Source organism: Hippichthys cyanospilos, chromosome 4 (assembly GCF_059441005.1).
Source record: "Hippichthys cyanospilos isolate Australia breed blue-spotted pipefish chromosome 4, RoL_Hcya_1.0, whole genome shotgun sequence".
NCBI lineage: Eukaryota > Metazoa > Chordata > Actinopteri > Syngnathiformes > Syngnathidae > Hippichthys > Hippichthys cyanospilos.
Window position 1 is genome coordinate 16,009,850 of NC_142372.1, and position 60,948 is coordinate 16,070,797.

Consider the following 60,948-nt stretch of genomic DNA (forward strand, 5'->3'; position numbering starts at 1 on the left):
AGTGTATGATCTACAATCAGATCTTTTATATTTTACACTAATTACTTTCAGTTCCAATTTGACAATGGTGACTGAGAAGCTACATAACTAGCACAAAAGCAGCTTATCTTACACCCCATAAAAGGCATTGAGCATTATTTAAACCTTCATTCTAAATAAACTGCAGGCACACGCTATATTCTTCAGGATGATTAATGCTACTTGGCATTGTTTTTTTGGTCTTCTTCATAATCAGCGGCTGGCACGTCATCCAATTGTGACGTCAACGTTATATCATTCCACATGACTTTACAGCAAGCGGACATGTCAGCTGGGAGCTGCTCTGTATTTTCATCGCTGTCCCTCCTTCTGGCGTTTTCCTCCACAGTCTACCCGAGCTTACTTCTTGACGAGAAAGGGACATAGTTAAGTGCATTATTTACCCTCACCTGCCCTCTTGTACACAAAAAAAGAAAAACACTGCATTGAAAGTGGGGCCATTGACATCTTAGCCGTGCTTTTTAGAGACAGTGCCACTTTATTTTCATTACAATTCTGCAATTATTTCTTTATGCTATGATTTTACAGAAAGATCATGAAAGACATATTCAAGTTTTTGTCATTTGTTGTATATTAGTGTCTTTTTATTTTACAACTGGTTTTACACATTTTAATTTTTCATTTTTGCCATTGTTGATATCCGAATAACCAATGATCTGCGGCAAATACAGCTCAGCACTAATGTAATAAATTAATAGCGCCTCTTTTGCAGTGATATCATCAAACGATGTCTAGTAATATCACAGTTTAGTAAATACCATACGGATGAAAAAACATGTCTGGCCTGTCACTCAAGTCTGTGGATTCGTCCAACTGCAGTGAGAGACAGACTTTGACTCACACAGCTTACTTAGGCTTGTAATACTCTTTGCTTTGCTTTTCAGGCAGAAAAGAGTAAAATGACCAATGAAGGATAGACAATTACTGGGTATTTACTATGGGACAGGATGTTTTTTCAGCTTGTTGGCTGTACAGACATACTGTACAGAAGAATGCGCTGCCTGTCAAGCCACCACCTCATAGTAACACAACCAAACATTGTGAGAAAGCAGGTCAATGCAACAAACTTTACCGATCGACCATGATCATTTTGGACCCACTGATGATATTGCAAAAGCTCTTCGTTCTCATACACTTAACTGTACAAGTGTGTATGTGTATATATATATATATATATATATGTATGTATATATATATATATATATTTATATATACACATATACACATATATATATTATACATATAATATATATGTATGTATTATGTATATATATGTATGTATATATATATATATATATATATATATATATATATATATAAGTATGTATATGTATGTATATATATATATTTATATATACTCATATACACATATATATATTATACATATAATATATATATGTATATATATATATTTATATATACACATATACACATATATATATTATACATATAATATATATATATATATATATATATATATATATATATATATATATATATATATATATATAATGTACACACACACACGCACGCACACACACACACACACACACACACACACACACGCTGTGTTGTGGGGATGTTGATGGTAATTAAAACTGTTTAGGATTCAGTTTGGGTATAATGTCATAAGTCATATTGTTCACACATATATACTGTTTATATACTCATATATTTGCACTGTTGCCTAACTTTAGCAACAACTGATTGTCTTGAGTGTCTTGAGTGTTAGTCTTAGTGTATGTGCTCTCCAGGTCATTCACCACAATAAAAATGACAAGAATGTACAGTACCAGATAAGCTTCTTGTAAATCTTCTTGTACAGCACTGCAACAAACTGTTCCCTTGCAGATCCAGAAGTAATTGGCATCAGATCAGACAACGGAAAAGCACTACTTTCCTCTAGCAAGAGCAACTGCATGCACGGGTTGTCTTGATCAAGCCCCTTGGCTTTGATGATGCTACAAGATGGTCCCATAGTAATAGTTTTCAAGGCTGTTTGGAATCACTACACAGTATGTAGAAAGTGGAGAGTGACTAGCAAGGCTTTCTCTCTAAGTCAAGTTTAAGGCTGGCGCTTACTGTACATGATGAACACATGATAAATAATAACCCATGCATTTCAAACTTTGGTAAATCGATAACCTCTTTCTGAAATATTCAATATTCAATAAAATATTCAAAATGCAAGTAAAAAAATGTTCCACTGACTCAAGACAAGCCATGGATTACCACTTGTACAGTTAAGTCTATGAGGACGAAGAGCTTTTGCAATATCATCAGTGGGTCCTAAGTGACTTGTTGGAACTGTATATGTCTATCATAAAACAGTCAGTGTTAGGATAGAATGACTGAGCTGATGAACAAACATGCAGAGAGATAGGCAGCTAAGTCAATACGTTGATAACTTAATAATTTCACACACGTCAGTGGATATCCTGCCAAGTGTTCAGTTTCAGTCAAAGTAAGTCAAATTAAGTTATATTTCTGGGTTACTGGCAAAAAAAAAAAAATCATGTTTCACTGTTCATCTTATATAATAAAAACAACTGGCATTGTATTGTATTAAAACATATTTAAAATCAATAAGAAATTGTAAAGCATAATTATTTTGAATTGATACAACAATGCACATTGTGTTGTACAGTATGTCTTTTAGTAATTTTTCACATATGACAAAGAATGTATGTCTACATATTTTGATTATAAAGTTTGTCTACCTGTGCTTCTGCATTATTAACACTAATTATTCGCCTGATAACAGCGTTTTGTATTGTGTATTAGTGTTAAAATGACAGTTCTTTGTTGTGATGTTTTGACATTGCTGCCACATCTAGTGCTCGTATCATACTTTCGTCTGCAAATCAAAGCAGAGATCTATCTACACTTGCTGTATACAACAATAATGAAAAGTGTTCTGAGACATTCACCTACTAACTACACCCACACTTAATCAATTTTCAAATGTGTTCTGCATTTTAATCTCATCTCCACCTGTTGAGTTTTGAGGTTGCGCTCTTGCAGGGTAGTGACGCACTTTGGGTGACAAAATCTGCACGCAGACAGCTGCACACGTAATCCAAACAGCTTCTGTGGTAGTTCTCGCCCCATTAGGTGAACTCTCACAGACAGGTGCACACACTTAAAAGGTGAAAACTATACAAGCCACATATAGGACATCTGGTTAAGACATGAGAGCACTTTGTCCAACATGGTCCATTCATGTGCAGCACTCTCAAACACCCACAGTTGCAACCAACATAAAGAAACTAATTACAAAGTGTTAAATGGTAACTGCCATATTTTGACTAAATTGTAATAAAACATGAAAAAAAAAACTTTGGATGCCACATTGTAGGGTTTTTTTTGTAAACAAATACAGTAGTACACAGGGTTACTGATTTATTTATTAAAAAAAACATTTAACATCTTTATTCAACTATTAATGTATTCATTTTTGTTTACAGTTATTAGGTAGTGCCGTTCTGTAATCTCGCTACATGGGGGTGTTCAAAAAAATCTCAAGAGCATTCTTTATCAAATTTGTACCCCCTCAAAAAAATGTTGCAAGTATCAACACCTATAAAACAAATCTCATTACCGCTCACCAACTGCTGAAAGGCCTTGCAACTCAATTCGATTGCAATAGCCTCCAACACAATGATGAGCAAAACAAATACGGGAAACCAGTGACACAGTCTGGACATTTTTTTTTTTTTTAAAGTTCTGTTATCACTTGGAACACAGCACCGAGGAAATAAAAACAATGCGTGCGAGATGACAGCTTGGCATCCAGTAAAGAACTGCGCGGTTTGTATATGGGCTATAAATGAACCGATGCCGATGTGGATTTACTACTTCTTGTTAAAGTGCTGCGCACTCAGAAAATTGTTCTTAAAAAAAGACTCTACGTGTCCTTAGTTTAATTGGTTTATTTATCACCACGCTCCTATTATTCACGGCAAAGACGCAGATATTGGTGACGTCAGAGGCGAATGGTTGTTTCTGATAGGACAGAATTTGGCGACACTACTGCCGCCTTTAAATAAACAAATAGCAATGACATGAGGGGGACAAGGGGGAGACTATGCCGGTTTAAATAAACTGGTTACATGTAGACAAGGGGTATGGGTAAAAATTGGTAGAATTTGTTCCTAAATTATTATAAAAAACTTTGGCTTGAATTCCCTTTTAAGAAGATCAATGGCAGTGATGGTGTGACGTTCATGGTACTCAGAATGTAATCATTCAAATTTACTTTTGCATGAAAATCTATGTCCAAAAATAAAATAAAAAAACCTCACATATGTGTATGTATATGTATATTTTATATATAAAAGCATAAGTTTGAGTGGCCATAGCCTGAACCAGTCAAGTCAGATACAGTTGCTGTGTCACCTCCCATGCCGCTAACAGCCCAGAGGCATATTTCCATGCTATCTTGGGATTGTCATGATATGCCATGGCATACTAACCAGATTAAATGCCTTAACTAATTGCTTATTTTCATGTATTCTCAGCCACCGTGTCTCTTGGCATTCACACTCAATGCCAGTGGTGGGAAATAATAAAGTACAATTTGTTGCTGCACTTAAGTAGATTTTCAAGATTATTATTTCTCAATTTTTTACACTTTTGTACATTTACAGCCTGCATTTGAAGATTTGAGATGTGTACTTTTCACTCATTGCTTTGTCGAAACAGGCTTTTCAAAATATAAACGTCCAAAGATGACATGACAAGGTTAAAACAAAACAAAAAAAAAGGACAGTAAGTAGAAACAGTCAACATCTTAAGTACCATTTTACCATGAGTGGGCGATCAGATGCAGCAAGGCCTTCTCTGCTGGCCTAACATAACTTGACATCATTATCATATCTACAAAAGTAAATTTCATTTATTTATTTTTCCTAAATATACATTATTATACTTGTTCTGTTCTCTTCATGTCATATTATATCCATTTGGTTACGCTTCTTCCAGTGTTGCAGTTTTAGGTTACAGTGTTTATCCATTCAGAATTCAGCTAACTTGTGTTTCCACGCTGTATGAAATACGCTCAAGGCCTTCCCAATCAACTGTGAGAACGGGCACATAAAGTTAATTGACAGTTGCAATAGTCAATCAGATCACGAGGTGGTGACAGTGAAGCCAGCAGGAAAGCCTCACGTTGAACGTGCATGTAGGGTCTCAGGGATTGGGTATTTGTACACGATTAAGGTGATGCAACGAAGTCGTACATGTGCTTCTGAGGGGTATCTATTCAAGTTAGACGGACAGACTTCCACTGTATTTTACCATTACAAATATAAGGTAATTCTTTAACAGTCGTTTTTTTTTTTGTTTTTTTTTAACGCAAGCAAAAGCACAAGCATAGGGTGATTGGGACATTCCTGAAGGTGAGGACAATACAGGCACTAAATTTTTGAAAAGTTATTTGCTTTTCAACATATGCTACACATTAACGGAAAACTGGCAATAAACTAACATCATTTGATTTGACTTGCACATCCATTAACTTCTTGTTTTTTAAATTGTTGTCATGATTCTGTTTTTGTTGTTTTGATTGTTTGACTGTTTCATGTCTTGTGTGCTTTGGTCCTCATGAGGTTTTAGTGTGCACCTGTTCTCATCATCCTTGAGCTCGTACCAATAACTTGTGTCTTGTGCAGCTGTTTCTTGTTGTCTCATCAACTAACTTGTATTTTGTTCTTTATCTTCTTTTCAGTCTTTGTTGGCTTTGTGTTTCAATTCGTGATCTGTTAGTGACTCTGTTCTGGTTTTTTTGGTTTGCAAATTTGTGTTTAATTTTTGGGACTCTAAGAACATTAGTATTTGTGATTCCATAAGCCATGTTTTCCTAAAAAGCCGGCTACGTACATGTCAAATCAAGCCCTTTGAGTCATCCGACCACCAGGGGGCAAATGCAAGGTTAAGACTTCATTAAGCTTAAGAAATAGCAAGTGAGTAAATCCTGCAAGGGTGGCAGCTTGGTTTATTCTTGGCTCGTCCGTGAGTTCTGAGTGGCTCCACGCGTCAATATTACGTAATTTCGGCAACCACGCCCCTTCGCACAGTGTCAGTAAGGGATAGATTTTCCTCAATGCAAACCTTATGGAATTTCTTTACCACGCGGTAGCACCAGGAAGGAAACATGGCGGACAAACTTTTCCTTATCGAAGTTTGCCAGTATAAACACCTTTATGATTGACTAAATACCATAAACAACTCCTGGAGAGCACGCACACTGGGGAGAGATGAGAAGTCTGTTCAAAAAAAAAAAAAAAAAAAGCTCGTAAGATTTTCGATCGTTTGAATATATTGGATTCTCTACCTCTGTTATACAGTACTGTTGCTTGTATGTTGTAGACTCCATTTACCGCAACCTATAGTACTTAAAAATATCGTCTGACTGCGGGGGAGAGCCGCGCAGAGTTTCAAGTGCTGCAAAACGCATGCCGGCAAGATTCAGCGCATCTTGAATTTGTTTTGATTATTATTTACTTTATTCATTTTAGTTTTTTACTTCTTTTTTTTTAAATATCACGCATTGAAGCCTTGTTTATATTCTGCTTGTTTAAAAAAAAGCGCAAATGCGATGAATAATCATGCTGAATAATCGTGATTTCAATATTGACAAAAACAATTGTGATTGCGTGGACATAATCATGCAGCCGGAGATGCAACACTGTTAAAGATACGAAGGCAACTTAAAAACATTGTCAATGTTGCTGTAGAAAGCCTTGGCAATTTATGAGAAAAAAAAAAAGCATTTTATTTGAATGACGATCTGAATTCTACATTTAGCATTTTTTTGTCAGTAATTTCTATTTTTTCTTTTTTTTAGACAAGCTGCAACACTTCTATTTTAATCTCACGTGAGTACTTTTGATACATTTACTCTGTGGTTTCTGTAAGTGTGTCCTTGTAAATGAGTTTAATCAGTTCTTCTACTTTTATAAGTTGACTTACTTAAATGTACTTTTTACCACTAGTGTAAGTGCAGTATATTATACTATCGCCATCTCTGCTCAATGCATGTTTGTGGTGCTGTACTAAAGTACATTTCAAACTGCGTCTGAATATTTTTACTTATGTGAGTCAAATCCATGCCGCTTACAACCGTAAATGTTTTTTCCACACCACCTTGCAATGTGTGTAGTTTTAAAACAATCTGTGTATTACTTTAACCTCAGTAAAAAAGTTGAATGGGTGATTCTACTTTGCCTTCATTTTATGAAGCAATTTATTAACTTACAGGCTGTGAACAGATGCGTAAACCGTGCCCCAAGCAATTTCTGTTTTAAATTAAGCACTTTTTATATCATATCTTTGTAAAGCTTCCTAGCAGCACTGTAGCCACGACAGGCTGTGTTTTCATTCTCTCGTGAACATGTGGGCCTTGTTGTTGGGCCCGAAACAACAGCCAACATGGAAATGCAATACACATACCTGCTCTCGGGATATGCATGGTAAAGACGGTCTCCGGGGCATTTTACAGCTGCCATAATAACTGCTTGAAGTTTCCCCCAGCGATACACAACTGGAGCGCCTCCTGGCTCTGATGACCGGCACCTTGTCCTCCGTAGAGGAACCGACGTTCGGAACGTCCCTGGCGGGGTAACATCGGTCGAAGGCGAGCCCCAGCAAGGAGCCGCAGAGCCCGGAGACGGAGGCGAGCAGTGGCCTGAGGAGCGGCGGTAGTCCACTCAGGCTGGTGAAGGAGAGCAGCCACACCACGCTGGCGAAGAGCAGGACGAGCACGCTGTGTTTGAGCTTGAGCGTGGGGACGAGCGTGAGGAGCCCCACGCATCCCAAGACGAACAACAACCTGCCCACCATTTGCATCTGGTGCTGCTCCTCTCCCCATTGCAAGAAGCGCAGCACCGCGAAGTCCCCGAGGTAGCATGACGCCGGTAGCGACAAGAGCCACCAGTGGCTGCCCTCCTCCTTCTTCTTCCTTTGCCTCAGGTAAAAGGTCAGGAAGAAGAAGGCGCAACCGATGCTGAAAAGGGGACTGGCGGACTGCGAGAAGCCAGTCAGCAAAGTCCGCAAATCCCACCGCGAGTCGCTCGCCGAACTCCGGGAGAGAAGCACGGAAAGCGCCAAGACGACAACGGCTCCGACGTAGACGACGGAAACCCTGAAGACCTTAGAGCCGATGAGGTCTTGGCTGAACAAAAAGCCCCTGTGGTGATGGTCCTGTTTGAGTGTGGTGACGCAGCTCTTCACGTAGCCGTTCCTGAAGCCGTCCGAACTGCCGCCTCCGTCGTGGTGGTGGTGGTGGTGCCTCACTTTGCCGTGTGCCACCTCTCCTTGCTCCCGCGTGGCCATAGCTCGACGACGGCGACACGTCGTGCGTCTACCGCGCGCCAAAGCCCCACTCGACGCTCTACTTTAGCTGCGCTAACGCTGAACTACATGACGGCGAAGCCGCTCCATGGTCGTTCCCAATAACATGCTCCAGTAGAGATACTGAAGAATGAAGGTGAGATGTTGTTTTTACAGCCAGCGGCGTCGCTGGCGCCGCCTAAAGACCGTAGCTGGCATTGCGTGGACTCGTTTCTCTGTTGCACTTGCGGAGAGTAGAACTGGCTGCAGAGGGCAATTACAATCCATATTTTGTTGTTCAAAAATGTGTTGGAAATAATAAACCTGGTTTCATAAGACATCATTGAAGCCAAATTAATATTTAAAATGGTTGAAAATACAAAACTCCGTGTGGGCGGACTTAAACGTTTAGTGGGCTGAGTCAAACGATTGTAAACGCATTACAACTTTCAAAACACTGATTGATATACAGTATTACAATTGCTTGTTATTTAAAATATAAATACACAATAGTTCAATACAATAGAACGCAATATTTTTGGGCGAGGTTCAATTTGCAGACGTGATTCTGTTTCTATCAAATGATAATTGTGTACCGCATTATACACAAAATCGCCCTATACATTTTCCTCCTCTTTTTATTCTCTACGAAAAGTTAAAACAACCGTCTGGTATGCTAGATTGTAGGTTTCCAACTCTTAGTTTTTGATTCGCTTTTTTTCGTCAACTCCCAGTGTTTCGACCCTCTTGGGATACTATAGCAGTGATGTGGCTCTCAAACCTTCCAGGCTCCACGTCATGAGGAAGTAGTGGCGACCCGACAGCTCACCAAACGGGGGACTGACTAATAAATGTTGATAATACAACCCACCCAGAAAGGACACTTTGCCAGCTCTCGGTGGTGATTCGAGGTAAATTATACACGTAACATTTTCTAACGTTGCTATTCGTGTCGATATGTTTTGTTTGGCGTCAAATAGCGAGCTAGCGTTAGCACCAGCGTCCTCCATTTCAATGCATTGGCCTAGACCAGTGAAGCTGCCGCTAGCTAATGGTTGCTAATTGGGTGACTCTCATTCTTCGTTTTTAATTTTTTTTAAAAGGGTCTAATTGTTGATTTTGTTTTTTGTTTTCTTCCTGACGAAATGCACGGATAGTAGTCCAGCACGGACGTCGATTAGTCACATACTACGTGTCACATCATTCATTTATTTACTCGGTGAGTCTCGTTTTGTATTCTTATCGTCCTCATTTTTCAGTGCAAATCTGCCTATTGATGAACTATTACCTTGGACTTGTATTTCTGCCAGACATGCACTTTTAGCCCAACAACAAGTACGGACGATCTTAACTTTATCCTACATAATCAAATGTTACATAGTGATGTTAAAAATGGTTCTTAACCTGTTGATTTTTCTGGCAGCAAGTGTTACATATAAATATTATTTAATGTATGCCTACATTCATTTTTTTAACATAGCGATGTTAAAATAGTTCTTAACTTGTTGATCTTTTTGGCAGCAAGTGTTACATATAATTATTATTTAATGTATACCTACATTCATTTTGTTGTATCTGTCTATTCTTAATCAGAACAAATCAATGCAATAATTTACCGTGTGCTCCACATAAGGCATTAAATTATTGTCGATTCTCTTGCTAATTTTGGTAACCAATCTTTCAGACACAGTTTTACTTAGATTTGTCACAATCCTTGGAATTTTAACATCTCAGTATTAGTACTTATTCTTATACAGTACTACTACAATAGTCAAAGTATACTGACGACATGTTGTACCAAACCAGTACCTATTCAGATTGTTTGTGCATTTTCTGAACTGTCAATTGGAAATGTCATGTTTTTTTAATAAAGGGATGAACATTTAAAAAAGTTTTTACCAATTATGACAATTTTTTTTTGATTACAGTAGACATGAAGATAAAATGAGTTCCAGCCCTAATCAACTTTGTAAATTTCCCTAACTGATTTTTGTCGTCCATCGTTGACTCTGCTGATTTTGTGTTAACTGCAGGTGAAAACCCAGTCAGTGATTCTTTGGATTCTTCAAGGCCATTCCAAGTCCAGCAGCAAAATGACAGCTGCGGAGAATGTCTGCTATACTCTGATCAATGTCACGTCTGACTCGGAGCCCCCTTCTGAAGTTAGCCTGAAAACAGATCTGGGTAACTGATTCTTGTCGTTTTCTGATGAAGTCTTATGGGATGTAAAAGTATGATTTTTGTTCATATGAGCATTTTTGTGATCCAGACACAATGTTGAATGTTGCTTTGTTCATAAATTCTGCAGAAAAGGGGGATATTAAAGCGAAAACTGAGGCGCTGAAGAAAGTGATAATCATGATCCTGAATGGCGAGAAGTTGCCTGGTCTGCTGATGACCATAATTCGCTTTGTACTGCCTCTTCAAGACCACACTATCAAGAAACTGCTGCTTGTGTTTTGGGAGATTGTGCCCAAAACCACTCCCGATGGCAAGCTGCTCCAGGAGATGATCCTGGTCTGTGATGCCTACAGGAAGGTATGAAAACAAATGTTTTTAAAAAAAACTCTGTAGATAAGCCTGATTGCAATAGATAATTTAATTTCACGGTCTTATTTAGAGTTGGGCACTAAGAATTTGAAATCGAGTGGACTGGGGACTATTTTTACGGCTCTCCTGGACCCTTTCAAATTACAAAATGCTGGTGCTGAATTTTGATTCTCGGTTAGCCACGCAGAAGGCACACTAATAAAGGAAGACCATGTAAACACTAGTCCCAGTTTGCTGTTATGAAGAGAAGCAGAAGGCAGGTACAAGTTCTACTGTGCTCAGTGCGGGCAGGTGCACGACGAAGAGAGGGTACGGAAGAGCGAGACAACATAGGAAAATGCAGAGCCCTTTCCTCGGATCTCCTGATGTACCAGTACTCTACCTGTTGTGGTGGCAATCACCCTTCGTGAGGTCGGTGATCTTGTCCTCCCCGGCCTGGCTGTTCACCACAGCCATTGACTAGCGTAACTGCTGTAAATCTGGATTCAAATTGACAATCTGTTAAATAAGTCTTAACAAGTGTAAACTGGAAGTAAAACTGGCAGTGAAGAGTGGATTGATTAGCAATGTAGGAGGATTCACTGCAGCACTTCATCCGAACAGCAACTCAAATAATGAGTGTTGCCGGACACTGGTGGAGGAACATCCATCCATTCATCCATTTTCAAGAGCCGCATATTCTCACAAGGGTCGCAGGCTGGCTGGTGCCTATCCTTGCTGACCTCGGGCAGTAGGCGGGGGACACCCTGAACTGATAGCCAGCCAATCGCAGGGCACACAGAGACGAACAACCATTCACACGCCCAATCACACTTAAGGACAATTTTGTATGTCCAATATACCTGCCATGCATGATTTTGGAGTGTGGGAGGAAGCTGAAATGCCTGGAGAGAACCCACGCAGGCTCAAGGCGAACATGCAAACTTCACACAGGAAGGCCAAAGCAAGGTGGATTTGAACCCTGGTCCCTGAACTGTGAGGCGAACGTGCTAACTACTGCTCCACCGAGCCGCATGGTGGAGGAACAATGCAACTTTAATCTCAACTCCATCAACTTTACAAAGCTCAATACCTCACTTGGTATTGTCAGTATGTTTTCTTTTCTCTTGAAAGTCAACTGCTCTGATGTATCATACTAGCACACTGTAATAACTCTTACTAATACTTCACTAACGAGCTTAACTTCACGTTAAAAAACACACAAAAACAATGGGATTGAACCCATTAGTCCGCTGTCCATAATACTATAATGCCCTTGCGTGTGTTAAAGGTTTCACTGTCATGTTTCTGTCTGATCGCTTCTTTCATTGCCAGAAATTAAATAGAAAAAACATTAATAATCGGGTTGTACTGAGCTGCTGTCAGCTGCAACTGAAGCTTGTGCTCGATTGCCCCACTCTCCGTTTTCCTCCGCAGTCTTCCTCGTGACTGGCAACGAACATTGGAATACACAAACTTTTTCTTTACAAGCAATGCCGAGACGAGCACTGCAACTTACAAGTTAATATGACAAGTAACCACTCTTGTGCGAAATAACTTGCTGATGGCTTTAATGGCAGAAGTTGGAAAACTACACCTACGCACTCTTTTGCATTTGTGTTAGCATTAGCATCTTAGCTTCGTTGTGCTTGATAGTAGATTTACATGCAGCTCTTGAACTAAAATGAGTTTGACACCCCTGGCTTGGATGATTACATTTCATTTCTTGCCCTTCAAATGTAGCTTTTTGTTTGTCATCTGTTATCTACCCCTCAAGGAATAGCAACACTCAGTGAGCCCATCCATCCATTAACTGTTGCATTACCTGCCGCAGATAGGCCCCAAAAAAATCTAAGTTTTCCTTTACATTAATTGGCGCTATGCTACTGCAGTTAGATGCATATTGAATTCATCACTTGTGTCAAAAAGAAGTCTTTGTTCACTTTTTTTTTTTTGTCATTGTGTTAAGTCAAAGTTTCTGGATCAAAATTACCGCATGTATTGAGGAGTACTCAGAATGACTAACTGTACTGGTAGCGGTTTGAAAAATCAGCAGTATTGATCAGTCCTAATGTCCAGTGCTTCTCAAATAGTGGGGAGGTCCTCCCTGGGGGGTGCGTGGATGACCCCGCTTTATTTTTGTCATGGCAAACTATAATTGAGAAGCACTGCCTAATGTCCAACATACTGTACATGCAATATAGGTATGCACGCCAGTCATTAAAAATGTGCTATGGTGCCCTAAAAGTGGATTTTTCAACTAATATAAAAGTTTTACTTAAATTGCAGGACCTCCAGCACCCCAATGAGTTCATCCGGGGCTCCACACTCCGTTTTCTGTGCAAGTTGAAAGAATCTGAGCTGCTCGAGCCTCTTATGCCAGCAATCCGTGCTTGTCTGGAGCATCGACACAGCTATGTCCGACGGAATGCCGCCCTGGCTATTTACACCATCTACAGGTACAAATTTAGTATGGATGCACAATAACGACTTGGTATGACTTTGTAATTGCTATGTACACACATAGGAATCAACATATGTTGTTACATAGTTGTTTTTGTTTTTTTTAAATAAATAATTGCTCTCATTTGGTTGTATCCAGGAACTTTGAACATCTCATCCCGGACGCTCCAGAGCTGATCCACGATTTCCTTGTGAATGAAAAAGATGCAAGCTGCAAGAGGAATGCGTTTATGATGTTGATTCATGCAGATCAGGTTGATGACACTTGCTTTCACTGATGTTGTGCTTAACGTGACACAGTTAGTCATGATGGCTCCAACAAATTTCAATCATCTCTAGGATCGAGCTCTGGATTACCTCAGCACCTGCATTGATCAAGTTCACACTTTTGGAGATATTCTCCAACTAGTAATTGTGGAGCTGATTTACAAAGTAAGCGATGTCCTTTTGCGCCAGTGAAACACGTCCCATTCCCCTAAAAATCTTGACGTTCTTTCTTATAAGGTGTGTCACGCAAATCCTTCGGAGCGTGCCCGGTTCATTCGTTGCATCTACAATCTGCTTCAGTCATCCAGCCCGGCTGTAAAATATGAGGCAGCTGGCACGCTTGTGACTCTCTCAAGTGCACCCACAGCCATTAAGGTACACTGGCAAGATTTATGACAAATATTGGCTTGACATTCTATGATTATGTTATGACTAAGTTCATGTCTTATACGTTTTCAGGCCGCTGCCCAGTGCTATATTGATCTGATCATTAAGGAGAGTGACAACAATGTGAAACTCATTGTCCTTGATCGTCTGGTTGAGCTAAAAGAACATCCCACTCATGAGCGTGTACTCCAGGTAATTGAAATTCTTTGTTACCTCAAGTATAATGCTTTTGAATACATATAATTCAAAGTCTACAAAGGTTGTTTTGTGTGGGAGTGGGCGGGCAGTATTTCTTCCTAGCCATGCAAATTAAATTTCTATATTTGTCATTTATAAACAAACCAATATGTATTGGCATGGACCACGGATGTTAATAGGGATTTTGACTTATGCCAGTGCATAAATAATAGACTATAATTCTAAGTCTATTACGAACTAAAATTCAGATACTGTTAATTAAATGACTGTCAAAAGTACCAGTAGTTGATACTTCCCAATGCTTATCACTGAAAAATACTTCCCAATGCTTATCACTGAAAAGGGTTTTGAAACCACTTGAATTTTTGAATTATTTTAATTACTTAATTTAAAAAAAGTTGAGGCAAAATTTCCTACATCAAACCTTCAGTGATAATTTTTCCACAAATAAAAATAGATAGGTGTGATGTTGGCAAGACAGAAGGAGAGAATATGCACAAGATTAATGACAAAGACAAACGAAAATCCAGTTTGTGATTTGTTTCACACTTAAAAAAGGTACAGTGATAAAAGATATGTTGTCTCCAAAGCAGAATTGACTAACCTTAACAGCGTATATACAATTAGCAACAGTTTCCCCGTATGTCAGCTTATTTAACATACCGACCATGTATCATTATGACCTTCCCAAACATTTTATTGAATTATTGATTAAAAAAAAATAATAATAAAAATACATCGTACATGAGCTGCTATGGCAGGAATTGACCTTATTTTTCTTCGTTGACTCCTGTGCCACTGACCAGGCCAGCAGCACCTAAATTTTAACCTGCACGCCCTCAGCTATTGTGCAGAATGGGGACCCCAAGTGGATGATTATAATACCTGCACCTCAAGTGAACATACTGTTAAAAAATTACGAATCAATTTTTGTTCAAGTGCTCAGTTAATTGAAAGGATTACCGCGCTGTAACATAATCTGTTATAAAATTTTTAGATAGCTTTTATTATACGTTGAGAAAAAGTTTAGGAGTTGTTATGTAAAACCCTACATGAATGCATAAATGAATATTTGAAAATGTTACTAACGTTTGCAGGGTATTTTTGTTATTTTTTGTGATTAATTAAAAATTTCTGTTGCAGATAATTTTTTAAAATCTTATCGTTTTGTTATTTTATTAAAAATTTAACGTGTCTGCAGCGGCCCATTTCACCCTCATGAAATTCTGTAAATTCCTCATTCCTCCTGTTTCCTTCACACTCACACCAATCAGAAGGCCTAACGTAACAGGTCTACAGCTAAAGAAACCATTTGTTTCTGAAAGACAGGAGTTGTGTTGTCAGAAGTTTGGAAGTTTGAGTTTGCAGCAACAGATGTGGAGCAAGTACTGCTGCAATGTTTGTTTTAAGCTCCTTGCATCAAAAGGCAGCAGCACAACTAGTTATTTCGGTAACTATAACAGAGTTCTCTACCTGAATATGTAAAATGTCAAGTTTGCAAGGGGAACACAGCTGCGTCAACCAACAAACCTCCGCTATAAAGCAGGTAATTGTGAGGCACTCATTTACACAAAGCAAGTATGATCAACTATGAGTATAGTAGACATCTCTGGTACAGTATTGAATAGAATAGAATAGAATGTCATTTTCATTGTGTAGCTGATACAAAGCAAAATAGGCAGCACCTTTTTAAAATGTTTTTTTTTTATCCCTGATACAAGTTGCAATATTTATCTTTGACATAATCTAAAAAAAAGTTAGAAGAATGCACTTTATTAATGTCATACATTGTTCTACGCTCCATTTCTTTACATATGTATTTCATGTTAGGCAAATTTAATGCTATTTAATTCTAAGAGGGAGTTATGTTAAATGCTAGCTAAAATAAAATCCAAACTTTTTTTGATTTTTCTGTCCTTTTTACCTATTTTGTTTAAAAAAAATAGGCGGAATGTTGGAAAAACAAAGGAAATATTAATTTTTTTGGGGGGGGGGGGGATATGAGATTGTCAAGAGAAATATATTTCTTGTAAGTTGCCATTGTGTGACTTGCCATTGTGATTGACAAGAAATACTGCTTCCACTACCCAGGACCTTGTGATGGACATTCTTCGTGTTCTTGGCACTCCTGACCTGGAAGTGAGGAAGAAGACCTTGCAGTTGGCTCTGGAACTTGTGTCATCACGTAACGTGGAAGAGGTCTGTCGAGGTTAATATGTTTGGTTATCACATCTGTGCCATTGATATAGATGTAAACGTGTCCCTTTTTCAGTTAGGGATCGTTTTGAAGAAAGAGGTGATAAAGACCAACAATGTGACTGAGCATGAGGACACAGACAAGTACAGGCAGCTTTTGGTGCGCACTCTTCACTCTTGCAGTGTGCGCTTTCCTGATATGGCTGCCAATGTCATTCCTGTGGTAAGTATGTCATGCAGAACAATATTCTCGCTATGCACAAGTGGTATTTTGAATAAAATATTATACTTTCCAGCTCATGGAATTTTTAAGTGACTCTAATGAAGCAGCAGCAGCTGATGTGCTGGAGTTTGTCAGAGAGGCCATTCAAAGATTTGACAACTTGCGGCCACTCATCATTGAGAAGATGCTGGAAGTCTTTCATGCTATCAAAACTGAAAGGTAAGTCTTTACCACCAACTTTTACTGGGAAAAACAGGAATATTCTTTGATGGCTAGTACCGGTATAAACATCCTGTTTAGAAATAATAATTCCATTTTGCAGTTCGCCTGGACAGCCGAGAACGCGACTGAAGTGATTGATGCAACGAATTCGCTTACTTGCCCATTTTGCATTGGTGTGCAAATTTAAAATCAAATTGGCATTGTGTTGCTGAGAGCCAGTCAGTATTGAATGTATTGATATATGAATTGAATGTACTTAGTACGTCACACACAGCAGCAGCTCAATTAGAATCATAGCATGGTAAAAAAAAGGAAACAATTTAGGGCAATAACACATTCTGTCACAACTGACTGGAACAGAGTCAACAAGGAAAAAACTGTTTACCATGATACCATTTAGAGTCCAAAGCAGCATGAGCAAGTTTATTGATACAAGTATACAATGTATCTTTGTGCTATATCTGTAAGCATTTGCTTGACTTTACAGAATCTACAGAGGAGCGCTTTGGATCTTGGGTGAATACTCTAGCACAAAAGAAGACATTCAGAGTGTGATGACAGAAGTCCGCAGGTCACTGGGAGAGGTATGCATGTCCCATAATCTGTGTAGCTCTCACAAAGTACGTCACATATCTGACATGCTCTTTAATTGCACAGATTCCTATTGTGGAAAACGAGATAAAGAAGGAGACAGGGGAGTTGAAGCCAGAAGACGAAGTAAGTGCTGCTCCAGCTCAGAAGCTGGTGACAGAGATGGGCACTTATGTAACACAGAGCGCGCTCAGCTCCTCCAGGCCTTCCAAAAAAGATGAGGATAGGTAAGAGACGTCTGGGAAAATCTGTACACATTATATTGTCTGTCCATTTATTATCTGTTCTTGCTTTTCAGGCCTCCACTCAGGGGCTTCCTGATGGATGGTGACTTCTATGTGGCTGCTTCTTTAGCCGCAACGCTGACCAAAATGGCTTTGCGCTATGTTGCTATTGTCCAAGACAAAAAGAAACAAAATGTAAGTTCCTATTGCCTACTCTCAAACAAATTGAGTACATGTCTGTTCATTTACCCTCGTTCTTTCTATTAGTCTTTTGTTGCAGAGTCCATGTTGATCATGGTCACAGTGCTGCACCTGGGCAAATCCTCACTGCCTAAGAAGCCAATTACAGACGACGATGTGGACCGAATCTCCCTGTGCCTCAAGGTTCTGTCAGAGTGTTCGCCGCTCATGAGCGACATCTTCAACAAGGAGTGCCGCAAATCCCTGTCACTTATTTTCACTGTCAAACTGGAGGAGGAGAAGCTGTCACAGAAGGTAATGCATCTTGTCTTCAACCTGAGGACAAGTGGACACCTGTGCTTTTTTTTCCTCTTTGTTCAGGTTATTGCATTCTCAATGTATTGCATCGATCACAACTGGACCCTTTGTGTTGTCTTATGATGTTTTGCTTTCTTGTCCGAGAAGGATTCATCAGTTCATTTTAAAATCACTCACTAAGCATAAACTGCCACAGACACATGTGTTATATTTGTCAAGCATGTTTTTCAACGCATAAGTGTGGAGGTGTGAAATACCTTTTTCTAAACCACAGCAATGAGAAATAAATTCCTTTGCCTCATTTTGGATTTGAGATCGGAACTGCTTTCCAGTAGAAGATTGAGATTAGAAGGCGAATCTTGGATTGTCACGTCAATAACGCAGATAAATTTCAACAATTTGAAATTTGGAAGATATAGGCACCTCACTATCAGGCACACAACATATGAAGGTGTGTATAAACAGTGTGTCACGGTCATGAGAAAAGATAATGCATGATATGAAGTGAGTGGTAAAAGTCAAGTAAAAACTAAAGGTCACAGACGTTCAGCACAAACCATCCATTGATTCAACATTTCTGTCTTTTCTCAGTCTTGTTTTTGTTCTTTTATGGTTTGAGGTATCAAAAAAGGGGGAAAAAGATGTTAACGTCCAAGTCACTATTATGTTTGACATGTTTGTGTTCCTAAAAAAAAACATTTAATCTACTTTTTGGTCAAAACTCAGCGGTTCTAAGTAAAACCACCGACACATATCATCTATCTGAATATATAGAACAAAAAAAGACATTTGAAATGTAAAAAAAACTATTCTATTCTTCCTTCAGTTAGGTTTGTGAAGAATGCAATATTCTCTCAGTCTTGAAAGATCATTCCAAATGTCCACAACAGTCCAAAACTGGCAAAGTGGACAACTCTTAATTTGAAAACTGATGTGAATGAGTCAAGATGCATCTTGGAAAAATTTATCACTTAATGCCCCTTAATGACCCCCTTTTGATTTGGATTTTGGTGAAAATGTTCTTTGTCTTTTTCTCCAATCCCAGAAAGAGTCTGAGAAGCGTAACGTAACGGTGCAGGCAGACGACCCCATTTCCTTCATGCAGCTCACAGCCAAAAATGAGATGACCTCAAAGGAGGACCAGTTCCAACTCAGTCTGTTGGCTGCTATGGGCAACACTCAAAGGAAGGAGGCTGCTGATCCTCTGGCTTCAAAACTCAACAAGGTACTCATTCCTTGCTTCACCAGCAAACAAGATTTTACAAGGTGAAAAACAACTTTCGTCACTGAGCCGAGCAACAATCTTTGCATTTTCTCTTTGTCTATGTTCTTTCAGGTGACCCAGCTGACAGGTTTTTCAGACCCAGTGTACGCTGAAGCCTATGTCCATGTCAATCAGTATGACATTGTACTGGATGTGCTGGTGGTCAACCAAACCAGTGACACGCTCCAGAACTGTACTCTCGAGCTCGCTACTTTAGGTAATTAACATTCATTGCAGTTACCTTTGTTTTATTGCATGGGATCTTTTTAAAAAGTCTTCTGACCACAGGTGACCTTAAGTTGGTTGAGAAGCCTTCCCCGCTCACTCTGGCCCCCCATGACTTTGCGAACATCAAGGCAAACGTTAAAGTGGCCTCGACTGAAAATGGCATCATCTTTGGCAACATAGGTAAGTGTGCAATTCATCAAGACATTGTTTATAACAGCACTTCTGTAACTTTTTACACCAACTACAATCTCAAAAAATATTTGGCACTCAGATAGTGACCGACGTTAAAACTCAGTAGTGTAGTATGCTGTTCAGAATCTGTGGCGATTAGAATATTTATCGAGTGAACTGTATTGAATAAAGGAAAAATACATTATTCAGAATTTGAACATTTAATGAAGAGATTCCTTTGCATGATAATGTCACTCAAAGGAGCCCGCATACCACTAGTGTAACTTGTACCACTTTTGAGAATCACTGATTTAGTTTTTATTGTTTGTCTCAAGTGTATGATGTGTCCGGAGCTGCAAGCGACAGGAACTGCGTTGTCCTCAGCGACATCCACATTGATATCATGGACTACATCCAGCCGGCGTCTTGTAAAGAAGTTGAATTCAAACAGATGTGGGCTGAATTTGAGTGGGAAAACAAGGTGAGCTTTGGAATTGTGCTCAACACCGGCTGATGTAAATGGTAGTCTCTTCAGTTTTATGATCTGACTAACATTTAAAACTGCTTTTACTCCTGGTAGGTGACAGTGAACACAAACATCACAGATTTGAACGAGTACCTCCAACATATCCTCAAGTCCACAAACATGAAATGCTTGACTCCAGAGAAGGTTAGTTCTCTCCTAAGTGAAAGCAAATCAAAATCATTATTTTACTGCATAAAGATATTGTCTATATGCTTGTGGTGTATTTTGTCCTGCTGTGTTTCACTTCAAAATAATCATTATCGTATGACGACATAGGTAACATATACAGTACCAATTTTATAGTTGTCAAATATGTTGTCTTTGTCTCCCATTAACCAGGCATTGTCCGGCATCTGCGGTTTCATGGCTGCCAACCTTTACGCCCGGTCTATCTTTGGCGAAGATGCCCTGGCTAACGTCAGCATCGAGAAGCCCATTCACCTTGGGCCCGACGCACCTGTCAATGGACACATACGCATCAGAGCCAAAAGTCAGGTAGGTCACTGTTGCTTCAGTATGGCTCAATCTTTACAAATACTGTAATAGTCTTGTCAAGTGAACTATTTATATAGCAGTCGATTTTTAGGAATACAGAGGTTTAGTGTTTGCCTTATGAAAGCTTAATGCTAATATGCAATGCAAAATGCCATAGATGAGCTAACATAAGTAGCATAGTTGTCATGGTGATATAACACTTAAGCAATGGATTTTTTTAACAAGCACACAAATGTCAAACGCATGCAATAAATGCCTAAAATGACTGGCGCTTACTGTATAACTGTCCCGTCTCCACCGCCAGTTTTCACCTTGCACTACTCTGCCTGCGCTACTCTAATCTGATCAACAACAAAAAGCATTATATCGCAACCGCTAGTGGTACACCCCCAAGATCTCCCTCCTCAGCTCGCCATTGATGTATATAAACACGCGACTTCGCCAGTGATGTATATTAACAGCGACTGTAGCGAGTGTGCAATGTACGTAAAACAAACACGGTTAAGAAGTACCGCCTACTTTATATTTTTGAAATTGCGTCACATGAACCATCCTTGGTCAACCACCGCCACAAGCGTGTAAGTTCATATCACTATTGATAACTTCGCACAATATAACTCTAAAAACCTGGTTCGTTTGCGATGGTAGATGATGATCTGTCCTGGACTAATGAATGGCTTCCAAAATATTTACGTCACTTTTTCTACCTAGGCTATTTTTCTTTGGCCCCACAACACAAGTGGTACTGGAAAAAGTGGGTAGGATAGAGTAGAGTGGGGTACATTTCTCAGGGAAGAAAGGTAGGCATGGTTGCATACACTTAATTAATTTGTTTACGTACCATGTCTATCAGAGGGCAAATCCTACCTCGGAATTCGCTTATCTTCACTTATCGCAACAACGGAACACTGTATTCCCTTCTTGTTCTTAATGTTAAGTTATAATGGGCTTTACATTACTGTGTGGGTTTTTTTTTCTAAACTAAGAACAATTATGTAGAGTGACACTTTTATTATTAAAAACATGTCCTAGAAATGTTGAATGTTTTGGGGATGTCTTAACAGATTATTGGCATTTCATTTCAAGTCACAATTGGGAAAAAGCTTCAAGAAGCACACATTTTGAGGGCAAAGAACCAATTTAATACTTATGTCGCAGCACCATCATAATTGTAAATGCAAGTTAGCAAGGTTAGCAACTGAGTAGTCTTGCAATAAATCCTCCATTATCTCTTCTACAGGGGATGGCCTTGAGCCTGGGCGACAAGATCAACCTCTCCCAAAAGAAGGCAACTCCTTGAAAGAACTTTTAAGTGCAACTTGACCATTCTGACTTATTACAAGTCTGCCACTCTTCTGTTATCATCCATTCTGCTCCCATGCATCAGTGCACATTTACTACTTTGGATGGTCAGTCGGCTTCTGCGTTTTTTTTTGTTTTGTTTTGTTTTTTTATAAATTTTTGTCTCCGCTATCCACTCATTTCTGGTTCATTTTAAATAAATGTCCATTCAAAGATTCACGTAAAATTTATTCATTTGTTCATTCACTGATGTGCTGTATCCTAAATGGCTGTCTCAGGATTAAATAGACAGTTTGTATTTTTCACCCTATGCACCAATTTACTTTGAAAGAAGACGATACTACATAGTAGTATGGTATGTTCCTCCAAGAGTGTATATTTACTCACTACAGAGAAGCGGGTATCTTAGTGGGAAGGCTTTTTTTTTTTTTTTTTCATTTTTTATGTGTAATTTTGATCATGTGTAATCATTTTTTTCCTCAGAATACTTATAAAATAAATAGATAAAACAGCTTGTATTATTATTATTGTAGACTACTGTGACTTATGCCATCCCACATCACGAGGATACAATCATTAATTGACAATTAATGGATCTTTTTGTTGTATAACTGAGGAATTGTTTGGATACCTTTTTCATTTAAAATTCTTCAAATGCTTAAGAATTCAGTTTCTCAATGTATTTCTGTAGTCCTCCGGGAAAAAACTGATTATCTAAAACGAAACATTTATTTTCACTTTAGAAAACAACGGTCAACTTTTTGGGCTAATTTATGATGCAGTACAGACCAAACAAGTAACTAAAGCATAATTAATTCAACCTTAAATAATTACAGATCGTTTTAATAGAAGCATTGAAACTGAAATGTGTGTCACCAATCATCAAAATAACGACAGGACGTCATCAGAATAATCATGACTTGCAGTTAGTGAAACTATCAGCACAAAACTGGGCCGCTTTCTCCTGAGAGTTAAGAAGAAAGTGTGTCTGAGGTGGGACCTTTATAAATCACATGATGGGATGTCATTTGCACAAGTAGTTTGAACAATTTCTCTTTGAAAATTCCACTCAGTATAGTTAATTGTACAGCTTTTGTGATCACAGAAAAGTCTTTTATTTACAGCATATCGCACTCGCAAGTCAAGTCCATGTGACTTGCACACGAACCAACAAACAGGGTTTCAGAATGTGACAGGAAAAAGTCAACTTTGACGCAGGGAAAGTGCAACTAAAGGTCAAGTCCTTGATTGTGTGGTAATCACATTAAATACAGTAGCCTGGCATTCATTATTAATAAACAATGCATTCACGCCAAGTGATACATTCAATATGAAGTTATTTACTAAGCTATGGTGCGTTGAAAGATACGTTTTCAGTCCCTCATGTAGCTGCATATCTGTGGAACTTACTCCAAGCTATAATTGGAATTCCTCACATGCCTGATATGTTGCACAGTGTGAAGCTCATGTGGAAATTCGCCTGTCAGGGCCCTGAAATGCACAGTGGCAACATGAAATACAGATCTCATATTCTTGTCACTAACCTGTAAGAAATGCTGTCATATCTGTCCCGCAAATAACTGCACTGAAATTACTGTACAGTACATAGATTTTCCTCCAGGTTCATCACTGCGCTATCACGTCTTGTGACACTAGATGGCGTCACAGTCAGTTGATTTTGCGAGTGTCCGGAAGTTTTTTAGATAGGTTGTGTTGACGTTCTCGCGGTCACACGTGTAATGCCGTAAACCTCCAGCGTCAGTGTAAGTGATGCTCTCCGAATATTCGCTATATATGGCAATTACGTTTCAGAATATATCATATAAATGACAAGCGCAGCAATTTGCAATCTGACAGTACAGACAAAAATTAAGTCACTGATGACTAAGGTGGACTAACGCAAAATGTTATCGTGTTATTAAGTTTAGCCCTGAAATAAATAAAAGCCACCGCTTTTGAATGACAAGGTTAAGTGTCAATATCAGTGTTCAGCATCGTTACCGGTTTTATCAGTGCAACACTGGACTAAAACAATTTCCAAGATGGCTGCACAGATAATGTAAATTCAGGCTAAAAGCTCATAACCCACAGTTGTACATTATCAAGTGTTATATAATTTAGTGATGATGATAAATGAGTTGATGGGAGATCATTTAAATTTGCTAAAGGTGTTTAAAACCCTTTGGCAGCAATCTTAAAGGGACAATGTTTAATATTTAAGCAGTTATTAATTTTGAAACCTCACAATAAATTCCAATAAGATGTAACTACTATTATTGTGTTCTATCACATTCAACATTTTTTTAATATATCATCATAGTATAGTAATCACTAATTATATTAAAGGTGGAGTTCAGCTCAGGCAGCGGCCATCATGTTTGTTTTAGCTACGGATAGTGCAGGAGAAACACTTTTGCCAACATAAAATCAAGTTTTGGATGTCAGTTTGTGTCTTGTGAGCAGCCGAGGGAGTTTCTGCTTTGTACGCCAATCGCAAATAAAAACGAGAAAAAGAGGTAATAGAAGGTTTGTCTGCCAATCGTAGCTACTGCCAATCGAAAATAAAAGGAGGGGGGACACTCCTGGCAACAAATTTCACGACAGTGCACAATGATTGGGTTAGCAATTAGGATGATTAGTTATTTTACACCAAACACAAAAGAAAACGCTCGCAAACACCACAATATAAGAATTTACGCTATAATTTCCTTGTATTGCAGACGGCCTGCTTCAAGCGTTGTGTTGTTGCCTTCCGTTAATCCTTGTGTGCCTGAATTGCTGCCCTGAATTCTACTTGACTGGTAAGAGTTGTGTTTGCATTCAAAAGAATGCGTAAAGTGTAGGAGTTTCGCCATGGAGTCCATTTTGCAGCGCTTGTGTCAGTCATCATGTGTCGGTGCCCATGGATTTCCCACCTCTTGTTTATGTCCGCTGAAACCCAGGTTAACTAACCGTTGTTGAAATATTTTCCCAAGTTTTGTACATTCTGCGAAATTGCTCACTGAAACCAATGGCAAATTGTATTTGCATTTGCTTGCTCTCTCGCTTGCTTGGCGTATGCTTGCAAAGTATGGACTCTCTGAGACACCATAGTGTGTGTGCTGCATTCACTTAACACCAGAGAATGGTCGTTCTTAATTCTACATAGTGTAGCTTTAAGTTTAAAGTGGTGTTTTTGCACTGCTAGAGTGGAGTATTTACATATCAGTTCATTTTCATGAGGACTGTTATTTAGGAGTAAATTCATTTACAACCCCTCCAAAAAGTGGTGATCCTTGCCCCATCTTTGCTTGTGAAAGACTGCGTCTTATGGGGATGCTCCTTTTATATCCTGTCTTGACATTCACCGGTTTCCCATTAACATGTTCACCAGTGGAATTTTCTAAAGAGCTGTTCTTTGAGCACCCATCAACTTTCCTTGTGTTTTGTTGCCCCTGCCCTAGCTTTTTTGAAACATGATGCTGGCGTCCATTTTCAAAATTGGAACTTTTTGCTGAAAACAATAAATAAACATTAAATATCACTTGCCTTATAAGTCTATACAGTTCAATAGAGGTTGAAGATAATTTGCAAATCGTTGTACTCTCTTTTTATTTCTATTCTACACAATATTCCAACTTCATTGGCATTTTACAAACATGGTCACATAACTAATTAAACTTTTTAGTCATGTAAGCAATATCATCTTCACCAGCTAGCTTGATAGTTTTCCCAATCTATTTTTAGCTGGGGTGTCACAAACACTTCAGATGTGTGGCCAGGGGTGGCATACACAGTCAGGGTTTCATGACATAAAATAATTGTATTTTATTAAATAAATTGTTTTGTAAATATGCAGTTGATATAAATTACTGGCGATTGTCAAAGTGTATAAGACTACTGTATGAATGTAAAAATGACAGAAAAATCACAAACTGTTCCCCTCAGTTTTGTGGTGGCCTGTATGGTGTCTACAGATTGATAAGGGGTGGCTTGTCCATCCCTGGCCACCACGTAGCTCCGCCCCTGACAGCGCAATAAAAACTCATATTTATTTGATTTTATTTTTTAAAGTGCATTTCAAATTGTTTTCAAGAAAAAAAACTTACAGTACTTCCACATTTATTTATTCGGTCGTGTGTTTGTGTTACACAAGTGTACCGAAGAACAGCGTTGAGTACTCCGTCAATGTCAGAAGTGCGTGACAATGGTCTTGGGACAGGACAAGGCTGCAGAGTGCACGCGCTTACGTATGTGCGCGTGAGCGTGTGCGATTATATGGACGCGCGCAGCCCCTATGGACAGACGCGGGTACTGCGCCAGCTGGCGATCACTTCTCCGGCGTCCACATCTTGTTGAGCGTCGCAGGCTGAGGCAGTCAGTCGGGCAGTGTGTGAGTGTGGTCGAGCTTCAAACACGATCACACGTATGGACCGGCGCCCGTAGCTAGCTCCGGGACTCCTCCGTGCTCCTCCTCGCCACCGACGAGCCCGTTTCGGCATCTTTCCGGCATCTTTTCCTCTCGCTCCAGACTGCGTAAGGCCTCCCTTGTGGAAGAGGAGAAAAGTGGGGCTTGGTGTGGCGAAGGCGGTGGCGGCAAAGTGTCCTCGATGGCAGGCTGGAAGGACGGCTCGGTGCAGGAGAAGTACCGGTTGGTCGTGGTCGGAGGCGGCGGCGTGGGCAAATCGGCCCTGACGATCCAGTTTATTCAGGTCAGTGAGGCTGCACTCCCTCTCTCTTTGGGTGCCCAAAACACGGAGAGAGGCCGGACGGAGCCCCGCGAAGCGGGCACCGGGGGTGGCGGCGGCGGGGTTGTTTTCTTCGCCGCTACTTTGCAGAGGCCTGCAGCGACTTAGCGAGAGCTTGCTTGTTTGACTGAGGAGATTCGAAAGCTTACTTTTGATCTTTAAGATGCATGCCTGTAGATTCAATGCGTCGACGCCGGAGACGCCCCCGACTACTTTGCACTTCGCTAGTTATGAGAAAAGGGGAAGTTGGTTTGTGGCAAAAGTACTCACGCGCTGTACTTCAATGGAAGTGTGTACTGATTGAACTAATCTACTTACGTAAGTATACGTGTTGACACTGAAATGTACTCGAATACATGTGTAAAAATCAATTTTGTCACTTGGCAAAACTGGGAAAATAACAAAGTGGTACATTGGTTCAAGATTGTACAGTAGTTCATTCCGCAGACAAGTTTGTGACAGACTTTATTCATTTAGCGAGTATTCAGAAAACAGCATTACTCTGTTACAGCCTATGCAAAAAAACAAAAACAAATACCTTTTACTTGCACTTTCAACAAATCCATACTTTTCTTTCAATCTTTATAACCTTTTGCCTTAGGGGAAAAATACTGGAAACACTATAATAGAGTTTTCCCACACACCTATTTCCATCATTTTGTGTATTGACGAACAAAACAAGGTAAATGTGCTCATAATGACAACTGATGCGACTGCTTTTTTTATTTATTTATTTTACACCAGACACTCTTGCTTTTTTTTCAGACAACACATTTCCAACACATTTACTAACACCAAAAACACTTCTTAAATAAGGCCACGGATGGGAAAAATCTTGCTTTTCCATAACGGTTGGTGTCATTGTTAATGCTCCCTGGCTCACCTTCCTCCATGCCGACTATACCTTTCTTTTTATGTAGTTATGTGGGCGTCGTCATCCCCTGAGGTTGAACAAACATGTTTTGACAAAGTACAGAAAACTCTTTAAGAATCTAGGGAGTAAAAGTGATCAGAAAAATAAATACTAAAAGTTCAGATATTAGACTAATGCACTACAGTAACAAAATATTGGTGCTTTGTTAATTAACTTTTAACTTGCCACCACTGATTTTTTTTTTTAAGAGCCCATACCTTGTTGTTGTTCAGCCTATAGTCGAGCTTGATTTATGTCACTGCTTTGAGGCTACTGTATATGTGAATCAACAACACTTTAAAGCTGAGCAGATTTCGCCCAAAAAATGCTTTAATGACACCCACCCCCCCTTTCCCACCACCATGTGCTAAAAAGAACATCATGGTAGCATTCATAGAAAAGGAAAAAAAATCCACAGCTAAATCACATGAGAAATATGCTCAAGCACACAGAGGGGCAAATTTGTCTTGCATGACTGATTGCAAGTAAGAAGGCAGCAGCACAAAGTGTCCAAGAAAAGATGATTAACTTTTGAGTTCAGGTGACTTCCACAATATACAATAGAAGATGGCATCGGCTCCCCTATTAGACCGCCCACCTCTCCAAAGATAATAGACACAGAACTTTGCATCCTTAGTAATGTCACATTGGTGCTAAAGATGCACCCTGCTGGTTGCATTTCAACACTTTGCACATTAAGTGGTCTTGCTTTGACCTTCTCTGCCCTTATCATGGGTCATTTTGTTACCCCCACCAAAGCACACTCAATATGGCAAATTTTGCCCATTACAGTCTGGGTTCCTTGTTTTGGGATGCTAGAATTGAGGCCTGGCTCTTGCTTCCAGGAGACTAGATTGCAGGCAGCTGCATGTCTCCATACTGTCAGACAATGGTGGGCTGGCACACGTTGCAGAGAGGGGGTGAAAAGCTTCTGGTGAATGTGTGTTGGTGTGAGGGGGAGTTGTGTCTAATGAGGGTTCAAAAAGCTCATTAACTGCATACCACGTAAAAAGGGATCAGATAGCTGTGGCCCAGATTCTTGCCGTAGCCCACTGACCCTGCTGCCCTCCACAGGAGGAGCGTTTAAAGAACATTGTAAAAGTTAGCACAAACTCATTTGTAACCACGCTATATTGTTATTCAGTTCAATGAACATGTTGAAGGTATCTAATAGTCAAGATTGCATTTGGTTATCAAATTAAAAGTATTTTTTGACAGGGCTGAAACAATTAATTGAGAAAAAAATATTCCAAAATATCTGGAGCGATCTCTGCCGCAAAGCTTTTTGGAGTATATCGATACCTGGCTTTTCCTATCTGCATCAGCTGATAAGAGAAACATTTGTTATTTTGGTGATGCATCCGTCAAAATGCTCGAAACATTCTTCACTCTGTTTTTGAACTGATAACAAAGGCAATGGAAAGATTAAAATTTCAGTCGTATAGAAATTTTGAAAAATTCATTAACCTCGGGAAATTAAGTGAGCTATTTATTTGTTGACATTTAATTTTCTAAGTGCCTGGGAGCTCCCTGCCATTGCTTTAAATGGAACTTTAAAACAAAGATGTCTGTCAAAGATAAGAATAAATAACAAATTGCAAAACTGAAAATGTGTTTCATAAACTTATCATTAACAGCAATTAAGCAAAGTTACGTGTTGAAGTTTGTACCAATAATATTTGGCATTTACCATATTTACTTTGCCTCAGCTCAAGTCTTTTGAAGCTTTTCAAAAGTCGTTTCATCACAAACTATTTGGGGCATTTGATTGGGGAGCTATTCTTTCAGTGCATAAAAAATAATAGCACTCAATACCTCATGCAATCAATAAAATTCAATCGCTTATCATGTCAGCACGTTAAAAACAATGTCTCATACAATTCCCAGAAGATTTCTCTCATGATATAATTTGAGACGTGAGCAAAGTATGATTGCCATGAGGTTTGGATCCTAGCGTGTGTTTATGATCCGTTCATTCACCCTCGTGCTCCACTGGCTTAAATGACACTGTAAAAGTGAGCGGGGAGGAGATGTTGACAGCATGAGGAAGTGTACAACCGCTTCTGAGCGCCCCTGCTAGGGAAGAAGACCTAACAGCTGCTTGTTAAGTCGAGGCTTTCCCCAAGAGCTGCGCATACAGTTTGGGTGGGAGGTGGGAGGGGTCTGGCCCAGTCTGGGTGGGATGATGTTAATGGTCATGGACCATGTGGAATTTGGCCCTTTGGCAAAGGAAGTCACTCAACTGTTGCTGCACGTACATGTAGGGCCGCTTAGATTCGGATGGAAAAATTTGACCTGCTTCCTGAATCACTGTAACGTGGGTGTGGGTGTCGGAATCTTGGCAGAGTGTTTATTGTTTTGCCAAAAATATAGAGTACTTAGCCGACATTCAAGATTCAGTTTTATGACGTGTGAAAAGTTTCTTGCCCTGTCTTCAAACTAAATAGTACACAGAGGGAGGATATGATGACATTGCCATCCCTCAATATTGTCTTCACTTTTTTCAACCCTTGGGACACTTTCATGCCTGACTGGCTCAGAGTCTTTATTTAATATTTGTTGACTTTCTGCATTGAGTTGAACTACTGTTACCATCTAATGCTATTATCAAATTGTATTTGTTCACAAGTTAAAGCAAAAATAAAAATTCTAGGGGCAGCTTGTTTCTTGAAAAACTAATAGTTCTGGTTCCTCTAAGGCAAAGTGCCACAATAATAGATAACATAATAAATTTTAAAAAAATATATTATTACATTTAGTTATAAAAGTATGAATTATATACAGTAAAGTGGGCCCCGGTTTACAAGATTAATCCGTTCCGTGGTTGGGCTCATAAGTTGAATTTGCCGTATGGCGGGCAATCCAAACCTATGTTAATTAGCTAATGTGTGTAAAACCCTAGGTAAAAACATCAAAATTGTATATACATATTAAAAATTGGTATCAAAATAGTAGAGTAAATGCTATGTATATATAATATACATGTATACAATTAAATAACATAATAAATAAAAAATATATAAAGGATTTATTTACCTTTGAGTGACGCTTGTTATAACCATATTCCCTAGTAAGGGTAGCCTCGGCTAGGCTAGCTTAGCTTTCTTCGTATTTCATGATTATCTCCAGCTTTGTTTCCATATGAATCATCTTCTTACTTCTCGCTTTAACATCACTAGCAATCTGGGACTCATGGCTAACCAATTCAAGTTTGAATTAAGCACTAAAATGCACTATAAATACACTTTTGTAACCACTCACAATAGAACAAAGTTTTACCATTCCACCATTTTGCAGCGAGTGAGGCCGACCAATAGCAGACCAGCATCTTAGTGTTTCCGGGACACCGACCGACAGAAGACCAGTATCTTAGGGAGTCAAGACACCAACCAATAGCAGACCAGCAATGTAGTGATGCGTTGCAGTGGAGGCAGTTTGACGCCAAGAGAAAATAAGAGCAACTACCTAAAAACGCCTCAAGAGGGTGGCAAAACAAACACAACCAAGCCCATAGGTCATAACAGTTGTTGATGTTAATCGTTAAGCGGGCTAAATGCCTTAAAGGGGGGACAGAAAAACTCACTATTCCAGATCGTAACGTGAAAAAAATGTAAGCCAGGGACGCCGTAACCCGGGGTTCCACTGTATTTTTTTTCTACAATTCACAAGTTGGACCAAACGTAAATAATGGTCAGTCTTGACTGCACTGTCAGGGAAGTATTAACTAGTGCTATATGCTAACTGTCATGTTTGTAATTTGCAGTGTTGGTTTGATAAGGCATCAGCCATGTACAGTATCACGGGCACCTGAAATTAGGTACAGATTTGCAATTAAACGCAATGCCAAAGAAAGATTTCAATGTGCAGCAAATTTTAGCAGTGGAACAAATGTAATAAGCCTGTATCTTGATACAATATCTCAATCTGATATAATAAGTAAACAAGATTACAGCTACTTTAGAGTGCTTGGATGCCACGCCTCAGTCAGTCAGAGAGGGGGGAAAAGTTACATAGTGCTGAGGCAGGGATTTAGTATATAAAAGAGGATGCCTCTCAAAGCTAAAGAGTGGTGGGTCCTGTTGGCCACCCGGATGCCAAGCAGTTGTCTCAAGTTGAGATAGCAGTGGAATGACACACCGTTGAGTCATTTGACAAGCTCGGAACGCAATGTTGTTTAATGTGACGCCTTTGAGGGAGGAAGCCTCTAAGTACGGGAAAGGGTGACTCACATAGGAGACTCCATGTGGGGTACTATGCGCGAGTGTATATCAGTGCCATTTGCTTGCTTTTACTGAAGAAATGTAACTTTTTGATGTTGTTTGATCTGGTTCATGGCTCAGACACATCATTTGATGATTTATTTTTTCACACCTCATTTGAGTTTACATTTCTCGTGCATGTGTGCCCCTTTATTAGACACAAATTTTCACGTTTCACAGCTCTTAAAATATTTGTGCATTTTTTTTCATTTAGCCTCTTCGATTGCAAATTTTCAATTGTGTTGTCATTATTGATGTATAAAGCTAAACACTATCTGTGACACTTAATTTCCAAGTAATTATCTTTTGCTCTATCCAAAATCTTTATCAACTATCCAAAATCTCTTTGCAACTCCAATAATTAAATTACCAAAACAAGTGGAAGCAACTCTGCCTTGAAGGTTGATGAGGATCACTTTTCCCCACAGACAAGTGGAATTGGAGACAAATGTACCACTTCGTTTAGAAGTTGGTGTACGTCGACGCATCTATGATCACCAACACAGGGTAGCATATCATTGTTCGCTAAGTTACTATAACCTCCTACCACCCCTTGAAACAAAGTATTATAATACTGTTACAAGTGGTTAAGGAGAGACAAAGCCACTGGCGCTTCTATAATTGACTTATTGAACATTGGTTTGCAAAGTAAATGAAATAAACATTCAAACACAGACCGTGGGTCAATGAGTGTGATCTATAGATGCTGTTTTGCATTTTAATCTCAGTAAAACGCTCCTTCATTCACTCCGCGACCCTCTTGAGGATAAATGGTCAAGATGATGGCTGGATGTTTGTGGCCAGCGGCATTGAATAACATCATAAAGGGGGCGTGGCAGGCACATGGTGAGATGCACGGCCCGCCAACGAGACATTTTACTTCCCTGTTGAAATGAATCGTTTGTACCATAAAACTCATACTGTATATAATAAGAAAGTAAATCTCCAGTGACAAATGAAATTTATATGCATATATTTAACTGTGAAAAGTTTAAAAAAATCATTATGTAGATCCTTTTAATAACGCTAAAATCAAATATTCTGATTGCTCGATGAGTCACTGTGATACTTTGTACTGTAATACAGAAATGTTTTAATCAACATGTTAATATTCTTAACTGTATGCATATAACATTCAGTATATGTAATTTGTATTTCGTTGTTTGTATTGCCCAGAGTGAGCTGTGAGATGTTTTCCCATGTTTCTGAAGGGTCTGTTTCTGGTTCTAAAGTTAACAAATGTTCCTTTTTTGCCACAAGTGATACCTTTGTGTAGTTGCAGTGCAAAAAAAAACGCATAAGAAAAAGGGAAAACACATTCGCTCACTGAGCTGACGTGACGTGAGATGTCAGCAAATCTCGTGAGAGTCACATGAACTTATTTGACTTTTGAGGCTTATTTTTACAGGAAATGTTGGTTAACTCTTAAATTGTACCACTCAGGAATTCAAATTTGGAGGTTCCACTGTAATTTGTTATGTACAAGGATCTTATTATGTTCTTTTCCCTTGGATCCAGAAAACACGATTAAGGTCCACTCAGTGACTATAAATTATTTTCAGAGAAATGGTGCCTCAGGAAGCAGTTGAAAGAAGATCAATAAGGAGGACAGTCCTCCTTGGGCATGTAGAGACAAGGTGACGGTATGATAGAGTAACATTACATGTGAAACTACTCCACAGGGGCCCATTTCTGGAAATGGGCTTTATAACCTTTTTTTCTGGCCTGGAGATACTGTCACATGCCACACTGCTTAAGCGCTAGAAAGCACACATATATACGTGCTCCACAATGTGTTCATTTAATGTCACATGGTCATGTTTCTTTGTTAGGCAGGCTGGACTGTGATAAGACCTTTTGGGGTTAAAGTGTGGCCTGTCGCTACTTGCATGCATTTCCTGTGAGCAGAAGAACCAAGTGTTTGATTCAGAGAAGATCACCTGTTGATTTGTCGGAGAGAAATTAAGCTTAAAAGCGAGGAAAAGCTGTTCTCCAAACTATCTTGTGGTTTTTTTTTTTTTTTTTTTGTGGATATAAAAATACTTTCACTGTAATTGTGCTAGCGAATGGTCCTCGTTTGTGGAAAGTTGAACCGCAGTATGTATTTATCAAGTTGAAGTGTTTCATTTTCTGTTTTTTTTCATTCCCTTGAGAGGTTAAGTTGAACCATAGTCATCAGTAGGCCATACAGTATATTGAAATGGACACATGTAGGAAACAGCTTTTGCAGATCAACTATATACAGTATCAAAGTAAGAGCAGACCATTGATTAGTTTTTAGAGCCAATAGTTGTTATCTTGCAGCTATCATACAAATGTACTGTATGACAGTTAAGAAAGATTAACGTGCTTTGAGAGTTGCTTATAGTTATAGTAATGACATTTTGCACACATTTTTTCCCCACCAAGGTTCCTTTATTGTGTTTCCCTAAAATTAATGTTTAAATCCTCTTGGTATTAATACATTGATTACATTAAAAAAGAGCATTAATTGAATTAAACAAAAATCCAACCTTGACAGTCTCTTGTTTTTGCAGGTTCAAGCAACCGCAATCATAGTTGCAGTCTTAGCAATGATCAATGATGGCAAATATAATTCCTTAATTCGTCATTGATGTCAGTATTCTCTTTTAGCCTCGGTTCAATACTTGATCAGATTGATCATCAGAGGGGTTTCAGCTCAGTACCAAGCATCACATATTTGTATTGGTGCAGGCTGGATATTAGACTGCAACACTATGCTTCCATCTTGTGAATTGAAAGCACTGAGCAATGAATGAATGTGAATACCAACCAACTATGATGGATGATACCCCAAGTTGTGAACTTCTATGAATATTTTAATGTTCCTCGTGAATTTTGAGATGTGTATGACTGTACTCCGGTTACTTTTGGAGTCCTTAAATGCAAAATATCATTCCTTTCACTAAGGTAAAATACTTAAACCTGGCAAATGCCATGCAGCATACCAAAGGAATGTACATGCTAAAGGGAGTTCAGGATCTGTAAAGACACTCCCACCCATCTGGTAACGCTCAAGAGAATAGCTGGTTGCTCCTTTTACTGCGAGATAATGAGAAACTAATGAGTATCCAGGGAGGAATGCACATGCTGCAATACAAACACACTTGTATTATTCAATATATAGTCTAGGTCAGGGTTGTCCAATTTTATTTTATTTTTTTGCTCTGAAGGCCACATACAAAACATAGAAAGATGTATTGCCATGTAGTTATTTTTTTACTTTAACTTATTAATTATGAGTAAAAATCAAGCCAGCGATTGTCGATACAGTGTTCTCTCATTTATCACGGGTCTTATGTTCCTTAAAATACCCTCTGTAATTGAAATCAGTAAAGTAGAGATTTAACTTTTTTTTCTTTTGTTCCCCTTTTTAAAGTTGGTTTCTTTTGTTAAAAAAACAAAACAAAGAATTGCATGAAATCGATATATTTTTTGTTTAATTTCTGGTCCGACTTATGAGGAAAAATACCGTAACAAAAACAGGGGGGCTACAAATGGCCCAAGTGTCGTAGTTTGTTCTAGGTCCACACCATTAGATACACATGCACAGCCAATTCAGAACTGATTGTTTTTGTAATTGCAAAATTTTTATCCCAGCTTAGAAGAGCATCACATTATACATTTTCATAGAAGACAAATTTGAATTTTTCAGATACATGCATAGTTATCTAGGTAATTAAAAACCTCACTCTGATGTATGGTTTTGTATTACTATTGAGAAGGATACACCAGCTTTCATCCGTCCACATTGGCCCATTGTGGACGGATGCCCGCGTTTCAGTGAGCATTTCACTGAATGAGAAGAACTGTGTGGACTGGATCGACAACCGTGAACCCTTCTCAGTCAGTGTTCCGGCCGTGTATTTTTTTTTTTTTTTTTGGGGCATCATCGGTCAACAACAAATGACTTTAGTTATTCAGTGTTTAAACTGGTAGTGCACAACAGTGTGCGGTTATGTTGTTTTCCGGTCTCTGAGCCTCACATAGTTAGGTAGACAGATGAGGGGGCGAGCTGATCTCTGTTTTTTTGGCAATTGTTCTATGTTCACACATCTGTCTGTTTCAGAATAACTGGCAATGGTATCAGGTCTCACATCTCACAGCCTTTCCACAGTCACAACAACTCTGGCGATGGGAAAATGACATGTTGCTTATTTTAGCTTCCCACCCCCACCAATTTTAAAATGAAGCTCTCAAATTGTATGCATAGGCTTCTCATATGGAAAAACTAGCAGTGGTCTAAGAAGGTCTTTTTTTCCCAATTAATTGTATGTATTTATTCTGGATAAAATATTCACATGAACCAACATGCATCAGAACAAATCATGTGATACTACTTTCTTCCTGCTATTGGTGGGAAGAATATATTTAGGAAGCCTGAAAGGAGTGAATGATAAACCCCTTAAAAAAAAAAAAAACATTCCCTCGACAATGTAATTACTTCATCTATTATATGAGTATAATTGTAGTGTCGGTTATTAAAAAATGATGGGAAGAATGATTGCAAGCATGATAAAGTGTGCCTAGGGTGAGTGTGCAACAAATACAGAGTGATTAATGTTTTCACAGTTAAATAACACATTAAATAATAAGAATTTTGAACTTCTACCTTTCTTGGTCTTGCCTTGTAATATTTTTATTCAATTTGAATGGAGCTCAACGATGAGGTCATTGTTGGAGAAGGGGCAATGTTGCAATGATGTCATTGTTTTACCAGAAGATAACACTTACTAAGCACCCTATCTGATTCTTCTGATGTCATCTTCAATACTGCTTACAGCCCCTTCGGCAGGCGCATTTTCTTAGCAATGATGTAATAACTGGGAAGGGGCCTGGTACGCATGGATGGCATAATGGAATGGATTATGAGTTGATTCTGTGTAAAGCATACGAGGCAAAGTGGATTGTTGTATTCATTTTCTACCTAACTTATTAATGGCCACCCTAAATATTCCACAAGTATGAATGTGTGAATGGTTATGTGTCTGTATGAGGCCTTTGATTTGTTTGTATCCAGGGTGTTTCGTGCTCTTAGGCTAGGTTCACAACGCCGGCTGAAGTGACCCAATTCCAATTTTTTTTGCCCCTGTGCGACCTCTATCTGACCTTTATCATCCTTTAATGCATTCCTTCTCAAATAGTGGGGCGGCACCCCTGGGGGGGAGTGAGGTGACGCCAGGGGGGGTGCGAATGACCCCATGCCATGTGAAGAGTAATTGCAATAATACAGTATAAGGATTTGCATCCTTATTTTTCCATTTCAGGCACTTTGATGCACTTATTTTATTTTATTTTTTTTTCCGTTTTAGACTAACCTGTAACCTGTATAAACACTGTAAAACGTAGTTAACAGTTGTTGAAAGTTGATTTCTATTGGATTTTCTTTTGGTAATGTTACAAAGAATACAATTTCAGATATACTTTTATAAATAATATTTTTACTTGGAATCAGCGAGGCTAGTGGGGGTGGGGCGGGAAACGTTTTCTTATTCCTGGGGGCGGGCTTTGCAAAATATAATTGAAAAGCACTGCTTTAACGGTAGTATGAACAACACAGATCCGATTTTTTCAAATTTGATTGAGGCCACTTGGGTATGTGGTCCTAAATGTGATCCATAGCCAATCTTTTGTCATGCGAGCAGCCTGAATGGCCAGGTCGCATTCATCCGACACGCACCTAACAAAAAAGCGAAAAACATTATAATTCTGCGCTCAAAATGACAGTAGCAGGTTGGAAAAGCAAAACAACAATAGTGGACTCGGAGAAGACAAGTAATTGGAGAAAGAGAGAGGTGTATTATGTCTCTGTCTCCCTCACTTTTGCTCTTGTTCTGAGCGAGTGAGCTGGACGCTGAAAATGCAGAAAATGCCAATAACCTCACCCTTTCCTTCCTAAATTTCCTCCTTAAATATGACAGATTGAAAATATTCTGACTCCAGAATGACAGCCATTTGAATTTCGCCAGATACTTCAGCAAACACTAACGTTAAGCACGCCCGCTGTGTATGATGTCACGGTGTCCTCGATGCACATGTGCCACAGTTTTGAGCCGTTTAGAGTTCACACACAGGTTACATACCGGTTGCATTTATTTAGAAAGGTGAACGACCTCACAAAAAAATTGGATCGTGAACATAGCCTGGATTAGGTTCCATCTCACCTGTGACTTGATTAAGCAGTATACAGAAAATGGAAAAAAGGACAATATTTACATTTCAAGACAGTATTAATCAGTTGAAAATTTCCTGCGCAGTGGACTAACTAAATTACCCAATGCCCATCTTGAGCATTATTTGTCATTACCTCATCCACTGTCATCGACAACAAATAGATGTTAAAATAGATTTTTGACTGGGATAGCAGTGATTAATTAGTCACCATTTAGAGCAGGTACTTTTCCTGTATCATTTTGATGAAGGATTTTTGGTGGATTGTGGGCTGAATTGTTTCCTTGTTTCAGTTCGAGAAGTTGTTGACATCTACTCTGTTGTATTCAAAGAGTACTGTATACACAAGGCAAAGTGAAACTTAACTTGAAATACTTAGGCTTTGATTTAAAGTGTTTTTAAGGCATAATTGCTTGTTCAGATGCCTGGTTTTGGGCTGGCTGCCAGACAGCTGGTGGACATTCAAGTGGACTGTGGGACACTTGCTGTTCGTCAGAGGGCTGTGTGGCCCGGGAGCATGCAACCTCTCAACAGGTGATCCAGCATGATTCAATTTTCAAATACGCTGTTTATAAAGTCCACAACCTACGTATTTTGGGGAAGTAATCAGAAAACTATTCAAACCTCTTTAAAAACAAGACACTGTCATTGCCTAAAATTTCTTTCAAATTCCTAGCTTGTATTATCCCGCTGATAGACAACGGTGTGTGTGGCACCAAGTGCAAACATAAATATTTGTGTTGGCTTGAGTCACTAAAACAGCTGCGCGTGACTGTTATTCTGATCTAAAAGGTGCAGCAACTGCATACGCTTGTGTGTCCTCGGCAACAGTTGGTGCCGGAAAACACAAAGTAAAACTGTCGATTGGCACGCACCAGTGCACGTTAACTAAACAGGTGTTTATAATTTCGTCTGGTATGTACAACCAAAACAGTCCTCTCTCAGCCATGCTGATGGTGAGACTAGTTAAAGGCTCTGACTACTTGCCTCACACGTGCTGGGCACAGTCGTTGGGCTGACAGGTTGATTTGTAAGACATCTCAGAACCTTCCTTGTTTTCCACCAATCATGCATCACTAAAATACCAACAACATTTTTGTTCATTTCATCACAGTAAAAGATAATTCAGTTTGTCAAAGTTTACTGGTTCCGTTTCTGAAAGTGGAACTGGGACTGGGACCCCCTCGAAATTCAGAAAAATCCTAATCAAATCAATATTACAAGGCTACGTGGAATACGTTCTGTACATGTGATACAAAAAAAAAATAAAAATATATATATATATATATATATATATATATATATATATATATATATATATATTAATCAAGACATAATAATATAAATGATTTTGGCTCTTCAAGACCATCCACATGCAAATGCTCAGACTTTCTGCCTCGACAAGAAATATTTTCATATTTCCTTTGTATGAAAGCAGACTATTCCTGTAACTAAGACTATTTGCAAACATTTACTTTTTACTCAACATTTTTGATGATTTTCTTACTTGTTACGGACCTACAGAAGTTGATAAGGGTCAGTTTACCAAAAAAAAAAATGTTAATGAGATTCTAAATTTTATCTCTATATTCTGACTTTATTCTGAATTTTCACTCAAACGTCATCAGAATGCTGTGACAGTTTTGACCTATTCATAGAATTCTCATACTTCCAAGAATTAAATGTTTTTAGTTCTAGTTTTAGACTTCAGAAATCTGACCTAAATGAGCATTCTGAGAATAAAGTCAAACAAAAAGAAAGGATTTTCAGCTTTATTTCAATATGGAAAAAAGTCGTAATATTTTAAAAAATACAATTGTGACTTAAATATCAGAATTTTGAGAGTAAATTCAGAACTGTTTGAGAAAAATCCTGCCAACCTTTTTTCTACGCTGGTCCTTATACTCCAAAAACCAGAAATCAAAACAAACAAACAAAAAACGTGTTCATTTTCTGCTGAATCAATTTGGATTTAAAAAAAGGCTTTTTAACTAAATGGATGGAAATTTAATGTCTTTTTTAATTTATTGTTTTAATTTAAAGTGATTTTCATGTGGCCTTTGCATGCTCAACGTTTTCTGTATGCAGCCATTGGAAGAAAGTTTAGACACCAGTGCAAGACCACACAAGGAAGAGGCACTTGTCTGTGGCACATGTGGTTGTAAAGGCTTGCTAATGTTGGAACTTTTCAGGACGTATGCTGCATTCTACGCTACTGAGAAGTCGGAAATATTCTACTTGAAGCAAAAGAGGTCAGACCTCAAAGCATTCCAGGCAGATTCAAAACATGGAATGACAACTGGCCAGGATCAACCAGTATGTGTTTTTGATGTCAATTTATCTCTATTTTCACCAAGTGGTACCACTCGGTTTCGTTCCAATCCCAAATTCCAGTGGGAGGCAAATTTACTGTAAATGAAGGGTTTTCTCAAAACTACTTGTACTGTGTCAAGTTTATTTTCTTTGTTTATATATTTGATGGATTACATGCTGTCCTGCTAGTATGGTATGATGTCACACCACTGTATTTACACAGCTGATGCAGTTACTTCCGACACGCTTTGCAGTGGAACCACAAGCCTGATCACGAGCTCATATGATCTGAACCATACCAAGTCGATCTGAAATCAACTATTTACTGCTTTGTAGAAAGACTGCCTTAAGAGTGTCAGCATTCCCCTCTCTCTCTCTCTCTCGCTCTCTCTCTCTCTCTCTCTCTCTCTCTCTCTCTCTCTCTCTCTCTCTTTTCTTTTTTTTTTTTTTTTTTTTTTTAACCAAAGAACTTGCAGACATGCAGTAGCAGCACACCCGCTAACCAAATTTCATCGGTTACAACAATTGCAGATACATTGGAGGGCAGCTGGGCAAAATGAAAAAAAAAGGCGTATAATTGGCATAGAATTTTACTATTCCTTGTCACTGCTTTCTCAACCGCCTTGATAACGAGCTATCACACTAAACAGGAACATGTCAGCACTAGTCAGTCTCCAGGGGCTTCCTTTTCTTCGGTGTGCTGTTTGCTCCCCTCCAGCGTTTTGTTCTTCTGGGTTGTCCATTTCATTCACTCCTGAGGTCCCTCAATTTAAACATGTTAGAATTCACATAACATCATGAAACCAATTGGGATTATTGTTATACTAATCCCCGAGAATGGAATTATTTTCGTAAGTGTCTAATATGATTTTCTTAATTGTCTAATATAGTCACGTCATATTAGTCACACATTCTTAATTTTGTCCTCAGCAAGCTTTACTTTTTATGATGAACCACTTAACCTGCATAGTCCCATTAGATCCATTATAAAAGCTGTCTTAAACATTGCTTCAAACATTCTCAATATGTCACAATGCATTCAACACTACTGCGGTTAAAATAATCAACACATTTTTAAATCAATAACCTCTATTTGAGAAAGCTCTTGCATCTGATCAAAATTCTAGACATGCTGTGAATGTATGTTGGGAGCAGCATGCCTTGAACCCCTCAGCCGTAGCACTGCTGTGTTTCTGATATGATTCCTGCGAGTTGCCCCAGATACTTTTTCATGCTAGGCCATGCTAGTAATGAAAGCGCTGCGGTCTACATGTTGGTAAAAAATGACGCACAGCAGTTGAGCTTGAAGAGGATGGCAAAAATGTACATTCCTAAGCCTGCTGCAAATACCTTAGGATTCCAATGACGAGTTTATGCATTACGTAGAGGATGTAACAAATATTCCGAACAACTGCCAGCTACAGGTACCGGAATGTGGTAATACTGCAGAAGGTAGATTCAAATGAAATGGTGGCCATGTAAAAAAAAAAAAAAAAAATCTCATTTGCCACTTCGTCAATGGTCATTTTCTTACATTTTACTTGTCCTACTCAAATGTGAACATTTTTTCTCATTTTGCGGAAGCCCACTCCGAGGGTTGATGGCTGTTGCTTGCTTTATTAACCATTCCTCATTTTTTCTCGAACTCTGAGCATTGGGATGTTTAGCATGATCATTTATGTACATACAAGTAATGTACATTCTCACGCAAGGAGAGACCAATTATTGGCACATTCTGACAAATATCAAAATGACCCTTTTTTTCTAAATCTTATGGCCGATAATAAACTAATTTAAAACTGCTTTAGTGTCAGGAAACTATTTAATCAAATTTTCAGGTATCTTCACAGGTAATTGCGCTGAGACCACTGCATTTTTTTTTTGTTTGAAATTAAAACTACAGGTGAAGTGTTATTTAAGTGTTTTGGGGAGCATTATTTACAGTATTGTAAAAAAAATGATAGGAAGCTAATTACTTTTAGTTTTCACAGAATTTGTTCATATGCTGATAAGCCTGGAAGCTTTCTCTACCTTAGGTTAGAATTTTACAACCAAGAGGTATAGTTTTAAAAAAGGTAGTAATTATAAAAATAACAACAAAAAAAAACAGGCTGTCTTGAATATTTTTGTAATCAATTATTCTACGGATTATTCTATCGTTTACCCAAACATTCAAATAACGTTTTTATTTTCATGTGTGTATTACAAAATCAATTTTTCCTCATATTATTTGCCACTTATTGTTTATTTTGTATTGTTTAGAGGTTTGTTTTTAAGCAACATCTGGGCTATATGTAAGAGGAATGGATGTTGCACTCACCATCATTTTGGAGGCTGATTTTTTTCACTGGTTCGGTCATCGCTTTCTCAAAGTAAAATCCAATCTCGTTTTTTGAATAAACGCAAAAGATCAAAATCAAACAAATTTCACAAAAAACTACATAAAACAGAATAATTGCTGTTGAGAGGCTAAAATTAGAAGATTTTGATCATTTTAGGTTAAACAATGGCTCTGCCAATAACTCTGTTATTAGAATAGTGGTTGATAAATTGGATAAACTTTTACTTGTTGATCAATTGATGAATGTTGATAGTTCTAGAAAATAAATGCTTAAAGAATTTTTTAAGAACTTAAGTTCGGATTAGATTTAATAGCATTTTAATGGAATTAAAAAAGACAATATTTTTACTTTTACTTCAAGATTCTAAAGAGTCTCCATAGCTCGCTTATTGGCCTCCTTTACCACTCATAATCTATATCGGTATCGGCCTTTTGGTCTATTACTTGATAATCACATTTTAAAATCGTCGGCCTTATGCTGTTTGTAACCAGTGTTGTATACCTTTTTTCAAAGGTTGCTATACTAAGCCCGTATAAAGGCTGTATTTGTACCAGTATTAGAAATTCACCCAAGGCTGTTGCTACCCTATCTGATTGATGCTGTGTCACTGGGTAGAAGTTTTGAACGGCAAGAATATTTTGTGCTGGTACAGTACATAATAGCAATATTGCCGTCTCTCGTATTATGGCTCTGGTGCAACTATTTCTGATTAAAGAGAACATAGACTTGTATGGATACATATCCAGTGAGGGATTTTGTATCGTATTGCTGTTTGAAACTGCTCTACTGCTACAAAAGAATCTGACAGCAGAATGCACATTCATATTTACTGTATATATTGTAAGTGTATTATATATTGTACACGGGCAACATGAAGAAAACCTTTTTTAGAAGCTGCGATAATAATGTTCAGACATTTGTCAGGCATTTTTACAGGGAAGGGAAACTTTAGTGAATTCGCATGATCAGCAAGAACAATAAAGTACAACATAGTTACTGTATAGGTCTTTGTGTGATTCTCTCCAATCAGTTTGTAACGCTCCACAGGGCCCACGTTAGAATTCTGCAAAATACTCCTACATTATGACGTGCAGATAAAGAACTTGTTTAGGGTGACCAATGTACAGTGTCGCTTTGAGACCAGCAAACCAACAGGAAAAGAACCTGTAAATGTCACTTCTTTGATCCAGCACATTTGAGGGGGTTCAAAAGTCTTCAGATTGCAGCACAGTCTGATATTTAGCCACACGATTGAAGTCTTAATGCCAGGGGTCAGAGGAGACCGGAGGGGGTTGACTGAACCATTGGTTGGCTCATGTTTATCCTGCGCTTTCTTCTCTCCACTCAAATCTGGCTTCCACTCCATGCTTCACGTAGCTTGTTTGTGCACCTGCAATATGCTCAGCAAAGTGGCAGGACGACTAATGTCGTACATATGAATCACTTAAAAAAAGTGACATCAGTATTGGTATATTGTCTGTCATGTGTTGTGCACCATTTGTTTGTCAGATTTCCATTTCGTTAAGGGTTAGAACACCATGGTATTTTGCAGAGGTGGGCAGACTGGCAGGAGTGACACATTATATTTTGTGTGAAGTGGAGATGATGGACCAGCAAAATAATGTAAAATCTCTGATATTTTGCAACGTGTGTTAGCAGACTTTAAGATAGCTCAAGGCAATGTTGTGTAGATGTTTTATATACACAATTTGTAACTGTAATTGTTTCATGTTTAGTTTTGACAATAAACTTCAAATGGGAGTGGCAATAAACAGCTTAGAGCCTCTTTGGAGAATTTAGCATACATTGATTTAGTTAGAATATTGCAAGTTAGTGAACTATTGCCACCTCCGTTTAGTCATTAGCTGGAACACATGTACTGTAAGAAATAACCCGAAGTGCAAATAATAAAGACGGACAACCAAATAAACAAAAACAAAAATATAATTCTAAACAATTCTAAACAAAAAAGCAAAAACCTATTACAAAAGATGCAACTCAAAGGTAAATAAAAAACAATACATTGACTGCAAACAAAATAGCAAAAACATTGCAAGTAACAAAACACAATCTCTGAACTTCAGCCAACTTAGCATCTACTGTAAGCTTGTTTTGTGCTTTTTTTTTTAATTTGATGCTCAAATAAAATAAATCACAATCAAAAGAAAAAAAAATCACAAGCATAAAAGCCAAAACATACTACAAATATCAAAACAAGATAAAACAAATGTTGTGACTGTGTATTTATTTATTTATTTATTAAGCGCTCTTGAAATGTAACCTGGAAAAGCTAGGCAAGAGTGGTAAGGCAAATTATCCATTACATGCCACTTACCAACCACTTCGGCTTATGTTTTGTCCTCTCTATTATTATTTTTTTGCTTTTTTTTCGTTGCAATCACTCTTCTTTTGTTTGCTTTTTTTTGTTTATGATTTTTAACTTTCATTTGTTTGGTTTGTAATGTGTTTTGGCTTTATGTTTGAAATTAGTTTTGTTTTGTTTGTGATTTTTGTGTACTGTTGATACATTATTTGTCATGTGTTTCTGTTTTTTCTTTGAAATTGTGATTTTGTTTTTTCTAAATTTTTCACGTTTGCAATTCATTTTGTATCATTGTTTTTGATTTATGATTTACTTTTGATTTTCAACTTTTGGAATGTTTTTATTTTTTATTCACGATTAACCGTTTTTGTTTGTGATTTTTGATTTGCTGTTCTATTTTGTCTCTATTTTTTATAGATCTGTTTAGTTATTTGTTTTTGTGCACTTCAGTAGGGAATAGTCATAGTGTCCGTCTCTTATGTTTGGGTTTCTTTTTACGTAATATCCATTAGATTTTTTTTTTTTTTTTTTTAAATTTATTTTCATACAGAGTGGTGTTCTTGAAGCTTATTGCTTATGACTGTAAATACCATGTCTGAGTAGTGCCTTGCTTTAGTTTGACGGGGCCAAATATTGATTTGGCATCATCTAAGGACAAGGCAGTGAATAAAGCGTGCAATTATTGATCTGCACATTAGACGCACGAGAGCTTGTCAGTTATGTGGTCGGGTTCATTGAGTTGTGCTTCAAGCCAAGGCTCAGTGTTTCACTGCAGTCACACTGTATATAACTAATGACAACGGTAAACGGTTGGATGAGGAACATGCTTTTGGAGTTTTCATCCAATTCTATCACAGCTTTTTTTTTTCTCCAGCAGTGTGAGCTCTTTTAACCCCCCCAACAAAAGGTTCCCCAGTCGCTCTTTGAGCCGGCAGACACATTGTGTGCTCCCTTTCTCTCCATGTGTATTGAATAAGTGACCTTTCTATTTTGTATGAGCTCATGGGAAAAGTGGGCCTTTCCAGCGGAAGTTAAAGCTGATCCCCTCCCCTTCTTGTTCTCTTGCTCTCCCTTTCTGTCGTGTGGAGTCTTCCACTGCCCCTTCATTCCAACTCTCTCAAACATTGCGTTCCACTTCAAGCACTCAGGTAGAAACTATACTCATGCAAATTCATCATTAACTTGTGTGAAGCACAAATGAAGGAATTGCCACATTATCATGTATTTAACATTAAAGCATTGTAGAGAATTTGTTTAGGAAGGAGGGACACTTTTGAACCTAAAATGTTTGTTAATTGGTCTTTGTACTGGTTATGTGAGTTTCCAAACTAAGATAAACAATCTATTCGTCTTCTCACGCAGTGCACAAAACAAGTGTCATGAAGGACCCACAGGCGTAAAGGTTGAGTGATGAGATGCAGGACGTGTGACCTTCGGATCACAGAAAATCCTTGTTAAGTGCTGACTGCTGACCTGCAGTTGCAGTATGCTGCAGCATGTTCCATTTTAAGGAAAGAGGCTTGTGATGTGTCTTGGGGCAACAAGGGGCTTGGTGGGAATTGTACATCAAGAACATGCCTATAGGTTTTCTCCACAATTTAACCCTACCTTTTTCCTTGCAAATACTTATTTCAATTTCAAATGTATTCAAGCCACATTGGAAACTGGGATATTTGTAGCAAGTATTTTTTAGTTAAAAAATAAAATTTCCCCCCATTTAAAATGATTAGAAATGCAATTACATTTTCATTTACTCTCATTTTTTAGAACACAAGGCAAAATGACGCCCCAAATGTAAATGAATCATGATTCTGTTACTTATTTGGTTTGGTCACTAAACTGTCAGATATCAGGCAAAAATAATTGTTAATCATTCTTTTTTTTTTTTTTTCAAACTAAAACCAAAAGTTTCTCTTTTGGCTCAACACAAAAATAATCGGTCTGTTTCATGCAAGACTAAAACTGTCCATTTGTTTTATATTATATCTCACATAAAAATGTTATCTATTTAAATGAGTAGGTTTTAAATTTTGATTACTGTTTAATGAATTATTCATTGATAAAACAAATTAAATATGTATTGTATTCTAAAACTCTGCTTCTGATGCTCTGATCTTCAAACCATGCTTACCTTCAATGCTCCAGCATAACTGCGGCCCCAGTGCAGATAAGCGGCTAACAAAATGGATGGATGCATCGGTGTTGTTTTCAGCCTCCATTTTAGTTTTAGTCTTTTGGATTCAAATGCTACTTTTCTCTCGCTTTCTCTCATCATAATTTTGTTGTTGTAGTTAGAAAAGGGCAATCAACAAATTTCCCCCTCATCAAACTATCATCAGTCCTTCACCTGGCGCACCATCACCCATATTTTGTGTGCTTCAGCTTCAAATGCTTTTTCCCGTATTTTCTTGAAAGTGTCAGTTTTAATGGCCGTTGCTAAATCAGACATTTTTTTTCAGTTTAGTGATTCTTGATTGGGTTACTCAACCCAATGACACAAACCAGACATGAAGGAATCGGGATAAGTGACAGTGAAGGAAAATGATCTATATTTAGTGTCTGTAAAGCTGTTTTGATGGAGAGGAAGTGGGTACATAGTGCAAGCACGATGTTGATTACACGCCTACACATATCACCCAGTCGCGTTCCCGCAGGCTGGCAACCAACAGTTTTAACAGACAGGATTTATTGCCTCATGTTGTGACTCTGGCAGTCGGGAAAAACAAACTCAACTAGAAACAAACAGACCCTGCAGATTGAAAAATACTGCAAGATGTCACACCGTTGTTAGTTTGTGGTAATTGTCAACTTTATTACTGTCACTAATAGTAAGCAGAGGAAACATGATGCCATTTTCAGGTTTGCACGCAGGTTCAGTATATTCATACTATAATCTTGCAAGATCTCATCCTATGTCTCATACTTGATTAGAGCCATGAGATTTTTTATCTCTCCACAGCACAATCAAGTAGAGTTAGTTCACAAGATAAAGCTTTGCTTGTTAATTCTTTGCGCTGCTTGTTACTGCTGTGCATGACAGTAAGCGCACATGCGGTCTTTCTAAATGCCAGCGGTTAGGGTTATTCATTCATTCATATTCAGTGTCGTGCAGGCGCGAGTCTAGTTTTCAGTGTTTGAGAATTTTGTTTTTTGCACATTTCTTGGTGCGCCATAGAAAGTAAAGAAAAAAATATAAGATGTTTTTAGTTTGTTTGTTTGATGAAAAAATTATGATTGAGTACTGTTTTTGTTGTCTTTGTGCAGTGTCGTGACAGTGTGTGTGTTAAAGCCATTATCTATGGGGGCATAGCGTTGCAACAGAGACAAATTTGCAAATTAGCATTTACATGAAACGGCATCTTAAAGCGAGTATGTGTAATTTTTTGCATACGCCCGTGGGAGCTTTAGGGACATTACGGTGTATGCAGATAAAACACACTGCTCCTCCGGCTGTATGTAGCTATAACAGACATGGTGACCTCTGGAGGAGTGCCACCTCCAATGTAATATAATTTTAAGGATAACTTGACTTAACGGTCGTTGAGAACACATTTATTTGCAAGCTTTTGAAATTTATAATAGTTGAATCTATTCATTTTTAACGAAAAGCGGTCTAAATCACTTTAAGGGTAAAGGCTAAGTTAGGTATTTGTTTTAAATACATATAGTAAGGTAAGGTGTAATTCTCTTTATGTTTAGTTTCAGTGAACTCAAACTGATAGTGGCAATGAGGACAAGTTTTTTCAAGAATTGTTCACTATGACTGGAATGCTGTAGGGGAACTGAGTGAGAGGTTTTACTTTGAAAGGCAGGCGGGTTCCCAGAACATGTCGTCTGTGACATCACTGCCACTCGGCCCGCTACAGAGGTGGAGTTTCCTTCCTGCAAAGCTGCCACCTTGCAACTAACATCGAAACTGTACTGCAGATTACTTTTTGCGGGGGGAGCTTTCCCAGTCTGCTTGCTGATTTAAGAAAACATCTGAATTCAACTTGACCGCTGATTAAAGATGAATATTCACCATTGTTAACAAACCATGATGGTGACTGGCTGAATGCCTTGCTTAGCGGCAGCATCAGTATTCATCTTAAGATGTACCTTATTCAATGGTGCAAGACTTCTTACAGGAGCTTGTAGCTGTAAAAGTCCTCCAATACTGCACTCCGATACCACATGACAAATCTGACATGTCAGCCATGTGGAGGTAGCCTCTGTTCAGCAAACACAAATTTTTACCACATGTACTCCTTTTACATAATGTCCTGTAGTGTTCTAAGAAACTGAGACTCACTCACTCCCCTGGCACACTACACAAATTCATACCTCAAGGCACCTCTGTACAGGACCTTGACCCATCCCTTGAAATAAGTGAATTACAATTACCCTATTGTGATCTTTGCTTGAGGGAGGGGTATTATCTATTAATATTCTATCTGTATTCTATTGTGAACATGATTTTTCCACATGGCAGCTCTTGAGTGTTTCCATGGAAATCAGAATTCTTGGAATGTGTCAGTCTCCTTACGCCCTTATTGTAACTCCGAAAAATGCCAAGGGGACGACTTTAGGAATTTATCCAGATTCAGCCAGACACTCACTTTTATATCACATATTTAGAACATGTGACATTAAAAAAAAAATCCTCAAATTATCCTTTTCCGTACCACATCACATGCTCAGGGTCACAGATGGTTTGTAAGTCTTCAGTTGACGCTGTCAGGTTTGTTATGAAGTAAAATCGTTATCAAAAAGATGTTTGCTTGTATAACCATTTGTATCTAAAAACAACTTGAGAGAAATTATGTTTGGTTTATTTTTATTTTCCATGACAACAAATCGAAAACCTACACATCGTTATGTTTTTTGAATCCAACTATCACTCGCACGACTACGACATGACTTCACATCTGTGTACGAATCTCTCTAGTGGATTGCCGCCCGTAGGTACAAATCTCTTTTCTGTGGGTTGGCATTACAAAATGCAAATTGAAATGATGTCACCCCAAGCTACCAGGGAAAGTCAAACAGCTGTTTAAGTTAGAGCTTTAAGCGCCTCTCAGTTGAAGTTTACTATCAAATTATACGTAAAACAAAGATAATTACTTTTGGCATTAAAAACAAACGTTAATCAAGTCTGCTAGCCCCATGCTAGTGCTAAAACATGATGGGAAACACCATATTCAAGCAAACGAATAGTATAGCCTTTATGTGGCAATGTATTTTTGAACACAGATGGTAAAGTAACTCACATAGACAAATAATACAACAATACTCAAAGCGATAAGAAAAAAAATCTTCTTTTTATTGAAATAGCAGGTATGTTTTTCTTAAATAAAATTGCTATTTTTTATTAACAGTTGGCAGAATAACAGACAAGACAGAACTCGACAAAGTCATTGATGTCATTTTGTGAAGCGTGTTCTGGTTGGTGGGTCAATGACTGAGTCATACTTTAATTACATTCCGGTTGCTTCTGATGTGGTCACCTACTGTATGAAGGTATCACAGGTAATTTTTACCGGACATGACTCAGTTTATTATCCAGCAGTTATTGGTAGATCTTTCTGAATCACGTTGTTCTCACTGGATTGCCATGTGGCCAAATTGGAGGACGAGCTGAGGAGGGTGGTGCTCTTTACTGCTGTCTGACTGACAGAACAAGGAATAAAGGGTTGACGGGACGCGGGGGGAGACCTAATGGGAGAGGAAAAACACAAGCGACTTTTTTTTCCCTCTCGCTTTCTGTCACTTTCAGTTTCAGTTTGGTCGTTTGAAGGCACGCAGGGAGTGTGGTGCAATGAAGCATGGTGTTGGACACAGTAATGCTGATGAATTATTGAACAGAAGTAAATGGATGCGACTTGTGCCTCTATACTAGCATGCTGCACTCTGACAGGAGATTGAAAAAGAGAGATCAGCTGCTTCCTCTGCAACAACCAGCTGCGGCTTTGCAGCAATGAGATTGTATTTAGAGTCGAAACGCCATTATTGAAATATGGGTAAGGAAATATGAGCTATACAACATTAGTGTGCAACAACCATTTGGATGGAATTCATGATTGACATTATCATTGAATAACTTTTTACAGGCAAAAATAGGTTAGTTGAATGCCAAATAGTGATGGCTGGCTGAGAGAACGCTGTGTTTTCCTGCAGTTTGACGATAAAGCCAGAGGTCACTTACGTCTGTAGTGTTTCAAGTAAAAACATGGCTGTTTGGTGGGGGGGGGGGGGGGGGGGGGCATTTTGAAAATACCTATGCACATGTAACAGTTACTTTTGTTTGCATTCCACTTGTTTGGATGTAAATGCTCTACAGCACCACCAATCCCATGCGGTGTGTATAAATGGCTGGGGTGCGCTTAAGGCCGTCAGTGCGCATTGAACTGTAACCCACCCAAAAAAAGGGTTAATCTGCATTTGTATACGTATTATATGTGCAATGTAATTACTGTAAGAACAATATTATTGAGCTCAGATGTTCTTGTTTAAAAAGCTACATTCGTTTATGTTGTTGGTTTTTTTTTTTTTTTTTTAGCATTTCCATGGATTTCTTTGAGGAAAGATGATTTAAGTATTTGGAGTTATGGGCATGGTCACGGAACATGTTCACCTCGTGTCTAGGTGTTACTGCATTCACAAGTGGCCTGAATAAGTAGTTGAGCACAAAATTATGAGCCACTTTTATGGCTAGGTGGATAGGTCTTTTTGGGTGGAAAAACAGCTGTAAGAAGCCCAATTTACTCAAATTGCTGATGCAATTCACGTTGTGTACAAAAGATGCATCTATTGAACGCCTGCTACTCAAGTCTCTTCACTGTAGAGAGGATAGCACATAACAGTATTCTTAATCAAAGCCACTGTGTCTCATGATATGTAAATGTTATATTCCATTCCGGTTCCTTAGCTGACTGCAAGTAAGATGACTACAGTCGAAAATGATCTCATTATAATAAAAGCTCTGTGATAGCTTTCCCCTTGGATTTCTGTAGGTTCACATCAGAGCTCCCATTTTGTATTATAGAGAAGGAGCATGTTGCTCCTTCTCTATGAATGGTGAACAGTCACTGCTTGTCTTCTACATTGTTGTAGTTTTCTAAACTTCCACCAACTCTGGTGAAAAACCCAATATTCAAATGTCTATTGTGATTAAAAATGGGTAGTTGATTTTTTTTTTTTTTTTGTCAATCTAAAACAATGAACAATCAACATAAATAATTTCTCCTTTTTTTAATGAGTTTTTTTTAGATTAATGATGTGTCTTATACACAGGTACGTCATACTGTATTTGAGGAATACAGTAAATATTATTTTTAAACTACCAAATACTTGGTTCTGTTTTTGATTAACATTTACCTCACTGCATTGCAATGTTAGTCATAATAGTGGTAAGGTAGAGAGCAAAGTAGTTTTATTTGATGGTATAAAGTGTTTACAAACTGCTCAAATAAATATCACTAGTTATGAATGGCCACTGTCAAATATGCTAACTGTTTTTTTTTTTTTTCTCTCTCTCTTTTTGTCCTGCAGTCCTACTTTGTCACAGATTATGACCCAACAATTGAGGACTCTTACACCAAACAATGTGTGATTGACGAAAGGGCAGCTAGACTGGACAGTAAGTCACTTTTTAATCCACATTTGTATTTGCTTTGTATGTTTGCATGCCAAACAGACAAGTTGACTGTAAACGCACATGCTATGGGCTTTCCTACAAGACACAAGATTGGCGCCCGGCGAGAGTGGATTACAACTACTTCCCTGATTGGTTAATGTCACGCCAGGAGCCAATCACTTGTCTTGTAGGAGTGTCTATGAGCAGATTGATTGATTGTCCTACTCTGTGGATTACACTTTCGAAGGGGGGTTTTGGTCCAAATAAACTGCGAAAAATGAGGGAACAATGAAATGCTGTCCGTGTAGTTCTAGACACGGCTGGACAGGAAGAGTTTGGAGCCATGAGAGAACAATACATGAGGACAGGGGAGGGCTTCCTGCTCGTCTTCTCAGTCACCGACAGAGGAAGGTGAGTGACAGTTCTGATCACGGACGAGTGTGTGCTTGCCTCTTTTCTTTCATTGTGCGTACACGTCTGTCTACTCCTCACAGTTACACCCTCTTACTAGCACTCCCTCTTCCAGAACCATCAATGTTGTTGCAAAACATCTTATTCCGCAGTCTCTTGCTATTTTTCAAAGACGCTTAGAATATGTGTTTGTTCTGACAATGAAGACTTAATAATTGGGCTAGGAGAAAAAATCAACTATAGTGTAGCTTCACTAATGGGTGAAGCCATTCAATTTTGGTGAGCATCTGAGTACTAGTCATTTATATCGAGTGGCATCAATGAAAACTCCCAAGAATAATATCGGTATTGTATTTTATCATCTATTTACTGGAAAGTACAGTAGCTTGCTTACAGAAACAAAGGCCTTTTTTTTCTTTCATTTTCTTGATTATTTACAATAAGGTAATAGTAAAATTGTACATACTGTACATTTTTTTTCTAATATCTAGACTGGACATAATTATGTCACAACTGACTGAATATGATTGTTTCTGCAAAAAGCTTAACATCAAGGTTTTGATATGCTCATCCACCAAGGTAAAAGGGGTAGCATTATTGATACTAATGCTGGGCGATAATATCTAAATATTGCAATACGAAGTGACGCGATACACATATTACAATACGGCGTTCAGTTTCCAATATATCACGTATCGGTATCGAAACTCCTTATTTTCATAATATTTCATTTTTTCTCAATCAATCCGCTCTGTAGCGGCTTTCGTATTATGATTTTGTCATATTATGAAGTGTTTTATATGTAAATCATTCCAAGCGCCTCAAAAACACCATGTTAAATGTTACATTACATTACCATTCGAATGAGGCGATGTTCTAAAGCAAGTCGGCGGCAGAAGAGACCAAACAAAAGAAAAAGAAAACTTTATGACGCGAAGATAGCATTTCTGCCGTTGTAGTCATATCTAGAGCTTCCGCACAGTGTTCCAGTCATTTGTTTTAAGGTCCTGTATGTGTTCCAGAGAAGCGCAATAATATCCAAGCAGCCATGTTAACGAGCAGTAGAATCTCATGTTGCGTTGTAATCAAATGGGAATTTTAAGATTTCAAGTTTTGTTTTGTTTCATTTCATTTGTCTCTTTTATATGCGAAGTATATATTTGTAATATGAAGAAAAAAACCTGTACAGAAGCAAGCGTATCTCGAGGTTTCACTGTGTTTGATAAATTAGAACAATAGATTTCTCCTTGGCTTTTTGTCATATTTTTTCACCAACACGAGTGACATCACAAATCTGTTTCGTTTACGGTTGAAGTGGTGCGCAATAAGAGGTACGTGTGGCAAAGTGCTCCCTCTGTATTCCTGCCACATCAGTGCTATCTGAAAGAGTATTCTCAACTGCTGGAGACCTAATAACACAGTCAAGGGCATGCTTATAAAAAAAAAAAAAAAAAGTGGACATGCTGCTTTTTTTTATTTTATTTATTTTTTGTTCTATTCATTGATGTCAATGATGTGTGGATCCTGGATAATGAATGAATGTTTTTTTTTGAGTCATTGTTAATATATATATGCAATATGTTTTTTTACAAACCTTTGCCCAATATATTGCAATACGTATCGTAATTTCATCACAATACACATTTAAGTCACAATCGCCAGCACTAATTGATACTAACCCGTCTTTCTGTTCAACTCAACCATCCACTTAGCTAAATACCTCTCCCACCACCCACAGCTACCCTCCTACAATGTTTACGTTGTAAACACCCTTTCCCCTCTCCTTTTATACTAGTCAAGTCTTTCCAGATTTGTTCAGTGCAATTATGCTGTAGCTTTGTGTCTGGAATACCCAGAGGTGATCATTTTACTATTTATTTTACTATTCATTTATTTATTTGGGAGTCCAACAGTCGTCAGTGCCCCGCCCCACCTTTCATCATCGTCCGCCTGCCATTTTTCAACCCCAAAATTGTAATCGGCGGCCCGCTGCTTCGTCAGCCCATTGTCGCTCTTCTAGTAAACAATAATAAAAAATTAAAAAAAAAAACCTTTATAAAAATACCATTAAACAGTACTCTTTACAGCTTGGCATTACACAAAAAGCAAATGATAAAGTTTACAGTCTTAACTTAAATCATCCAAATGTAATAGATGATGTAAAGTCAAAATAAACTGATCCCATCTACACAAAATTGCAATAAGCAAACATGTCCACTAGGGAGCATACATAACAGCACATATGTTCTATGTGGGCTGTCGGGACAAAATTGCCATTAACAATCATGTCCACTAGGGAGTTTTCTTTTTCTTCAAATAGTTTTTAATTCCTCCAGTTTATCCATCCAAGGTTTTGTTGTGTTTGAATTACTAGATTATGCTTTTAGGGGGTTTAAAAAGTTCTTTCTTGCATTTCCTGGCTAAGGGCCAATCACAGTGAGATTGTCTTTTTGTGATGTGCCCGTTGGTTATTTGAATGCAAAGACATCCCAGAATACTTTGCTCAACTATGTTCAAGCGACTTATTCATTCAAATTGAATGTGAAAAGCAAAAAGTCCAAATCTTTAATTCTAGACATTGCTTTTTACTTTATGTCTGCACACTGAATACGCTGAGCAAGACTGTGTACAGTATGCGTTTCAGTTCCGAAAGTATGACTAAAGAGCAACACATCTATTGACATCCCTAGCCATACTAAGTGAGGAGAAATTAGGCGAAAGTGTTGCTCACATTAAAAGGCACTTTCTCTCAATATTATCTGCTTCATACCAAAGCTAGATTTGTATCTGTGTATACTGTGCTGCAATCTTTTTTCTCAGCTCACATTTTCAAGACCCTCCGTCAGACTCGCAGCCATGGTGCCCACAGCTTCTGGGTGATGGCTGTGTGGGTGGATTTCCTTAGTGTTTTTTCAGTGTGTGCACATGCAACTATATTAATGTTTGCATCCATCATTGCAAAAGAACCTTGTCATTCATTTGCACTGCAACATACCACTTAACACACAATGTTGTGTGTTTCACAGCTTTGAAGAAATCTACAAATTCCAAAGACAGATTCTGCGAGTCAAAGACAGAGATGAATTCCCGATGATCCTTGTCGGGAACAAAGCCGATCTGGAGCTACAGAGACAAGTCAGTCCAACAGATTACACATCTCTCCTGTGTAATCATCTGATGAGACAATATGAACCAATCAGCACCATTCACAGATGCATATTTCAGAGGCAAGCATGTGTTGCAGCTGCAGCTAGCTGCCAGCTGACCGAATTCAAGCATAAAAGGGCAGCTGGAGAAATGGTGATGTCAGGGGGGATAGATGGAGAGAAAATGTGTGCTGAACTCGGCCATTTGCTGGGTGTTGCTACACAGCGACTCCTGAGTCTACAGCGCCTCTGCGTGGTTAAAAGGGGCTTTACAGACACAGACTACTTCATAAATGTGGGGTTTTTGTTTTTTCAAGCCCTGTGTGTTACAAAAATGGTCATAAGCTATAAGCAAATGCATTCATTGTAAATTAATCAGTACATATTTTTGTTTAGCTTTCGTTTTCAAGAAGATAGTTACAGAAAAAAAACTTCAGCAAAGATAAAATGCTGTATCAAGGAGATGGAATGAATGCTCAAATGGTTCCATATGCAAAGCAGCATTGGCACTGAAGACGTTTTTTAAACAAAATATTCTATTAGATTAATGTCTACAGCAAATGTAATTTTTGTGTTTTGATTTACAGTAAACGCCAACTTGGTTTTCATTAAACAGCTTAAACGCACCACTGAAATCTTCACAATGATTATATATATATAATATATATATATATATATATATATATATATATATATATATATAAACAATTGTTAAGATCTTGATAAGCTAAAGTCAAAACCATGATTAAATTTTAATAAATTCCCCACCCTTTGAGAGTCTGTTTTGACATCTCCATGTGATTTTTTTTTTTTTTTTTTTTTTTTTTTTGCCCTGTCATTATTCACCTTTTGTCTGTCTGTCTCAGGTAACCCAAGAAGAGGGCCAGCAGCTGGCCAGACAGTTGAAGGTCACGTACATGGAGGCTTCAGCCAAAATTCGCATGAACGTCGACCAGGCTTTCCACGAGCTGGTTAGAGTAATTAGGTAAGTGCTTTTTTCTGGAAACAACAGGCACATTTATTATCAAAAAGAGCTTGATATGCACCAATACTAATACCGCAATCAGTGGCGATACAGTACATCTGTAGTCATCCTTCTAAAAAATGCTCCGATATTAAGTCAATTTAGCAGTCTGACAGCTACTTTACAGCTGGGAGTCATGTCATGTTGCTGTTGGACTGCATGTTCATCACTAAGACCTTTTTTTTTTTAATAAGACGGTCCACAAAGTCCACAGGTATAAGAACTAAGAGATTGTGTGATATTATAGGACTCTGACTCGAGTTGTTTTATTTTAGAAACTAAATGGCATGTGCTAAATGTAAGTAAAATGTGCCGCATGACAGTTGGAAAAACATGCTGTTGGATGTTACAGTGTTAGTACAATGATGACAAGTTGGTACTCTATAGTTTCAGATTTGATGAAGTAGTATTATTTGAGAGGTTTTTCTGACTCTTTGATTAAAACATAACGTCAGAATTTCAAGATTTTAATTTTTCAAGTTTCAAAAAAATAGTGCCGAAATAATAGGAAAAAAACTCACTCTGTTCAGGCCTCCTAAAAGGGTAAACGATTGCTTACAGATGCCATAAGATGGCAGCAAAAGCTGTAAAATTAAGTTTGGCATTCGTTTTGACTGATTTGTTTATTCTGATCTGTAACAAAGCAGACTAAGAATAAAACAGCCAAGCATCAACTGCATCTAGCATGCACACCATAATTAACCCACGGTACATAAATGACTGTATTCCGTAGTTCTATTATTCAACGTAAACCACCAATCGGCCGGCTACGCTTTTTTGTACAGCGAAACGGCGAAGTCAATTGAAAGTGAATTTGCTATGTTCTCTGAAAACTCCTAGGAAGTTCCAAGAACAGGAATGTCCACCGTCGCCCGAGCCGACAAGAAAAGAAAAGGACAAGAGCGGCTGCCATTGTGTGATCGTCTGAGTTGGCCTTATCACTGTAACTCATGCAGCTACTCTCGGTTGCCCCGCCCACTCTGCCCGACATCACATCCCGGCGTGGACGACTGACCGCTGCCTTCTCGACCACGTGCATGAGTCCAGACAGCCCCCCCGCCCCCACCCCACCCCACCCCCATCCCTGGGGTACCCGGACTCGGGGTGGCTGTGCCCAGGACGTGACTAGGAACAAGTGACAAAGCCAAAATCGAAACTAAGCACCACTCTACCTTTAGCCATAGCCCAATTCACATAACTCAGCATTGCCTTCTTTAATCAGCCTGACCGATTCATGTTTTGTACTCGGGTGGACTTCTCTTGCCTTGTAGTGATTTGTACTTGCTGCCGAGATTGAATGAAACATACAGAGAAAAGATATATCCTGAATGTTAACAAGTTCCTTTCAAGTGTCTGACAGAGCAGAGAGATTATTTTATGAAGCTTTGTGTATGTCGTGCCATCTTTTCTCCCATGTGCTGATCTGCTAATGTACATATGTGAGATTTGTCATGATTTTTTAAAGTGTATTTCTAATGACTATTAAATCACCACAGCACAGTGTGTGAGGTTTGTTTTGCATATATGAACGTGACTATATGATGATGTATAGAAATGATGCCTAGACAAAGCCCTTAAAGCTAAAATGATACAGCTTTTAGATTTTTTTTTTTCTTTTTATGTTTTCTTGTGGCTTCTACTTCCATCTCAATTGCCAAATATTGAATGTCTAACCTTTGCTGTCTGTAATATGATTTTTTTAAGTCTTACAGATTGTGGAAGTCTGCCATCTCATTCTTCTGCTGAGGTGGCGTTTTGGACAGCACAAATAAAACGAGAGATCACATGTTCTTTACGTCAGAAGCTACATGACTAATTTGCTTTACGTGATCTTAAAACAAAAAGTCACCACTTTGTCGAGTTATTTGAACATGTCTTTTGAAGTCCCTGTAAAGTGAAAATAAATTTCTATGTAAAATCTGTGAGTCTTCAATCTCAAATGCTGTCGGTATTTCCCTGTCAGCTGTCAATCAAATATCACTTCTGGAAAGATGGGTGTAACTTGGTCTAGCATACTATATATACTATTACTAAACCTTAACTATGGTGCAGCCACAAAAATACCCAAACTCACTTTACAACAGTGCTTTTCAGTTATATTTTGCAAAGCCCCCCTCTAGGAAATGCATCCTTTTTTTATCATTGACAAAAGGAAAAGGATCGATAAAGGATAAACTGAACTTTCAACAACTGCTTACTCCACTTTTAGAGCATTTATACAGGTTAGTGCATGAAAGTGCCTGAAAAAAAAGATGCCAATCTCGATTTTATCTCAATTAAACTTCACATGGCAAAAGCAAATCCTTTTCCCTGGTGTTCCAGTTAACATGTCTCAAAATTTAGTCGACAAAACTGAACAAATGGCTCCATTATAATGTTGGATTTCTTTGGTATCCTTATGATCTTAATTGTTTTGCATCTCAGTGTTCTTCTGTTGGAAGAAAAAAGCACATTAATGTGCTCAGCAGAGGCACATGAACTCAATAATGAGCCTGCCACCTGTGGCGTCATGTTCACTTCATATAGACCGACTTGCACACACACATAATGAAATTCTGCTCTGCCTGCTGTTCTTTCATACCATTTTGTACCTGAAGATCAACAAAATTAGATTGTAGTAACAGAATTACTTTAATGATTATACTTCTATACATTATTTCCCTTTCAAACTACTGCAGCAGGCAAGTTATTTTTTATGTTTATTAGAGGATATGTGTAAAGTGAAATATTTAATCATCCTGTTTAGTCAAAAATAATATTGCCCCGGTTTTTGCTAAATTGGACTGGATCACGAATGCTTTTGTGGTTTCTATTTATCTTGTCAGAGAATGGAAGGTCATGCCAGCTTCGAAAGGACTGATGCACCTTGGCACTTACATGGCTACACAAATGAACATATTGCATTCCTGAAATTTTAAGAACTCATTTGAAACAAATGTTAATAATAGATCATAATGATAGCAATGCCTTTAGCCTTGTGTTGAGATTTTTCTTGCTAAAATAAAATCTGACATTGAGACAGAAATGGTATTGTTTTTATGTAAAATAATACATGTATGTGTTGCCATTTGAATACTTTTTTTCCACTCTGGAGTTGCCCACGGTTGAAAGGCGCAGAAAAGGTGTGGGCATGTTGATTGCCCCCCGGCTAGGCGACTGTACATTCATGTTCACCCCTGTAGACAGCAGTCTGTCTTCGGGTGGAGGGAATTTGGGGTCTTGTGCCGATGCACCAAACAGCAGTTCGTAGGACAGTGGATTAAATTAAATATAAAAAATTTAATTAAAATGCACAATAAATACGAGAACGTAAGCACTCACACAAGATCAAATCTTTAGCATATCGGCATCTTAGTGGCACTGTGACGCCGACCAATAGTAGACCAGCATTTTAGTGACGCCATGTCACCGACCAATCCCTTTTTAACTACATTTGTAAGTGGTACCTCCAGGCAAATAATAACTCCTGATGGCATTTAGTGAAATGTGTTTTATTTTTGACTTGTCTATTAGAAAAGAAAAAAAAAAG

General features: G+C 38.4%; 3 protein-coding genes across 8 annotated transcripts in view; 2 read left to right on the forward strand and 1 right to left on the reverse strand.

Annotated features, from left to right (window-relative positions):
• pde3b (phosphodiesterase 3B) overlaps positions 1-8,520 on the reverse strand; it is a 37,544-nt gene extending 29,024 nt beyond the window's left edge. For all 5 annotated transcript variants that reach the window (XM_088412429.1, XM_088412427.1, XM_088412426.1 and 2 more), the window contains exon 1: positions 7,492-8,520. In XM_088412429.1, coding sequence (XP_088268555.1) covers positions 7,492-8,373 — 882 coding nt within the window. In that variant the 5' untranslated portion in view covers positions 8,374-8,520. The remainder of the gene's footprint in view (positions 1-7,491) is intronic.
• Positions 8,521-9,158: 638 nt separating this feature from the next.
• On the forward strand, positions 9,159-22,666 carry copb1 (COPI coat complex subunit beta 1). Of its 2 annotated transcripts, XM_088412432.1 has the most exons (23): positions 9,162-9,281; positions 9,528-9,589; positions 10,404-10,554; positions 10,679-10,908; positions 13,189-13,358; positions 13,502-13,616; positions 13,702-13,794; positions 13,867-14,004; positions 14,089-14,208; positions 16,306-16,413; positions 16,487-16,633; positions 16,707-16,852; positions 17,343-17,439; positions 17,513-17,673; positions 17,745-17,865; positions 17,938-18,165; positions 19,214-19,393; positions 19,505-19,649; positions 19,721-19,840; positions 20,167-20,312; positions 20,412-20,501; positions 20,697-20,852; positions 22,093-22,666. In XM_088412432.1, the coding sequence occupies exons 3-23, from the start codon at positions 10,464-10,466 to the stop codon at positions 22,150-22,152; spliced, it is 2,862 nt and encodes a 953-aa protein (XP_088268558.1). In that variant the 5' UTR covers positions 9,162-9,281; positions 9,528-9,589; positions 10,404-10,463; the 3' UTR covers positions 22,153-22,666. The 2 variants fall into 2 exon arrangements, with proteins under 2 accessions (XP_088268557.1, XP_088268558.1); XM_088412431.1 differs by lacking the exon at positions 9,528-9,589 and having other exon boundaries at positions 9,159-9,281.
• Positions 22,667-26,435: 3,769 nt separating this feature from the next.
• On the forward strand, positions 26,436-59,339 carry rras2 (RAS related 2). The gene is made up of 6 exons (XM_088413064.1): positions 26,436-26,845; positions 52,754-52,841; positions 53,147-53,249; positions 56,276-56,384; positions 57,262-57,380; positions 58,260-59,339. The coding sequence occupies exons 1-6, from the start codon at positions 26,744-26,746 to the stop codon at positions 58,345-58,347; spliced, it is 609 nt and encodes a 202-aa protein (XP_088269190.1). The 5' UTR covers positions 26,436-26,743; the 3' UTR covers positions 58,348-59,339.
• The last annotated feature ends 1,609 nt before the right edge of the window (positions 59,340-60,948 follow it).

Bases quoted from the DNA above. Each gene is read 5' to 3' on its own strand.
- copb1 (XM_088412431.1), top strand. From the start codon at position 10,464: ATGACAGCTGCGGAGAATGTCTGCTATACTCTGATCAATGTCACGTCT. The intron at 16,634-16,706 runs GTAAGTATGTCA...TATACTTTCCAG, and splicing joins CTGCCAATGTCATTCCTGTG to CTCATGGAATTTTTAAGTGA. The intron at 19,650-19,720 runs GTAATTAACATT...TTCTGACCACAG, and splicing joins TCTCGAGCTCGCTACTTTAG to GTGACCTTAAGTTGGTTGAG.
- rras2 (XM_088413064.1), top strand. From the start codon at position 26,744: ATGGCAGGCTGGAAGGACGGCTCGGTGCAGGAGAAGTACCGGTTGGTC. The intron at 26,846-52,753 runs GTCAGTGAGGCT...TTTGTCCTGCAG, and splicing joins TGACGATCCAGTTTATTCAG to TCCTACTTTGTCACAGATTA. The intron at 57,381-58,259 runs GTAAGTGCTTTT...GAAAACTCCTAG, and splicing joins GAGCTGGTTAGAGTAATTAG to GAAGTTCCAAGAACAGGAAT.